The 72,089-nt window shown below is 39.5% G+C and overlaps 2 protein-coding genes and 1 pseudogene across 3 annotated transcripts in view; 1 reads left to right on the forward strand and 2 right to left on the reverse strand.

Moving 5' to 3' along the window:
• Nucleotides 1–4,341: 4,341 nt before the first annotated feature.
• Nucleotides 4,342–40,984, forward strand: LOC121381175 (coiled-coil domain-containing protein 91-like). Its single transcript, XM_041510351.1, has 13 exons — nt 4,342–4,484; nt 5,910–5,972; nt 6,479–6,551; nt 6,907–7,058; nt 9,993–10,385; nt 14,431–14,610; nt 15,924–16,031; nt 18,133–18,225; nt 21,462–21,530; nt 23,948–24,034; nt 24,680–24,769; nt 37,976–38,089; nt 39,223–40,984. Exons 1-13 carry the CDS (start codon nt 4,449–4,451, stop codon nt 39,412–39,414), a joined length of 1,650 nt encoding a protein of 549 aa, XP_041366285.1. The 5' UTR covers nt 4,342–4,448; the 3' UTR covers nt 39,415–40,984.
• An 18,751-nt stretch (nt 40,985–59,735) lies between these two features.
• Nucleotides 59,736–69,074, reverse strand: LOC121381791 (annotated as a pseudogene).
• Nucleotides 69,075–69,679: 605 nt separating this feature from the next.
• The window catches only part of LOC121380381, an 11,486-nt gene continuing 9,076 nt past the window's right edge, over nt 69,680–72,089 (reverse strand). For both annotated transcript variants that reach the window (XM_041509170.1, XM_041509171.1), the window contains exon 3: nt 69,680–71,740. In XM_041509170.1, the coding sequence (XP_041365104.1) occupies nt 71,445–71,740 (296 nt within the window). In that variant the 3' untranslated portion in view covers nt 69,680–71,444. The remainder of the gene's footprint in view (nt 71,741–72,089) is intronic.

Genomic DNA, 72,089 nt, shown 5'->3' on the forward strand with positions numbered 1-72,089 from the left:
CGAAGTGTAAGCTACATCCCCGACTAGTGCTACACGGCTAGTATATGCTACCATGTTGTGAGATGGTGACTATAAAAGATCCCTTGTTACCAGTCGTTAGGAGTAACTTGTATGGCGCCAAGAGGATTACATGCACCTAGTGTTAGCCCATTTACTTCTTTCTTGAATTGACAGAACAGGTAGTTTAAGCGCAAGCCTATTACGACGTGCTTGAACCTTGATTGAAAATAAATTATATCATCATCATCATCATCATCATCATCATCATCATCATCGTCGTCGTCGTCATCATCATTACCATGATCATGATCAAGATCATCATCATCATCGTCATCATCACCACCACCACCATCAACATCATCGTCATCATCATCATCATCATCATCATCATCATTATTATTGTTGTTTTCGTTATAATCTTTGCAACAATATTAAATCACTTCGGATATATTGAACATTTCGAAACATTATTGTAAAAAAACCAAAATCGGACTCGTCCCAGAAAGTGCACCACGACTGGTATATCAAAGGCTGTGGTGTGTGCTATGCTGTCTGTGGGATAGTGCATATAAAAAAAATCCCTAGCTACTAATGGAAATTTGTAGCGGGTTTCCTCTCTAAGACTATATATGAAAAAAATTAAAAATATTTGACATCCAATAACCGATGATTTATAAATCAATGTGTTCATGTGGTGTCGTTAAACAAAACAAACTTTAATTTTTAAAACTCTGGATAGTGACTAGTGTTGACATTATCTACCATTGTCGCTTGATCTAGGATCGATCCCCATCAGTGGGCCCATTGGGTTATTTCTCGTTTCAGCCAGTGCTCCATAACTGATGTAACAAAGGCCGTGGTATGTACTTTCCTGTCTGTGGGATGATGCATATAAAAGATCCCTTGCTGCTGTTAGAGTAGCCCATGGAGTGGCGACTGCGGGTTTCGTCTCTCAATATCTGCGTGGTTCTTAACAATATGTCCGACGCCATATAACCGTAAATGTGTTGAGTGCGTCGTTAAATAAAACAAGGGACGGGACGTAGTCCAGTGGTAAAGCGCTCGATTGATGCGCAGTCGATTGATGCGGGGATCGATCCCCGTCAGTGGACCCATTGGGCTATTTCTCGTTCCAGCCAATGCACCACAACTGGTATATCAAAGGTCGTGGTATATGCTATCCTGTCTGTGGGAACGTGCATATAAAAGATCCCTTGCTACTAATGGAAACAAATGTAGCGGGTTTCCTCTATATGTACCACACCCTGAAACGCACGTACCTCAACGCATCCCTTTCAAGGGAAAACTTAAATTTGTGGAATATCTTAGATAACAGGGCATGTTCAATGTATTACTTCCTTCTTCCTAACTTGCAGTCAGTCCTCTGCCTGTTACCGATCCCGGTCGAACTGCCGGTGCTCTCATGCACCTGCCAGTACAGGCGGCCCCTTCTTCACCCACCCACCCTTTCCTGTCCTGGACGGAGGAGCCGGCTGATGCCGACATCTGCGCCCAGGACTGGCGTGCGCTACAACAGCTTGCTCTGAATGTGCACATTAAATTCTCTGACCTGACCTGACCTAACTTGCAGTTAATTTAAACGCACATAGGTCAAAACCGAGCATTTCTAAATACATACAAAGTGAAGTATTATAGAACAAAATGGGATAGGCACAGTTTAGTACACTTTCAGGTGGCGTATCTTATTAATCAGAAGAATTGTAAATATTTACAAAACGAAAATCGTATCAGTTCATATCATAACGGCTGAACAATGTTCCCATTAGGAATTTAAACGTTTAGACTGAATTATAATCGTTATGCAAGACATAAAAAATTAACAGACATAATGACTAACACTATTCGTAGAGACTAGAAGAAAACTCACAAGGTCCGTCTATGATCGATCCTCGTCGATGAGCCCATTGGGCTATTTCTCGTTCCAGCCAGTGACACACGACGGGTATTTCAAAGGCCGTGGTATGTGTTATCCTGTCTGGGGGGGGGGGGGTGGGTGCATATAAAAGACTCCTTGCTATTAATGGGAAAAAATTCAGCGGGTTTCCTCTCTAAGACTGTCCGAATTGCCATGTTTGTCCAATAGCCGATAATTAATAAATCGATGTGCTCAGGTGGTGTGGTGTCGTTATACAAAAGCAAACTTTAATATGAGATGGCAGTTTAGATCGCATACATATATTTGGTTGTCATTAAGGTTACATGGAATGGAAAGAAAAATAAGAATGCTTCACAATAATATTTTGGGCAAGATGTGACTCAGAGATTATAAATAAAGCGCTCAAAGTCCGTGGTATGTGCTGTCCTGTATATGTGAAAGTGCATATAAAAGATTCTTAAGGATATCTTATGGGGCGGCAGCGGGTTTCCATTATTTCTTTCTTGACCAAATGTGAAAATATAATCATATTTTTTTAAACCAAATAACAATAGTAATCAGCAAATCTTCACATTAGTGCAAAAACGATGGAGACATTCGGGTAAATTGGGCTGGCCAGAAACCGTTTCACATGGTATTTCTATCATTCTACTTATATTATTATTTGTATTATCCATGTAAAAATTCGTAGTGGTTAGGTTGGAACCGTATATCTGTTTGATAATATCAATACGAACAAACGTTGTATTGCAACTGCGGGCATTTTCGTTTAATTCTGACAAAAATCATCACCCACATACACACCCCACCAAGGCCCACCCCCACACCCCCCAAAAAAAATAATTAAAAAAGGAGAGAGAGAGAGAGAGAGAGAGAGAGAGAGAGAGAGAGAGAGAGAGAGAGAGAGAGAGAGAGAGAGAGAGAGAGAGAGAGAGAGAGAGGCCAACTCCCAAAACAGAAGCTCGTACGCTTATGAACATACATGTATATAGTTTTAAATGCGCCCAAGGTGGTCTTAAACAAATATTCCTTTCCTTTCCTATTTTATGGCAAGAAACGTTTGTAAAGACTGAGTATTTTCTTATCGCGTACACACTAGCGTACCTCGTTAATACGAGATATCAGGCAATACGCACCATACACAAGATGTTTGGCAAATATTTAACACCGATCTACAACCTCTATATATCTTGTTGAGTGGGTCGCAGCAAGAACAACGGGGTGTCAAGTGATCGTGTGCGTTCACACAAGTGTATCGCGTTCAGACACGGAAACTTTTAAACTGTTCAACAACACGTTGCTTAATTAATTGCTTAAATGGGAAATAATTAATTGTATCCACTTATAGATATCAATTTTTGGCCCCATAATTATTTTATATAAAAAAAATTAATAACCCCCACTTTTCATTTAAAAAAAAGAGAGATAATTTGTGTGTTCACCATCATTGCTTACAATGCTTGTGGAGTGTCGTTAAATGTTCATTTCAATTCACTTCAATTAAAGTTAGAGTGAAAACCGCCACCAAAAGCCCCACCTCAGAGCGGGTGTTCTGATACTCGTTTGACGTGCCTATAAGGAATCGAGGTTCAGGCTCGTCCTCTTTCTGGCCTAACCAAATATATATTTGACTGCATTATTTTAGACCATAGCTCTGGACTGGTTATAAAAAAGCTTTTCCGGGTGTCGAAAATGCTTAAAACCCACATGCAGTTATTTCGAGGTTATAACCCTACTAGAGAATATTTTGATTAAAATTCGACCAAGTGTTGTCACAGCTCGATTTATGGTACTTGGGTACCGAGTGTGTTTACTGATAGGTCAGAGGGGTGCGGGGTTTTATATTTTGAATAGACATAAAACATGGTTAGAAATATACATTTTAAATACATATATATATCTGATAATATGTGCATGTCAGTACTTGATTTATGACATAACTATTTCGTGTATGTGTGTGTGTGTGTGTGTGTGTGTGTGTGTGTGTGTGTCTCTCTCTCTCTTTCTCTCTCTCTCTCTCTCTCTCTCTCTCTCTCTCTCTCTCTCTCTCTCTCTCTCTCTCTCTCTCTCTCTCTCTCTCTCTCTCTCTCTCTCTGTAAGCAATGATGGTGACACAAATTATCTTTTTTTTATGAAAAGTGGGTGTTATTAAACATTATCTGTGTGCGGTATCGTTGTGTGTGTGTGTGTGTGTATTCACGTATGCGCACGTATGACGTATGTCTGCGTATGTGTTTAATAAATGACTAACCAGTACAATGTTGAGGGTGATCGCTCGTTAGACTGGTTTTTGGGTCTAATGTCAAATGAATATCATATCACAGAACACAATGTTTCCAGTCAAAGAGTTCGTAAGCGTTCGCCATTGTTTTTACTATTGAACGCCAAATGAAACGCTCCTTTCTTACTGATTTACCCACAATGCACTATCACAAATGACAGCGCCCATGTCAGGAAACTATTTTGTTCAAAATATAAATATGTGGTGTTTAGTAGCTACAAATAAAGCATTATTTTAAGAAACAATTGTTCAGAATTAGGGTGAACACAAATGGATAACAATTTATCTCAGAATAATTCAAATCAGGTATTTTTCGGTTAAATTGAAAAACCTTTATTACTTTATAATTTATTATCCTCATAATCGTGAATGAAGTTTAAAGTTAAACAGATCTGACAATTGTCATGATTTGAATTATTTGACACAATACAGTCTTATTTTTAGTGTCATAAGTTATTGATATAAAAAATTTACAGTGTATGATGACAGTGAGTTGGACTTAGTTCATTAAAGGAGAGGACAATTGAATTAGGCCTAAGGCTAAGGCATTTGGCCTGGTATACATATTCAACGATATATAATGCACATTATTGCTTAATATCAATACGTATAATCGTATAGTTAATTAATAAAACGGTTAAATGTGACAGTACAAAATAAAATACCATTGTCAAAGTGGCTACACAACAAGTCGAAACAATTAACAATGTTTTGCCCATACATTAACATACGTACTGAAATGACACACGGAGTGTTTTCTTAGTTAATTGTTAACTGTGATTCCTAATTGGCAGGTGTGTATTTGATTGGTAACCAGACGAGCCAATTAATTGATGCTGTCTAGACACAAAAATACATACCTGTATTGTGGAATATTACCTGTCGTCCCTAAAATTGTAATGGACATGGTTTATTACTGTAAATAGTTCTGTAAAACTATTGATTAAGTAGACTATTCCATCTAAAAGCACAGAACTGACCAATTACGTAGTCCCAAAGAAAAGAAAATTATCACTTGGGTATCGTGGGTTGTCGTTTTTGCTCCAACGTAGCATATCAATAGGCCTAATAGTGTACATTTTTCCTTTGGATTATTTAACAGAGAAAAATACTATAACCCCATTTTGTTCCGTTAATGCAACTTGAAATATATTTAGTTAAATAGTTTATTATATTATTACGTCATTTATGCTGTTTTACAAGTCAGGTTGATCAAAGGGAAGCGCCTTGTCGAAAATTACTGCTTTTGTTTACACTGTACATACAGGAGATGGTCAGGAGCTGACGTCACTTCGCCCCAAGCTATCCCACCGGACGTCACAAAAACGAAACAAAATGGCTGCCCCCAGTTAGCAGGAATAACGATGGGTTTTTATTAACTCTAAAATTACACGTTTTTCATTTGCTAAAGTGTTGGTGGTCCGGGTATGCATCTTTGCAACACATAAGGCTCTTGTTTGAGTTGACCCTACCTTTAAGATACACATCGAGTGCAAGCGTACCGTTTATCTTGATGAACTAAGTTGGACTATCATGTTTAGAAACACCATTAGCAGATTACAGTAGAACCTGTTTTAATTTTTGAAAAGAAAATTATTCAGACCTGAGTTATTTTTGCCCAATGACATTCTAATGATTCTTTTCCAAAGACTGTAAGTTTAAAGGCAACATCTGCATGATATATGTTTGAATCTGAAAATGTTCAAAAGTTATGTTTTTCGTTTGTTTTAGGTTGCTGCTAATGCAGCAGGTGAGGAAGATGACAGTGATTTTGGAGATTTTGGTGGGTTTGAGGTGAGTTTGGGGTGAGTTTGAGGTGAGTTAGTTCATCAAGATAAACATCAAGTGCATGCGTCGAGGTATGCTTGCACTCAACGTTTACCTTGTTGAACTAGAGGTGAGTTAACTGACTGGTACGGTATTTATTTTATTTCATCATAATTGTGAGGAAAAAGAAAAAAGAGAGCTGTGAACCAAGGCTTCTTAGCCTTCTAGAATACGGTAGTGTTTCTCATGGTCTGGCTAGTAAAAAGTTTATTTCACCATACCCGACAGTGAGTAAAAAAAAAATGAAAAGAAAATTAAAAAATATTCCCAATCCCCAGTAGAAATGTTGCTATATTTGTTCACCAATCTCATATCAAAATCTAATTATCACCAATATATACCATCCTTTTTTTAGGAAACTGTAACATTAATATTTATCTGTGCCACTCTGTTTAAACTGAACTAAAACGACCTAATTTAGTAATTGATTCATACATGTATATGACTATAGTTTGTTACCATGATGTTTTCAGGGAGCTGAGCCAGGCCCTCCGAGTGTGAATCAACAGGAACAAGCCAGTGCACAATGGGCTGTATATACTGCAGGTAATAACACACAGATACACGCATGTATTGGCTTTATCCTACAGAGCAGGGGTTGAAAAATTGACTTCCTGACAGTTTTTTGTCAATCAAAATCACCACGGGGCAGGAAATATTTTTGCCTGCCGTTGCGATGGATTGCAGGGAACAATTTGTTCAGTATCATGTCACAATTCGCAGTGCAAGTTTCAGAGATCACTACACAATTTTAAAACGTTAAACAAAAGTTTGTAATCAATTTTCAGTTGACTAGAAATATCGCTAATCATAATTTTGAAAACAAAATGTTCCCTGGTGTGTGTGTGTCTATAATAGAGCTTTTTTTAATCCAGTGTTGCATTAATAATTTTTTTTGCAGGTCAAGGGTCACTGAGGCCAGATCTTCTCTGTGCCCAGAATGCATTTCCACCCTGCCTTGACCCATCGGATATTGCAGGAGGTGCCACTGGAGGTGATCAAGAACCGACCCCTTTTGAGGCAAACTTTGCTCTGGGTGAAAACTTGAGAGAAGTAAAGCAGTACAGTTTTGAGATATCTCCTTTATAGGGACAGTCCCTAGTTTCAACCCGTGAAAATAGACACAAAGTTTAATTAATCTACAAACCTGCAACACAGATCTGGATACAGTTATAACAGACCCTAGTTTCAACCCGTGAAAATAGACACAAAGTTTAATTAATCTACAAACCTGCAACACAGATCTGGATACAGTTATAACAGTCCCTAGTTTCAACCCATGAAAATAGACACAAAGTTTAATTAATCTACAAACCTGCAACACAGATCTGGATACAGTTATAACAGTCCCTAGTTTCAACCCATGAAAATAGACACAAAGTTTAATTAATCTACAAACCTGCAACACAGATCTGGATACAGTTATAACAGTCCCTAGTTTCAACCCGTGAAAATAGACACAAAGTTTAATTAATCTACAAACCTGCAACACAGATCTGGATACAGTTATAACAGACCCTAGTTTCAACCCGTGAAAATAGACACAAAGTTTAATTAATCTACAAACCTGCAACACAGATCTGGATACAGTTATAACAGACCCTAGTTTCAACCCGTGAAAATAGACACAAAGTTTAATTAATCTACAAACCTGCAACACAGATCTGGATACAGTTATAACAGACCCTAGTTTCAACCCGTGAAAATAGACACAAAGTTTAATTAATCTACAAACCTGCAACACAGATCTGGATACAGTTATAACAGACCCTAGTTTCAACCCGTGAAAATAGACACAAAGTTTAATTAATCTACAAACCTGCAACACAGATCTGGATACAGTTATAACAGACCCTAGTTTCAACCCGTGAAAATAGACACAAAGTTTAATTAATCTAGTTATAAGAGAGAGAGGCTAAAGTTTGTGATGTTTAAACAGGGAAATACCATCTAAAAATAACTGGAGCTTGTCTCCATAACCATTACTTCTCCGACGAACGTACATTTTTAGGATTATGAAATATGCATTTTGGGGTATTACAGGTGTACGAAAATTAATAATTTAAATAATAAAATGTAAATTCTAATTTAAATTATCAAAAACGACTTTAATAGTGTAAATTATGTTGTAGTGTTTAAAAACTAGGGCTTGTCATTTTAAAGCTTAATAATATATAGTGACATGTCTTTTACTTTATAAAAGATATATAAACAGGAAAAGTCCATGTTGTAATACTTTCCATGTATGTTTTTTTTTTTCATAGGCTGTCATTGTGTTATTTATAGCCTAATTTCAACTTGAGCTAGTCAAGGACATAACAACCAAAATAGCGAAAAAGCAATTGCTTACACCTGAAAAACATCACTGAGTGTTGGTGTTTGTTTCTTTAACCTTATAATCAGACTGTTTGCTATGGTCCAATAAATTGCTTGGTACAATTTCAATAAAAAATTTAATTAAGGTTGTATGGGCCATTCTCTCAAAATTATGTAATTTCATATAATCATATTTAAAACGATTGCTCATTGCTGTTTATGACATTTTACAACTTCACGTTATCCACATGGACCTGACTCTTGGTAATAAGGTGACTATAGTTGTTTCATGATTAATTTGTATTTTCACCCCAATTATAACGTGTTTACTGATCCCAACATAACAAAAAATGCATGTAATAAACCTGGGGCCTAATTCACAAAGATCTCTTAGGCTTTGCTAGACAACAAAGCATCCTCTTTGCAAGTCTTTTAGCATTGCACTGCGAGATCGCAAAGTTGCGAAACTTTAGTGAATTAAGCCCCAGACATCAAAAATATGAAATAAGAAAATAATAAGTCATTTTAAAACCAACATTTCAACTGTTATTCACACTCTGGTATTATAAAGTACGTCATTTAGTTAAAAACTCCTGATTGCCATTTCAATTGAACCAAATATATATATATATTTTTTTTATACCAAACTTGTGTGATGGAAAATAAATTAGTTTGGTCAACTTCAGAACTAAATGACTATTCTTAGCTATAATTTTCACAGACCATTTGACCACCTTCATCATTTATGACAAAACGTACTGGAAGCCATTTTCATGAATAGGAACACAGCAATTTTCATCTTGCATGTGTCAACAAATTGATTGTTTTGGATTACGTTCAGCGTATCTGAAGCCTGTTTATTGTGTGTCAGTACCACAACCAACGTTTTTGATAATTAAAAATCAAATTGTATAAAATACCCACATAATATGACAAGTTGTGTCTGTGCGTGGACGATGTAAAGGTGACATCATCATCCCTACTGAATGAGTTATAGGATGAGTTACGTTTAGGAATACCAACTCTATGACCATCAACAGTGCTAGCTCTAGCACTTGCCAAATTTGCCAACTGCAAATATTACAAACCATTGGCGAATTTTATTTTAATTTGGAAAAATAATTTCATGTAATAATTGATATTTTGTTAGTAAATAACTGTGTTTCGGCAATTTTGTAAGTTTAATAGACAATTAGGGAAATTTTCTGCTCACCCAGAGCTAGCCCTGATCAACTCCATGAGCACTGAAATTTGATATTCATTCAAAATAGCAATTAAAAAGATAGAAAGGTCAATGTGCTCAACATATCACTAAATGGAGATATTCATCTTCAAAGTGTTCTAGTGCTTGATTTGCGTGCATGAAGCTCATCATTAATTTCCACTGTCATGATTATCCAGTTGCAGAATTGACAGCACATATGATCTGGATAGTGGGCAAAATGTGATTTCATAAAAAAGAAAAAAGAAAAGAAAAAAGAAGTTAAATATCATCGCTGCTTGGGCTGGTAATTTCAACAATACATGTAGGTCCTTGGAGATAGAATAGGTTTTGTACAACTTTAAAATTTCACAGATGCATAGCTGAAATTACACAACTTTGGGAGAATGACTCCTATAAGACCTCTCTTTTATACGAGTTCATTTGTTAGTGACATTATTTTTTTCCAGAATGGTTTTCTGGATCACCCTGGAGGGATAGCTGAAAATGCTTCAAATGGAGCGTGTAACATGCCTTTAAGACTAGCATCGCCACGAAGTCCAGGCCTGAATGCAGGTGGGCAGGTACCGGTGTCATCAGCTCCACTGCCTGATCTGGGGATTGGAACCGTTGGCCTGGGTTCTATAGCCGAACCTCACTGGCCTGGCTCGGATGTTGTGCCTAATGAATCTCTCTCTGTCCAGTCTGGGCCGCCCGCCCTTGCGTCTGCTGCGGAAGAAGGCAGACGTCAGATTGTCAATGATGCTGGTGTTGGTGAATCTCAACCTGGGGAAGCTGAAGTGGAGCAAGAGGGTCAGCATGTACTGGAGGCTGGTGCTGAGGAAAACCTGGCTGTAAAGAAGGTGAATGTCTGTCGGGCATGGCATATATTGGGCATGGCGTCAGACATGACTATTGTGTATCAACTATTATCTGGCATAACACCTATTCATTGGGCACAGTACTTCTCCGCAAAATGGCATAAAGTTGTAAAATACTCCAACCTCCCTGCTCCGAATAAAATTAATAAATTTAAAAAAAGAAACGGTAGAATACAAAAACCCCCACAAACATTTGATTGTATTAACGTGTGTGGTGTAAGTGTATCGGGCTAATCAAAGAAAGAGACAGTCCGGTAACTCCAGTTCGGTGCAGTCAACTCCATCTTAGGGGTGGGATGTACTTCAGTGGTAGACCATCTGCCTGAGTGAGTTTCCTCTCTGGACAAAATGCAGATATAATGTAACATTGTCGGACACCAAATGGCCGTAGATTAAAAAAAAATCTTGATGGATGTATTCACATTGTAAAAAGATATTTGACTTGAAAACCATTTGAAGTGAGATGTAGCTCAGTGATAAAAGTGCTTACCCTGATGCAGTCAGTCTGTGATTGATCCCCACTGGGCTATTTCTCATTCTATCCAGTAGTCCAGTCAAAATATGACTGAACCTAGAAGAAATTGCGACAGAAGGTTTTTTTCATTTTATATTGTTTAGATGACCCCACTGAAATTGCTAATTAGCTTAAATCCAATATGGCCACCAACACAAACTTTGAAGCCATATGTCTCCTAAATGGTTGATTTTAGACCCCATAAATCTGTTATAAGTAGATAGAAATATGATGAATCTCATAATTAATTAATAAAATGGTTGAATTTTGTACCATCCCAGTGAATACGCCCTCTGGCGAGCCAGTGGTTACGTAATACTTAACGTGTCACGTCAGGAATTAGTCTTAGAACTGAAGAATGCATCGCAATGTTCTATGATAATATCCATCCCAGTAAGCCAGTAATAAGTATTTATTATTTCCAATACAAAATAAACCACCATTCTTAAAGTGTCGAAATAACTGTATCATGTTTTGTCCATGCATTAGGCTAACCCACATACTGAAATGATAATCAGAGTATTTTCTTAGTTAATTGGTATTTTCTTTCCGTGGCCGGTACCTGTGATTCCTGATTGGCAGGTGTGTCACAGTAATTAATTACAGGCCGTTTTATACAGATCACAGGGTATTGTGGGCTAACTTGCCCTCCCTAAAATGTTAATGGACATTACTGTAAATAATTCTGTAAAACCCTTGATAAAGTAGACTTTCCCATCTAAAATCACACAACTGACCAATTACGTAGTCCCAAAGAAAATTATCACTTGGGTATCCTGAGTGGTCATTTTTGCTCCAACGTACCTAATAATATAACATTTTTCTTTGAATTTTTTAAGAGAGAAAAATACTATACCTCCATTTCGTTCTATTGATGCAAATTGAAATATATTTAGATAAATAGTTTATTATACTATCAAGTCATTCATGTTGTCAGATTGATGAAAACGAAGTGCCTTGTTATAAATTAAAGCGTTTGATTACACTCTGCATACAGGAGTTGGTCGCAGCTAACGTCACTTCACCCCAATCTGTAGTACAAGATGCAGCAAAAACTAAACAAAATGGCTGCCCCCAGTTAGCATGAATAATCACGTTTTTTTATTAACTCTAAAATTACGCATTTTTCATTTGTTAAAGTGTCAGTATGTGTTGGTGGTCCAGGTATGCATCTTTCCAACACATAAGGCTCATGTTTGAGTTTACTCTCCCTTTAAAATGTCAGTATGTGTTGGTGGTCCGGGTATGCATCTTTTCAACACATAAGGCTCTTGTTTGAATTTACTCTCCCTTTAAAGTGTCAGTATGTGTTGGTGACCCGGGTATGCATCTTTCCAACACATAAGGCTCTTGTTTGAGTTTACTGTCCCTTTAAAGTGTCGGTATGTGTTGGTGGTCTGGGTATGCATCTCTTCAACACATAAGGCTCATGTTTAAGTTTACTCTCCCTTTAAAGTGTCAGTATGTGTTGGTGACCCGGGTATGCATCTTTCCAACACATAAGGCTCTTGTTTGAGTTTACTCTCCCTTTAAAGTGTCGGTATGTGTTGGTGGTCCGGGTATGCATCTTTCCAACACATAAGGCTCTTGTTTGAGTTTACTCTCCCTTTAAAGTGTCAGTATGTGTTGGTGGTCCGGGTATGCATCTTTTCAACACATAAGGCTCTTGTTTGAGTTTACTCTCCCTTTAACGTGTCAGTATGTGTTGGTGGTCTTGGTATGCATCTTTCCAACACATAAGGCTCTTGTTTGAGTTTACTCTCCCTTTAATGATGTAACATCAGAAATAATAGGCTGGATGATAACATGTACTGTCAGTTTCAGATATGTCGGGGGAGGGGGGGGGGTGAATAAATGTCTGAAATAATGCCACAAATTTCACATATTTCCTAATGTGCTATCTAATGTAAAACCATCAGACAATGTATGTCGTATTTGATCAACAAAGCAGTTCAAATCACCATAATCACAATAACTAGTTACAGGTCATCTAGTTTTCTAGCATCTACCAAAATAGTTTGGCTATTGACACCTTTGAAATCACCACATTCGTGTCTCTGAGATTGACCTTGTTCAATCACACTTCATACCTACAGCTTGTGAGTTCATTGTTTTATGTTCAAAATTTTATTGTATTTTTGTAACACTCATTTCCAGTTTCTGGCTTCGACCATCCTCTTTACCTCACCCAGACTAGCAGCTGATAGTATAGCTGATAATTGTGACACGTGGCTGTTTCACAGAACAACTAATTTTGAGGTTGTATGTCAACTACAAATTTCCTGTATATGAAATGTAGATGAGAAATTTGCTCACCTAATTAACCCTCAACAAAATATTGTCCCAAACCAGATATAAGTACTAGCTGTCAATGTCTTCAAATTAAAATTTTAAAATATGTTCCTGGTTTGCATGATAGCAATGTATCTCAGTGTCATCACCAATGACGTGTAATTTTAAAATCTGTTCCTGATTTGCATGATAGCAATGTATCTCAGTGTCATCACCAATGACATGTAGTTTTAAAATCTGTTCCTGGTTTGCATGATAGCAATGTATCTCAGTGTCATCACCAATGACGAGTAAATATCAACTCCAGTCTTTACTAACAGAAAGTGTGTATATTTAGATTTTTTTTCTTGATTTTTTTAAGTAGTTTATAGGATAATTTTGTTTTAAGGACGCAGTCAAAATTTATTATCCCCCATCCCCCCCATTAATATTTTTGGCTTTAAATTTTCAAAATTTCTAAATTGGCCCTAATAGTTAGGTGATTCTTGTCCCGAGTCAGATCCCTGATCTTATCGGAGGCCGAACTCGGGATAGGCATGTTCGAAACCATAGCGGTATATGGACACTAGTCAGTCAAGTCTAGGTTCACCTAAATTTTGGCTTACATTTACTGGACTACAGTGCACCACAATTGGTATATCAGACTGTGGTATGTGCTATCCTTTCTGTGGGATGGTGCATATAAAAAAACACTTGCTCCTAATGGAAAAATGTAATGGGTGTACAGTTTGCCAGAATTGCTAAATGTTTGACATCCAATGGTCTATGATTAATAAATCAGTGTCCTCTAGTGATGTCGTTAAACATAACAAACTTTTGACAATTTGAAAAAGATTTAGATTGTAATCCATCTTTATAATTACTTCCAAGTATAGGATTATAACTGAAATTAATATTTCTCTAATATTCACTAAATGTCGATTGGTGAAATGCATGTATGAAGTCTGTTTATTTTGGTATAGTTCACTCCATGTACATTTTGCCACGACTGGTACATCAAAGGCCGTGGTATGTGCTATCCTGTCTATGGGATGGTGCATATAAAAGATCCCTTGCTGCTAATCGAAAAGAGTAGCCCATGAAGTGGTGACAGCAGGTTTTCTCTCTCAATATATGTGTGGTCCTTAACCATATGTCTGATGCCATATAACCGTAAATAAAATGTGTTGAGTGCGTCGTTAAATAAAACATCTCCTTCCTTCCTTGTACATTTTGTTTCAGGATTTAGAGAATCTTGAGTCTGAAAATGCACGGTTGAGAGAGGAACTGGCTCAAACACAGGGTGCATTGGAGCCACAGAAATCTCGCCTGGAAGAACTGCAGACAAAACACACGAGAGATCTGGATGAAATCAGGAAAGCTGGCCATGATGCACTCACCGTGGTGGTAGAGGAATACAAGGTAACAGGGTGGTGGGGCAGGATGTAGCACAGTAACACTTGTTTGGTGTGCTGCCAGTCTAGTCTATGATATAGTGGTGTAATCTCTGTGATGTCACTGTTATCATCACCACCCCCACCATCATCATCACCATCACCCCCACCATCATCATCCTCATCAGGATGTAGCACAGTAACACTTGTTTGGTGTGCTGCCAGTCTAGTCTATGATATAGTGGTGTAATCTCTGTGATGTCACTGTTATCATCACCACCCCCACCATCATCATCACCATCACCCCCACCATCATCCTCATCAGGATGTAGCACAGTAACACTTGTTTGGTGTGCTGCCAGTCTAGTCTATGATATAGTGGTGTAATCTCTGTGATGTCACTGTTATCATCACCACCATCATCATCACCATCACCCCCACCATCATCATCCTCATCAGGATGTAGCACAGTAACACTTGTTTGGTGTGCTGCCAGTCTAGTCTATGATATAGTGGTGTAATCTCTGTGATGTCACTGTTATCATCACCACCATCATCATCACCATCACCCCCACCATCATCATCCTCATCAGGATGTAGCACAGTAACACTTGTTTGGTGTGCTGCCAGTCTAGTCTATGATATAGTGGTGTAATCTCTGTGATGTCACTGTTATCATCACCACCATCATCATCATCATCACCATCACCCCCACCATCATCATCCTCATCAGGATGTAGCACAGTAACACTTGTTTGGTGTGCTGCCAGTCTAGTCTATGATATAGTGGTGTAATCTCTGTGATGTCACTGTTATCATCACCACCATCATCATCACCATCACCCCCACCATCATCATCCTCATCAGCGCCATCACTATTATTATTATCAACTTCACCATCATTTTCTGATTTAGATAAGTTAGTTTTCTGTAACCTAGTCCATTGTTGATTGCCAGCTGGAGGAGACTAAAGCTACATCTCCGAATGCCTCAAAGTAATGAGTTGACATTTTGTGTATATCTTTATCATGTTTGATCAAGTTTGAATTTAATCACGATATCCCCCATTGTTTACAGAGTTATGGCCCTTGAAATTGGGCGATATGAAAATTTGTTGGGCCCTGTTGGGGACATGTATTGCTTCTGCAGTATTCTCAGAATGCTTGTTGAATATAGAAATTCGAAGAAAATGTAAGCAAAATGCCGTGAAAAACATGACCAAAAACAAAACTGAAGGTATTATTTATGGTTGGGTTATAAAAGTGAGTGTCGAAAGACAGTCTGATTGAAAACTGTCAAAAATGTGTCATGTAATTAATAGTAGATGTTTTTATTATAAAGGAATTGTCCCGAACAGCCGTGTTAGAACAACAGCAAGCCTCTCTACTCCATCTTCAGGAGCGGCTACAGAACCAGTATGATGTCTTCCAACAAACCCTTCAGTCTCAGGTTGGTTTTAAGGCACAGCAGTTTACTTACTAAATAATCCAATAAGATACTGCATTAAATAATTCAATAAAATATTACACAGATATAAAAGTAAAACCTGCTCTACTAGCCATCTTTTTTAGTGTGACTTTCATTACAAGTCGTGAATATTATATTTCCCAATTCACAAGTTGTGAAGAGTGTTCGTTTAGTGAAATAACCACTGAACACAACTGGTCTGAACACAACTGAACAATGGCGAAACAAACACAAATGATTTGTGCAATTATGAGTTGGGGTGTGTGAGATTGGAGTGACAGTGCAGATTGTCTGTAAATCACCTGAACGCTCTCTGCTTGGTGAAGTCATGTTCACTATTTGGAACTTGTGAATTCATGATATTTTCGAGCCCCAAATGAACACAGCATAAACAGTTTTTATTCTCCCAAATCATCTAATATAGTACAAAATGATCTGTATTAAGCAGCTACCTGTTTTTTTTCTTCAAAGTTTGTTTTCTTTAACGACACCACTAGAGCACATTGATTAAACATTCATCGGCTATTGGATGTTAAACATTTTGGTAATTCTGACACGTAGTCATCAGAGGAAACCCACTGCATTTTTCCTAATACAGCAAGGGATCTTTTATATGCACTTCCCACAGACAGAAAAGCACATACCAAGGCCTTTGACTAGTTGTGGTGCACTAGTTGGAATGAGAAAAAAACCATTCAGATGAATGGATCCACCAAGGTAGTTCGATCCTGCGATGCAAGCACCTCAAGTGAGCACTCAACCGACTGAGCTAAGTCCTTACCTGTTTTAAAGACCACTTTTTGATATTCGTTTTGATGGCAGATTGACATCAGTTTGACTGTATATACATTTAATTTGTCCCCAAACACACATAAACATACAACAGGTATTTAACTGCCGTTTTGCAATTTTAATTTACAAAGTTTTGCGAAATAGGCTCCAGGCTACTGATCGCCGTGGAATTGAGTTTGCCTGATGTGTGATTGATTTAAGGTCCATCGCCATTGGTGGGTCCATTGGGCTAATTCTCATTCCATCCAGTGCTCCACAACTGGTGTAACTATCCTATCTAGTATGGTGCATATAAAAGATCCCTTCCTTCTAATCAAAAAGAGTAGGCTATGAAGTGAAGACAGTGGGTTTCCTCTCTTAGTATCTGTGTGGTCCTTAACCATATGTCTGAAGCCATATAACCGTAAATATAATGTGTTGTGTGCATTGTTATATAAAACATTTCCTTCCGTTTTAACTTATTTTTATGCTTATATCCAATTACGGTTCAGGCACATTGTACTGGGAATGCACCTCAGCTATCTGGGCTGTCTGTCCAGGACAATATGTCAGGGGTTAGTGGTTAGCGAGAGAGAAGAGTGTGTAGTGGTCGTACTGTGGTCGTTAAATCTTGCTGTGGGTGGGAGCTGGTACTGGGCTGTGATCCCTGTACCTACCAGCCTCAAGTCCAATGGCTTAACCACGACACCACTGAGGCCGGTAAAACATTTCCTTCCTTCCTTTCATGGCATTGAACGAAGGGACATAACTCTCATCTAATGTATTTCAAAGTACCTGAAACATTACCAAGCAGTAGTAATTTTACCAACAGTGTTCTGTATTGGATCCCATCATTTTCTTCCCAGTGGTGAGTACATTATGTTGAACAGGCTTTAATAATGCATATATATATATGATGATGACGTAACATCATTAATCAATTTTGAACATTTTTATCTTTCCAGCATAGTTTTTAAGACATTACAAATAGATAAGTTGATGAAAATCAGCAAAATGTGGGTAATAGGTAGCTAAGTCAGTTAGGGAAATAGATTTTTGTTATACTTTTAAAAACATATGTTAAATTTGATGGGGGTTACATGTATTTTTGGCTAAAATGACAGAAGTTCATCTCTGCAATACCTGATGATCTGTAGTATCTAGTTGTATCTGCTAAAACCCAGTAGAGCATTAAGCTGATAGGTATGGGAGACTACTATAAGGTTTATCCATATTGAGATATCACAACTTAGATGCATATTCTGTGTTTGTTATTTATCTTTTGTGTACATGTTATAAATTTACCGAATAGGCTGAGGAACTGAAGAAATTACACCAAGATGCGATGGCTCAGTCTGAAAAGAATATGCAGGAAGCGCTGGACAGAGCCAGAGTAGAGCAACAGGTAAGTCAGTGTGTACAGAGCAGGGGTTAAAAAAATCCCATCACCCGACGTCCATGCCAAGTGGAATTTTCATGCCAGGCAACTAATTATGTTAACTGCATATGCCCAATGACAAATGACTAATTAACACCTAAAACTGTTTTTATTTTTAAATTTTGTTACAAATCTCGGTAAAACCTTTGGAAAGAGTTCCGATCGTTCAAGCATTTACATAGCTCTAAGGAGAACTAACCCTAACCCTAAATGCTGGAACGATCGGAACTCTTGCCAATGCATTAACACCAAAACGGAAAACAATTTGTTGAAAAGTTAATAACAACTTTAGAGTTATTCCCCTTTTACTATCGACTAAGATTGGTAATTTCAGCCACTGAACGTTTGACTTCAAACTTGGAAATAGTGTCCAATACGCTTTAGAGCTTATGTATAGGGGAACGTCCAAGTAACTCTCCATTCCTGAAAAATAATGGAGACGAGTCCCATTATTAAAATACACCACTTAGGAGATAACCATATGGAGTTTTTAGATTTGTGGGTGTTATTGTCTATTTGATCCTGCCTGAGGTAAAAAATTAAATATTTGTGGACATCAAATTGACAATAACACCCGCAAATCTAAAAACTCAATATGGTTATGTCCATTGTAAACTGGATCGTTTTTCAACAGAACTAACTGTATATTTGGTATTTCTTGAAAAAAATACCTGGCTACAATCTAACTGTAGACCCTTGAATCATCAACTTCGCCTGTTCCAATAGCTAATGACATCACTAACTTTCCAGGTGTTATTGTCTATTTGATCCTGGAAAAAGAATGTAATTAACCAGTTGCAATACAGAACACACTCGCCATCAATTTACAATGAGTAATAATTTTATGTGAATATATGTTAGTGATTTTGGTGGGTTAATTAAGTAGGGTTTCATCTCTCCATTACTGAAAATGGAGCGTTGAGACAATACTGTGACTTCGTAGGTGTGTTTTAAATAAAAAATAAACTATGAAAAATGAACTATAAATTGTGAATGCAATCAAAATGTTTAATTCTTACAAAAATTGTCATATTCAAATTATATTAGACGTTAACGCGGTGGACTCTGGAATCTACTATTTGCAAATGAACGGGGGCGTAAAGCATGTTTATAATTTCTGAGTTCACTTGAAAAAAGCATACATATTATGAACTGTATCCTTATAAACGTTGCAAGATATTTCAGTTTAGATATAAACCTTGTACTAGTAGCAGAACATACTTAATGTTTTTCAGTACTTTGCAAATGTAAATCTACGTTTGTGTAAAATGAATGGGTAAGGTGAAGTTCGATTTCATTAGCCCTATGCCATAATCATGACAAGTTAGATTTCATTAGCCCTATGCCATAATCGTGATGGTGCGATGCCCTCTAAGCATACATGAATATATTAATTTTTTCTGCTTTATTAATAGTTTTTAACAAATAAATTATGCTCAATAAATTAAAAATACACAGCTGCAATTGATGCACACCCTCTCTCCTTCTGTTGTTTACAATCATGCACTATTTAAAAACATTAACAGAGCTCATGTTTACTTTGAGCCCAGCCACGGCTGTTTGTGAGAGACTTTTCTCAGCTATGAACAGGGTAAAAACATACCAGAGAAGTGTTTTTGGGCAGAGAAAAACCATAACATTTTTCAACCAATGCCAGCCATAAAAGAATGGCTCACAAGTGGAAAGGGTTCTTGCCACATCCACGGCCACTAAGACATACATCGACACAATAATTATATTGAGATGAACAAGTGGACACTACCAAATAAATAACAAACTTTAAATCAACAAGTGGACACTATTTAAAAAATAAAGTTTAAATTAAAAAAATAGAGAAGACAGTGGATACTACAGGACCGACATATACATTTAGTACTTCCTGAGTAAGTGTTGTAACCTACTGGCAAAATTCTTTATTTGTGCAATGAAACCAATTACTTTCAATATTATTACATTATTAAGCACTGTATTAAATTAAATAGGAGTAACACAATTGGTTACCGTAAAAAGTATGGGCAAGTGGAAAAATATATGGGGCAAGTGAATATCTGATTGGCACTTGCCCTGTGGCAAGTAATTTTTTTGGAAATTTTTGAACCCCTGCAGAGTTTCTCAATATTTACTTAACAGAGGGGAAAACCCATCTACCAGTGGCAAAATTAGTAAACATTACCAAGTGACTGTAGTAATTCATTTGCACAGCAGGCCTGGTGCTTATAAAATGTTTAGAGTCTAGACTCGAGACTCTAATAGAGTCTGAGGTACCAATGTGATGACAATGCCATACAAATTACATGCGTGCGACGCCATTTGAGATTGAGTCTGGACTCTAAAAAGTTTTATAAACACGGGCCCTGGTGATGATTCTATTTAATTTTTAGAATTGGTTGGAATTTCATTATCAATCATCACTTTCTGGTTTTTTTATCCCACTGCCCCCTTTCCTTTCTCGCCTTTGAATTTCGTCTCATATCTTTCCGATCTGGCAACTCCTCCTATCTTTGAACTTCTTTCGCTGTCCACCTCCACATTCCAATCCTTGTCTCTCCAACCACGGCATGTGCTTGTCTCTTGTGGCTATCCATGCCACACACCTGCTATATCCCATCAGCTTTTAGCTGTGGGCATAGTCTGACCACTTCGGGGTGTGTTCAGTAGTTACTTATGGCATTGTTAACAATCATGACTTTTAATAAGTTTGGTCCAACCAATCAAGCTTTGATAATACAGTTGGTATGAAAGTATATGAACTTGAAAAAGGATTTGAATTTTTATGGCTAAGTACCTAGTCATATTCACAGGGACAGACAATAAATTTCACTAATTTTACTTTTAATACAAATTTAATACACATGTCTGTTACATTCATTTCAACATATTTTCATGCTTATATCCAATTAAGGTTCAAGCATGCTGTTCTGGGCACACACCACAGCCATCTGGGCTGTCTATCCAGACAGTGAGTTGGTGATTAGTGAGAGAGAAGAAGGTATAGTGGTCTTATACCTACCCACTGAGTTGTTAAAACTCGCTCTGGGTGGGAGCCGGTAGCGGGCTGCGAACTCTGTACTACCAGTCTTATGTTCGATAGCTTAACCTCGACACCACCAAGGCCGGTGCCTGTTACACGAATACTAGTATCACTTGAGTAGACTGATGTGGCTTGAGTAAATTGATTAAAACCGTTATTTTTGTTATTTCAGGACAGATTTGATGCATTTCTTGAAGAAGAAAAAGAAAAGCAAAATACGGCTCTACAACTGGCTGTGGAGGTTTGTTTTTTAATCTACAAAACTTTTTTTTTCTTTTTAATGCTTTAGAGTTATAAAGTATGTTTTTGTTTAATGACACCTCTAGAACATCATCGGGTATTGGATGTCAAATATTTGGTCATTCTGAAATATAATCTTCAAAAGAATCCTGCTACATTTTTCCATTAGCAGCATGGGATCTTTTATACACATTTTTCCAAACAAGACAGCACATGCCACAGCTTTTGATATATCAGTATTAATTATTTGAATAAAACTTAATATTTTTCTCTAAAAGCATTAATCTTTTTTTAAAGATCACTATTTTATGAGGAAGGAAGGAAGGAAATGTTTTATTTAACGATGCACTCAACACATTTTATTTACGGTTATATGGCGTCGGGAATATGGTTAAGGACCACACAGATATTGGGAGAGGAAACCCGCTGTCGCCACTTCATGGGCTTCTCTTTTCGATTAGCAGCAAGGGATCTTTTATATGCACCATCCCACAGACAGGATAGTACATACCACGGCCTTTGTTACACTAGTTGTGAAGCACTGGCTGGAACGAGAAATAGCCCAATGGGTTCACCGACAGAGATCGATCCTAGACTGACCGCGCATCAACCGACCGCTTTACCACTGGGGTACGTCCCGCTCCCTATGTTATGAGATGATGTAACACGTATTAGCACAATCATGTAAAAGTGGGGTAGCATTCTCTGCAATGAATTTCAGTCTTTGAATTAAAGTTTAAATTTTTTGGTGGTGTCCTAAAATAAGTGTTTGATGTAAGAGATGATCATTGTAGTGAAAATATGATCATCTAGCCTGAAGAGTTGATCACTGAATTAGCATACTACTACATGTATAATAAGTGTTTGATGTAAGAGATGATCATTGTAGTGAAAATATGATCATCTAGCCTGAAGAGTTGATCACTGAATTAGCATACTACTACATGTATAATAAGTGTTTGATGTAAGAGATGATCATTGTAGTGAAAATATGATCATCTAGCCTGAAGAGTTGATCACTGAATTAGCATACTACTACATGTATAATAAGTGTTTGATGTAAGAGATGATCATTGTAGTGAAAATATGATCATCTAGCCTGAAGAGTTGATCACTAAATTAGCATACTACTACATGTATAATAAGTGTTTGATGTAAGAGATGATCATTGTAGTGAAAATATGATCATCTAGCCTGAAGAGTTGATCACTGAATTAGCATACTACTACATGTATAATAAGTGTTTGATGTAAGAGATGATCATTGTAGTGAAAATATGATCATCTAGCCTGAAGAGTTGATCACTGAATTAGCATACTACTACATGTATAATAAGTGTTTGATGTAAGAGATGATCATTGTAGTGAAAATATGATCATCTAGCCTGAAGAGTTGATCACTAAATTAGCATACTACTACATGTATAATAAGTGTTTGATGTAAGAGATGATCATTGTAGTGAAAATATGATCATCTAGCCTGAAGAGTTGATCACTGAATTAGCATACTACTACATGTATAATAAGTGTTTGATGTAAGAGATGATCATTGTAGTGAAAATATGATCATCTAGCCTGAAGAGTTGGACACTGAATTAGCATACTACTACATGTATAATAAGTGTTTGATGTAAGAGATGATCATTGTAGTGAAAATATGATCATCTAGCCTGAAGAGTTGATCACTGAATTAGCATACTACTACATGTATAATAAGTGTTTGATGTAAGAGATGATCATTGTAGTGAAAATATGATCATCTAGCCTGAAGAGTTGGACACTGAATTAGCATACTACTACATGTATAATAAGTGTTTGATGTAAGAGATGATCATTGTAGTGAAAATATGATCATCTAGCCTGAAGAGTTGGACACTGAATTAGCATACTACTACATGTATAATAAGTGTTTGATGTAAGAGATGATCATTGTAGTGAAAATATGATCATCTAGCCTGAAGAGTTGATCACTGAATTAGCATACTACTACATGTATAATAAGTGTTTGATGTAAGAGATGATCATTGTAGTGAAAATATGATCATCTAGCCTGAAGAGTTGATCACTAAATTAGCATACTACTACATGTATAATAATAAGGTTTGATGTAAGAGATGATCATTGTAGTGAAAATATGATCATCTAGCCTGAAGAGTTGATCACTGAATTAGCATACTACTACATGTATAATAAGTGTTTGATGTAGAGATGATCATTTGATGTAAGAGATGATCATTGTAGTGAAAATATGATCATCTAGCCTGAAGAGTTGATCACTAAATTAGCATACTACTACATGTATAATAAGTGTTTGATGTAAGAGATGATCATTGTAGTGAAAATATGATCATCTAGCCTGAAGAGTTGATCACTAAATTAGCATACTACTACATGTATAATTTAAAAATATATATTTTAGGCTGAAAGAGAAAGAAGTAAGGAATTACTTGAGGCTGCCATCTTGAATGAACAGAGCAAAGCGACTAAAATGTTGGAGGAAGAAAAGGTAATACAGACATGTGTGGTTATGCAAGTTGACATGTTTTTATTAAGCAGCCACCTGTCTTAGCCTGTAGGTCATTAATACATTAATCTTGATAATACTCCTTCCAAAAAAATCTTGAAAATTATTTGACTTACAAAAGTACATGTAAGTAAAATTAAATCAGCCAGGGCACGAAAGTGAAGATAGTAAAAAAACTGGGCAGTGCTCAAATGCAGAAGATTCTGACCTATGATCCATTACAAACCTGTTTGTATTGTGCAACAACCTGTCATAAACTGTTATCTTACTGATCTAACAAGTGCTGTTATATAATACCAACTGAAAAAATGGATGATGAATTGTGTCATCTCACTTTTTCAACCCAATTATTAATTGTAGCCACATCTATTCAATTCAGGATAAACTAACAGAAGTGGTTATTGTCTGTTATTTCAACCTTCCACCCTCCCAGCTTTTGTGATCACACAAGAATGTATCAAAATGTAGCGATCACACAAGAATGTATCAAAATGTAGCGATCACACAAGAATGTATCAAAATGTAGCGATCACACAAGAATGTATCAAAATGTAGCGATCAAGTACAAAAGAAACACAGAAAAAAAAATGTGCATAGCATTTATTTATTTATTTTTATTTTTTACAGGAAAAAGCATCAGAAAGTTTAAAAAGTATGAAAGAAGACTGTGTGAAAGAAATGGAACAGGCTGTTGAAGAGGAAAGAACAAAATCAAAGGTATTATTCACTTTATTGTGGTGCTAGTTTGGTATGTTCCGTGGAGAGAGATTTAGCTTAGTAGTGGAGTATCCATCTGACTGTAACTTTGATGTTTCACACCAATTACTACCTGGATATTTGACATCTTCAGTGAACATTTTTTGGCCCATAATTGAAAGATTGTTAAAATAGCAACAAATTCAAAATTGCAAGTAAATAATATAACTCCAGATGGGAAGGCAGTAAGTGTAATGAGCGTCACAATTTTGTTTTACTTAGAATTTTGAAACCCAGTCCCTACCAGTCTTGAATCGGATGACAAATCCACTATCCCACTGTTGTCAGAGTTTTAAAACATTGATAGATGTTTGAGAAAGTTACTAGTCCTCATAGAAGCTTTGGCTAGTGCCATATGTATGATAGTAATACAGCCTAAACCTAAACTTAACTAACCAGGACCGAGGGCTAGTCCTCATAGAAGCTTTGGCTAGTGCCATATGTATGATAGTAATACAGCCTAAACCTAAACTTAACTAACCAGGACCGAGGGCTAGTCCTCATAGAAGCTTTGGCTAGTGCCATATGTATGATAGTAATACAGCCTAAACCTAAACTTAACTAACCAGGACCGAGGGCTAGTCCTCATAGAAGCTTTGGCTAGTGCCATATGTATACTCTTCAAAAGAAGAAACGCAAAACCACATTGTCGTAACATTTGGAGAATTGATTTAATTATTGAATGGTGAGTCCGATAATTACCAAATGTTGCAGGATTGTTCACAATTCACTCTAGTCCATTGTGAGTAAGTGATAGGACACACCACCAAGGTCAAGGTCATCTGGAGTCAATACCGGGTGTGGCCTCCGCGTGTGTTGACAACTGCCTGGCACCGCCTGCCCATTGAAGCAACCAGAGTACGGATGACGTCCCGGGGGATGGTGGCCCACTCAGCCTGCAAGGCTGCTGCCAGCTCGGGCAGGGTCTGGGGCTGTGGTTGTCGCTGTCGGAGGCGTCGGTCCAACTCGTCCCATAGATGCTCAATTGGGTTCAAATCCGGTGATATCGATGGCCAAGGAAGGACATTAATGTTGTTGTTCTGTAGGAAAGCCGTTGTGAGACGTGCTGTGTGAGGCCTGGCATTGTCATGTTGGAACACTGCGTTGGCGTTGGCCATAACTGGAACGATGTGTGGCCGGAGGATCTGGTCAATGTAGCCCTGTGCATTCAGGTTGCCCTGCACGTGGACCAGGTCAGTTCTGCCAGTGTGTGAGATGGCTGCCCACACCATGACACTACCCCCGCCGAATCTGTCCACTTCCTGCACGCAGTTTGCCGCATAACGTTCACCACGACGCCTATACACGCGACATCTTCCATCATGACGTCGGAGCAGAAATCGGGACTCGTCACTGAACCACACCTGTCTCCATCGCAGTTGAGGCCATTGTCGATGAATCTGGCACCACTGCAGTCGGAGTCGACGGTGTTGTGGTGTTAAGATGACACCTCGAACTGAACGTCTGGCACGAATTCCTACCTCACGTAGGCGGTTCCGTACGGTCTGGTCGGATATCCTGTGCAAACCTGGTATTGTTGCGGCTGTGGAGGTGGCAGTAGTCAATCGTTCCCGAAGGTGGCGTACCCGGATGTAGCGGTCCTGCCCGGGGGTAGTGACCCGTGGTCGACCGGATCTAGGGAGGTCACGTGTTGATCCATGTTGCTGGTAACGGTCCCACAGTCTGGAGATGGTGCTTGGGGACACATGGAATGCCCTGGCAACGGCCGTTCTGGATTCGCCTGCGTCTAGTCGGCCGATGGCATTGTTTCTCTGCGGTTCACTGAGACGTGGCATGTCCTGGATTGTCAACTGTCGGCCAGATACAGAGGCCAGGCAAGCGAACACCCTGCACTTTTATACTGTCGGTGTTCATGTTGCACGTGCAGACAACGCACGTGCAGTGGTGACATGGTTTGCACGTGGCTGCGTTTTTGCGAATATTCACATTTTGAAACTTTATTTTACAGTAGCTGCGTTTTATCGAATGTAACCGTGGGAATGTGTTTGGGACATGCAATGACCTTATATTCACAAAGCATGAACCGGTAGGAAACATAAAATCGGAGTTATAACCCATTTGTACCCTTTTGCGTTTCTTTTTTTGAAGAGTATATGATAGTAATACAGCCTAAACCTAAACTTAACTAACCAGGACCGAGGGCTAGTCCTCATAGAAGCTTTGGCTAGTGCCATATGTATGATAGTAATACAGCCTAAACCTAAACTTTTTCTATAGCCATTACCTGTCCTCAAACAAGGGCACCTCCCCCCCACGCAAGTGGTCTGGTCCGAACATCCCAACAGCCAATGGGATGGCCTAAATTCTTCTACTGCATACTGCTCTCTAGTTCCGGACACATGACTGTAACTTCCTTCTTTTTCTCTTCGCTAAAGGGTCTGGACGTCCTTTTGCTTGGCTCTGTTTGGAGTCAACTTTTTTTATAAGACCTTTGGTTTTGTATTTGTATTTGCCGTCAATTGCGGACTCCGTAGCAGAAGTATTACGTTCGATGCTACCCACTATGCTGAAAGAGACTATGGTGTCGATGGCGACCTTACCAGAACCGGCGGGTTTGGGGTCAGGTCCGGTTCCAGTCCCCTCTTTGGGGGGTGCGGCTCCAGGATGCAGGACTTCAGATGACAAGCCTGCGGTTCCTACGCAGCCATCTGACAAGCGGACTCAATCAGTTAGACGTTCCACGGCTTCCAAGGATCACCGATCTTCAGCGGGGAAGTCATCTTCGGCGCAGCGGAGCCGGGACCGGAGCCGGGACCGTAGCTGTTCCCCACGACCTGCACGGCTCCCTACGGGTTCCGTGGATCGGCAGCGCAGACCTTCTATTGAGGCTTCCGAGGGTTCTCGACAGGACCGTCCACAGTCCGGTTCACCAGTGGCTTCTGTTTCGGCGGATCGATTAGCCTGTGCTCGAGTGCTTCGAGACTTTGGAGATGCAGCGCCTACAGCGGTTTCCATCCTTGATGAGCCTGACTCTCCTGACCATATGACTATGAGGGATTGCTTGGCGGTCGTCTATGACATGTTGCCGTCCTTGCCACATCCACCAACGCCGTCCAAGAAGGGACCGACACCGATGATAGCGACTGATGTCCCTCCGGAAGATGTGGTGATCCGTTCCTTGGCAGCCGGTACACTCGTATCCGAGGTGGCGACAGATTTAGACCGCACCTTTAAAGACACAGCGTCCTTCGTCGCCTTCCCGTCTTGGAATCACCGTATGTATCCGGTGTTTGACATGCCCTTTACAGATGGAGCTCTGTCTTTGGATGAAGATGTTCACCGTCTTGGGAAGTCGTCAACTGTTAGTCCGGGGGAAGTTTGCTATTTTTACATGCTACCTGGAATTTTGGTGTGCAAAGCATTTTATTGCATTTATGGAGACTATTTATAGTATAGATTTCAAATCCAATTGATGCCACTTTGTAACCTTTGGGCAATTTGAGTTATTAAGCTTCAAAGCGGCGGCCATCTTGGATTTACATATAATGTGTAACTTCACGTTCAGTTAACGGATTTTGATGGATTTTTTTTTAAATAGCAACTTGTTTCACTGACTAAGGTACTGGTTCATGTTTAGTAACTGTAAAATAATTCACCATCATGGATTCTGGAAGCCATATTAAGTAATATTTGTTTGATGTCAAACGGTGAGCATTTAACAGATGTGGCATGTTTGTTTCCTTTACAGATATAATTTCCAATAGGATGCCATGAGTACCACCCTCTGATGAAGTAATGAGTACACAAGAGGCTGAACATTGTATATTTAATTGCAGTCGAGAAGAAGATGTCAGTACTGTAGGTCCAACTCGTGTAAAGTCCATAATCGCTGCAAGTCAGATACGTGGAGATGATCTACACAAACGTTTACACGAACAGTTGACAGCAGATCACACTTAACAATACATTGTCACAGATCATGTGTGTCTACATACACATCAATGACACATATTGAACGATTTAAAAAGAAGAAACTTAAAGAAGCAGCAGTAGGTGAACCAGCACAGAAACGTACACGTCGTTCGGAAAAGAAAATATTCTCTTTCATCACAGACTGCTTATTTTGTGTCGAGTGTTGTGCAGAACGTGACCCTAAGCATGCAGATAGATGGAGAAGATACTCAGTTGTGAGGACTGTGGATCGTCCCAACCAGAAAACATTTAAGGATGTCATCCTTTCTGTGTGTGACATCCGAAATGATGAGTGGTCCAACCAAGTGCGCATTAGAATATCTGCGGCAATCGCTGATCTTCATGCAGCAGATGCGCGGTACCACCATGACTGCAAAGCACTATTCATGCACTCAAAGTACATTGATCTTTTAACCACAGCAAATCCTGGTGGGGAAGTGGATGCAGCATTTAAAGGAGTCATCAACAGTATGTTGCTTGATGAACAGCACATATGGAATAGTGTAGAATTGCTAGATATGTATCAGGAGTATGGTGGTAGTAGTCTTTGTCGTAAAACTCTGATTAGTTTAGTTTGTGACCATTTTGGTGATCCATTAATTGTATTGTCATCACCTGGTGTTGCTAGTTTGCTCGTTTTCAGAAAAACATGTGCCATAAATATTGTAGCCGCAAATGATGACAGTAATTACCTTAAGAAAATTGCTACTGATATTGTGAAAGAAACTGCAAAACCAGATAAATCTGTGTACAATGTGAGACTTAACAAAGATAACATTAACACTGGTGTCAGTTCAACTCTACTCCAACTCCTTGAAGAATCAAAAGTTCCCGATTTGCCATCAGCCTTTGTGGCTTCTGTAATAACGAGCCACATTAGCAAGTCACCAACGCAACTTCAACTTGCAATTACAAACTTACTGCAGAGTAAGAAGTTAATCACAGAACTGCATCGTTTTGGCATTGCAACTACATACGATGAGTTCCAACAGTTTACTGCCTCTGCTTCTGCTGATGCTGTTAAAACTGGGAAACAAAAATGCCTAGTGTCTGGAGGGAAGCTTGTGCAAGCTGTTGGTGACAACTTTGATGCCAATATCGCATTTCCTAATGGTATTAAACAAACACACAATATGGCTGTGATCATAACCCAGGAAAATGGATCAGCCAGTGAATACAAAGAAGCAAACAAATTCATAAACAGGTTGCGAAAAGTAGACTTGAAGGACATAAATGTTCAAGATGTGGACACATGTCATTACCAATGCCAAGTAGTGAAGCTAAACATGCAGTGACAGCTCTTAAAGTGCTGGCCCATCAAGTTGTTTCATTACAAAGGGCTCAGCATATTGACTTCATGTTTTTGAAATCAATAATCAGTGATGATAAGACACCCGAGTACAATGGTTTCAATGTGAAAGAAGTTCGAGAAGCTGGATGGACACTACAACCAGCAACTAAAGTGACATACTTACCCATGCTAGACATGTAGTTCCCCAGAACATACGCGCATGGTGGTTGTAAAAGTTCTACGTACAGTATTTATGCATGAAGATGTGCAGAGTTTCGAATCGCTGATGTTGATCCTCGAGCAGAGAGCAATTCAAAGTCGTACTACTCGTCTCTGGCTTGATTCCTTGATTAAACCAGTACTGATCATGATGCTGTATGTCCGCGCAGAACGAGAAGGTGAGTGGCCACTTCACTTACTAGCTACTGATCGTATGCTTCCATACTTTGGAGCTGCTGCCCACTGGAACTACTTCCGATATGGCACGATCTATTCCATGAAGATGGCAAAGATGCCTAAAGATCTCCTTAAACATTTCATGGACAAGGAACATTTTATACGACATACGCCAGGCCTATGGAATGCCATTTGGAGCGACATGATGAATGAAACAACTATGATGAGATATGGCCATGGTCCAGGTAGAGTAATAGGTATTACACTTAACCAGAAAGCCTTGCAGCGCTGGACACTCGGTCTACACATCAGAAGTCAGCTGCAGAAAGACCTGGTGGAACTGGATGAAAACTACAAGTCCAGTCATGTAACATCTCATAAAGAAGAGAGTATATCCAGAATTAAATTGGATAACGAAGACAGAAAGAAGATTCGTGATATGCTCAGTACATGTATCTCGCCACTTATTCCAGAAGAACATCCAGAGGAATTGGTGAACACTGCTACCGGGAAAGTGGCAACCAATGCAGTCAATGTGGATAGAGCTCATGAGATAGGCTGTATGCAGTTACAGACGTTCAAATCAAACTTACCTGATGGATTCTATGCACCGCTAAGTAAGAAAGTGGTAACAATGGAATCAGTAACAAAATCTATCACAGTTGGAGAAGTTGATGTGGTTGATACAGCATTGATTTACTCATGTGTGATAGCGTTGCAACTCTCTCGTGATTCACTCACAATGGACGATGTGCTGAAATATGAATTGGCACCAATTCCGACTGCAATGTTTCTGGATTCAGGTGACATGCGTATTGCAAAGAACAAAGCTGTATTGAAGAATAAAACAAGCATTGAAGTATCTGCACGTTTGTATGCTGTACCAGAAGCAGTGATAATAGATGGCTCTGCGATATTATGGATTGTCCATTGGCCTTCAAAAGGAACTGTTTCTGACGTTGTGTCGAATGTTACAGAGTATGTGTTGTGGAAGCTCAAATGCAGTCGAGTGTATTTAGTATTTGATCGATACTATGCATATAGTATAAAGTCCACTACACGAGCTGAACGTGGCAAAGCAGCAGGAAGGGCCCATAAGCTGACCAGACAAACTCCTTTACCATCCAAGTCTGTTGTTCTGACAAACATTCAAAACAAGACACAATTAATTGACATCATATGTACAAATATCACTGAATGTGTCAAATCAAAGGACATGTCAAACATGCTTGTTGTAACTGGCAGTTTAGATGTTCCAACACAAGTGTTGCAGAACATTGACACACAGAGAACTGACTTGAAAACCACTCAGGAAGAAGCTGATATAATCATCGTGCAACAACTTATTCATGCTGTTAATGCATTGTGGGAATAAAAGTGTACGTGTCATATGCGATGACACCTGATGTGTTTGTTCTGCTAGTGTATTTCTACTGGAAATTTGCATTTGTCAGCCACGATAACGATGGAAGCTACCAGTGGTGAAAGAAAGCTAATAGACATTGGACAAACTGTAGAAAAACACATCGACATTGTACCACATATACTAGCTGCACATGCAATATCTGGGTGCGATACTGTTGCTCAGTGTCATGGTATTGGAAAAGCAACAGTTCTCAAGAAGTTGAAATCAGGAGTTACTTTGAACAAAGTGGGACTGATCAATGCAGATATACAAGAGGTTGTACAAGAAGCTACTTTCCTCATTAGTAGCTGCTATGGGCACCCAAGTAACAATATGACACAGGCGAGAATAACAGCATGGTCATTCAAAACGGCAAAGGCACGTAAATCAGCACCACAGTTATCATCCCTTCCACCGACAACCGAGGCATTTCAGGAAAATCCTAAGCGTGCTCACTTCCAGGCAATACAATGGTACGCAGCACCTCTTCCGGATCCACCATCACTGGATCCAATACATTTTGGATGGACACGTGATGCAAAAGCCAAAACATTGATCCCAGTTGGAATTCCAAATAATGCATCAGCTGCTCCACCAGAAATCCTGCAACTAATAAAGTGTTCTTGTCGATCAGACCACCATGTGCTACAAATAGATGCAGCTGTTTCGCAGCAAAACTGGCATGCACCATGCTCTGTAACTGTCGAGGGAAGTTTGATGTATACTGCAGTCAACATACTCAGGATACAATATCTTTATCTGATAATGATGAAGAATGCAATGAGGATGAAGATGAGAATGATGCTACTCTGTGAAACTGAGATCGAGAATTTGTATGTGCGAACTTGAATGTGCCTGATATGTGATGCCAACAGCAGCTTGCCAGAGGTAGTTGGTTAGGAAAACATCCTATAGTAATTGTTGAATATTATCGGATGACTGAATGACTTTGAATGACTTAGGTTGCCGATTGGAAAAAGCCAGTGCATACTCCATACATATTTTACATTGATAATTGTGTATTTGTATTGCCTACATAAAGTTTGAATGGCTCCATAGTATATACATGGTAATACATTAAATAATGAACCAGCTTCTTGTGGTTTTTAAAATGCGTAATCAGTACCTGTAATGGAAGACTAAGTTAGATATAAAAATAAAATCCAATATGGATATGACCAAAATCTAGGATACATAATTACTTTACAGTCATTAAATGTTAACCAGTCTCTTATTCAGTGAAAAACAAGGTATTTAAAAAAAAAGTTTGTTAAATTCCAATAACCGAGCGTTAAGTTACAAATTCTACGTAAATCCAAGATGGCCGTAATTTTGAGGCTCAATAACTCAAATTGCCCAAACGTTACAGAGTGGCATCAACTGGATTTGCAATCAGCACTATAAACAGACTTAAAAAATGCAATAAAATGCTTTGCACACCAAAATTCCAGGTTATTTGAAATTCTTCCAGACTATGTGGATTTGACAGACAAACAAGTACAAGCCATGGATACTGCCCAGAGACGTTGCTTGTTTGTGTTATCTTACTTGGACGTTTTCCTTGCTGCGATGGCCACCCAGGCAAAAGATGCACGGTGCTACGCGCTGTTTCAGCAATCGGCACAGATGCTAGCTTTCCTGACATCTTCGGTGACTTCGATGTCTTCGATGTTGATGCAATACCGTCGCCAGGCTTATCTGAAAAAATCCACTTTGGATTTCCAGCATAAGAAGGAGCTGTTAGCTCAACCGTGGTCCGCAACGAAGCTGTTTGCAGGCAAGGTTTCTGATGTGGTGAAGGCCAATGATAAGGACCAACAGTCGACAGCAACTGTCAAAGCGTTGCAACTTATTTCGACGTTGGAATCCACGAAGCGAAAGTCTACATTCACTCCACAACCACCATCTAAGCGCTGGAGAGGTTCCTTTCGAGGTAAACCTTCTCGACGGTTTCCGGACAGACGACCATCCGGTCCTCCAGCTCGGACCCAGGGGAAGCCTGGTCGACGTTGACGCCAGCCAACAGATCGTGGACTGCTCAGATTGCTTCAACCTACGCCCGCCCCTGATTTTGAACCAGAACAACGATTCGGTTTTGACGCTTCCGGTGTTCAACACACCGGTCGGAAGATCCATGGTCGGAAGTCGACTTCGCCGTTATTGGCGAAACTGGCAGACACTTTGCCAAGATCCGTTTATTACGTCGATCTTGAAGACAGGGTATCGTCTGCAATTGTCTGCCATCCCTCCATTGACCACTTCACCTCGAGAACCGCGGCAGTCCGTCGCGCAAGTCAAGGTTCTACAGGAGTCCGTCAACAAACTGGTGGAGAAGGGAGCCGTTCGCAGCATTTCGGAAGCACACTTAACACCCGGCTTTTACTCGGACATCTTTCTCGTACCGAAGAAAGATTCTCTGGAGCTGCGAATGATCCACAACTTGGCGTTTTTAAACGACCACTACCTGTCTCCTCCTCCGACCTTCAAGATGTTAACGTTGCGAGATATCATAGCTGTGATCAGACCGGGGGACTGGCTTGCCTCGCTAGATCTCAAGGACGCCTACCTGCACGTTCCGATGCATGCCGATTTTCATCACTACCTGCGGTTCGTGCTACAGGGTCGGCATTACGAATGGACAGTCCTGCCCTTTGGGATATCCATAGCGTCATGGCTGTTCACCAGAATCATGACTCCGATGTCCCGCTTCCTGCATCGCAGAGATATATCCTTTTACCCGTACCTCGGCGATTGCCTGATGAAGTGTCACAGCAAGACAGGGCTGACTGCACATGTTGCCTTCATCATGGACTTTCTCAAGCATCTGGGTTGGATTATCAACATCGAGAAATCTCAACTGGCTCCCACGCAGTCTCTACAGTTCATAGGCGCTTGGCTTCGACCCGACCTGGGCCTCGTTCAAGTTCCTTTAGACCGTTGGGAGAAGATCCAGACCATGATTGCCATAGCCCTCACCGCTCCAATGACCTTCCGCGGTTGGCAGAGTCTCCTGGGTCTCCTCACTTCCGCCCAGGATTTGACACTCAGAGGTCGTCTCCAGTTGCGGCGCTTGCAGATGTTTCTCAACCCGTTTGTTCGTTTCAACAATCCAGACTTGATCATCTCACTCCCGGACGATCTACGCTCCAGCCTGCAGTGGTGGCAGCTCCGATCGAACGTCTTAGGTGTCTCTATGCGGGCCTTCATAGCCACTCATCACCTGTTCGTCGACGCGTCACTGGAAGGTTGGGGAGCCCATCTAAGCAACCAGACTACTTCAGGGCTGTGGTCTCCCGGCGAACTCGGACTCCACATCAACCTGCTAGAGTTGTTGGCAGTCTACTACGCTATCCTTCATTGGCGACAGATGTTGACAGAAGCCTCTCTCATGGTGGCCACAGACAGTACTACCGCGGCGGCTTACATCAGTCGTCAGGGCGGAACTCACTCCAGCAGTCTGCTGCAGTTGACTTATCGTCTCTACAAGCTGGTCGACGAAATTCCATTGCAACTTCGGGCTCGTCATATTCCAGGGGTTTCCAATGTACTAGCCGACACATAGTCCCGGCCGTCGTCTCCACAGCCGACGGAATGGATGCTCCATCCGGAAGCGTTTCGATGGGTGTGCAACAGACTTTGGACACCAAACATCGATCTTTTCGCCACACGATTCAACCATCAGCTGAGGGTTTACGTGTCTCCGGTGCCGGATCCTGAAGCTCTGGATCTCGACGCATTGGCCATCAGCTGGGAACAGATGGACGCATACGCTTTTCCTCCACCAATCCTCCTTCCAAGGGTGCTGCAGAGGTTTCAGCTGTACCATTGTCGCCTGTTACTCATTGCTCCGATGTGGCCATCCAGGATGTGGTATCCAGATCTAATACGTCTTGCCGATCCACATCCTTTACCGCTGCCAGACTGGGATCATCTGTTGCTGCATCCCACGTCAAGACTATACCATCCACGTCCGCAGTTGTTCCAACTGCACGCGTGGACTTTATCTCCAAGAGTTTGAGGAAGAAAGGTTTTTCTTCACAGTCTACGGCGGCCATTTTGAAAGCGCACAGATCATCTACTACTGCGGCTTACAACGTCAGATGGCTTTGCTTTCACCGATGGTGTGTCGGGAAAAAAACTCAAACCTCAGACGATTCAGATACCTCGTCTTGCTGATTTTTTGCTGTATCTGCGGACCACTTTACGATTGAAGGGGTCTACCATCGCTGGGTACGTTTCGGTCATCATCGCTACTGTTCGTGATGTCACTACTGGAACGAAGTTATCGGGTATTCCTGAGATCCATAAGATGATCAAAGGGTTTCGCCTTGAAGATCAAGTACACTGGTTTCGGCCACCAAGATGGGACCTGAATCTGGTGTTACGAGCGTTATCGACCGCACCTTATGAGCCTATCGAATCCTCTTCCCTGCAAGATTTGACGCGGAAGACAGTGTTTTTACTCGGTTTCGCCACGGCTGCCCGTGTCTCAGAACTCCATGCTCTTGATGTAGACTTGGTACGTTTTCACCGAGATCGGCGTGCAGTCAACTTGGGGTTACTCATGACCTTTGTTGCAAAGAATCAGTTACCAGACCAAGCGCCTCGCTTGTATGTTGTGCACCTGCCCTGCACCTGTTGTGCACCTGCCCTGCACCAGTACATCGAGAGGACCAGATCTTTTCGACAACATCGTAAAAAACTTTTCCTCTTCTGTAACCAGAGTCGGTTGAGGGATATTACCAAGAACACGGTGGCCACCTGGATTCGGTCTTCTATCCTGACCGCCTATCAGAAGGAGGGTTTACCTGCTCCGTCTGCTTCCAATCCGCATGAACTCCGTGCCTTGGCTGCCACGATGTCCCTGCACTGCAACACATCCATTCAGCACATCATCACTGGCTGTTTCTGGGCTACGGACTCCATCTTCGCCAACTATTATCTGAGGGATGTCTCCACAGAAGACGTTGAGGGGTTCCATCATCTGGGTCCGGTTGTTGCTGCACAGACTCTGTTGAATACAAGCCGTCCTCGTCGCCGTTGATGTCTGTCTGATTCTGGGCTGCATACCGAGATGTCCACTGAATCGACAGGTGAGGATTGCTTAGACTTTTGTTCTTTTGCACAGTTCACGCACTGGTGCCGGAACTTTTGTCTCGATAACCTTTACCCTGAACTGCATGTGGTTATTTGTTGTCGTTATTGAACTAACAGTTCTTTGGTGTACTAGACAGAAAACACTCGGGGGGCTTGTTCTGTTCAATGTTCTGACGGATGCACCTCATTAGGTTGTCGCTTGTTATTGAAACAAATAACACTTCAATACGTGAGGGTTACCTAACACCTGCATCCCTGGTGGCTATGACTTCCCACCTGTCAGAACCAGCATGAGATGTGGCAGCCGCCTCCTGGTCCTTGTTCTGGGAGCCGTACCTGCCACTGCTGACGGATGCCACCATTCTGGTTGTTGTTACTAACATCACCTGCATTGGTCTGTGACGGGCATCCCTAGGAGGAGGGCTTACCAAGGTTGGCCTTATTCTTCCACTAGTCAGCCTCTTTCCGGTTGGGGAGTTATCACAAGCATCTACGGATCTCGGCACCCACCACCATCTGTTGAATGCTGCCCTTGTTTGAGGACAGGTAATGGCTATAGAAATGGAGAAAACTTGGAGTGTTTTCTCTTTTATAGATACATTACCTGTCCTCAAGATTCATCCCGCCCGGGCCTCCCCGCTTCCTGTTCTCCGTGCGATGCGCTGAGGGAAAAAGAAGGAAGTTACAGTCATGTGACCGGAACTAGAGAGCAGTATGCAGTAGAAGAATTTAGGCCATCCCATTGGCTGTTGGGATGTTCGGACCAGACCACTTGCGTGGGGGGGAGGTGCCCTTGTTTGAGGACAGGTAATGTATCTATAAAAGAGAAAACACTCCCAAGTTTTCTCCAAACTAACCAGGACCGAGGGCTAGTCCTCATAGAAGCTTTGGCTAGTGCCATATGTATGATAGTAATACAGCCTAAACCTAAACTTAACTAACCAGGACCGAGGGCTAGTGGATTAGTTGGAAGATGCAGGTGATAGTTGAAAGATGCAGGTGACCGTTTTTGTTATGTTTACTTGTAATAACTGCTGTTTTTCAGGAGTTACTGGAGGAGTCCCTGAAGGATGCGAAGGAGCAGACTAGGGAAGCTGTTAAGGAGACCCAAGAGGCAGCTCAGCGAGAGATGAAGTCATACGTCCAGGAACAGAGACAGGTATGACTGGCAGTAATTGACACATGAAAAAACCCTAGCTGGGGTTGATAGTGATATCCTGGACCATTGGCCAAATTAGAGCTCCAGGGGCCTTCAGATATTCACTACCCACATAGAGATTTGTAGTCTACATACATTTGTTCAGTCTACTTAGAGGAACTAGGACCTCAAGGCTTAGCATGTGTGGATGACTTAATATTTTAAATCTTCACTTTAGCTTTCTTTAGATCACACTTAAGCACGAAACTAATGAAATTTAAATTTGGGATTGTAAATGTTTTTCCTCATGAAATTTTACTGTAATGGATTCAAATAATGTTTTTTAGTAATTATGCCAGTTAAAAAAAAAAAGTCTCTAAATAGTTGTTTATGTTTTATGACAATACCAGTATCGCTGATGTTTTAAAAGTATCTGACTATCTAGTTTTGGGGATGAGATGTTAGTCAGTGATAAAGCACTTAAACGAGATGTTGTAGGATCAGTCCTCAACTGACTGAAGTTTTTTTGCTATCCCACTAAGTGCCTCATGACTTGTGTGTCGAAGACAATGATGTATTCTTTCTATGGGAAGGATCATATTCCTTGTGACTTTTGCAGGAGTAATGTATGGAGTAATGTATGTGACAGTAGTGGGCTTCCTCCCACTCTCTAGATTAAATGACAAAATAACCCTATATTAGATACCAAACAGCCCAGGTTTAAAATGTGCTTAGATGTTGGACAAACAATCTCTTTCATTTCAACTTACTTCCGTGCTTATATCCAATTAAGGTTCAAGCACGCTGTCCTGGACACACACCTCAGCTATCTGGGCTATCTGTCCAGGACAGTGAGTTAGCTGTTTGTTGGTTAGTGAGAGAGAAGAGGGTGTAGTGGCCTTACAGCTACCCATTGAGCCCTTAAGAACTTGCTCTGGGTTAGAGCCGGTACCGGGCTATGAACCCTGTACCTACCAGCCTGTAGTCTGATGGTTTAACCACTGCACCACCGAGGCCGGTAAATAATCTCTAGATGTTAGGCAAACACTGTCTAGATTTTAGACAAGATGTTAGACAAACAATGTCTAGATGTTAGACAAACAATCTCTAGATGTTAGACAAACAATCGTTTTCAGGTCTTATTTTCTCTTCAGGCTGATTCGGTGCTGCGCCAGCGACATCTCTCCACCCTGGACTTGTTTCTTGATAGTGCTCGCAGACAAATCAGTCTTCTCCTCGAAACTGAGGCAAGCGCATCGGCGTCAGCAGACACTCCGTCCTCTGTGAACAAGTCGGACGATGCTGAATCACATCACCAGTCAGACAGTGACAAACCAGCTTCCTGACACCAGCGATAACTAAACATGCCTACCAGTGGTTGTTAATGTGAACAGACAGGGTTTAATATGGTTGTGGATATGCTAGTTGAAGAATGTTCCTGCAATTGGAATGGACATGAAACAACTTGGATATGGATGTTAACGTGAATAGACATTCTTAGAGAAGGATGTTAATGTGAACATTCTTCACTAGACACAGATGTGAAATTCAACATTCTTTGCTAGAGATGGATGTTAAAGTGAACATTGTTGGCATTGAATATTAAAGTGAACACACATTGTTAAAGATGATATTAAAGGGAACATTGTTGCTGTTAGAGATGAATGTGAACAGTGAACCGACATTGTTAGATATGGATGCTAAAGTGAACATATATTGTTAAAGATGGATGTGAATGGTAAACAGACATTGTTAGATATATTAATATATGTGGATAACTTCTGTGAACAGCTATGCATTTCCTATGAACAGCTGTGTACAGACATTTGAGCCGTGAAGGTTACTAGGTATATGTTCTGTTAACAATGTACTGTGTCTGAATGTACATTGTTAAATGGATGTAAACCTAGCGACACACGTCTGCAAACTGATCCATTTATCAGATCTGTTTAATGCATGTGTTAAACAGATCCGTGAAACCATGACACATATATCCGAAACCAGGTCCGTAAAACCAAGGATCTCTCGAGACTCCCTCACAACTTAACACCAACAAGATCAGGTGAAAACTGATTTTATTACTTTTCGAAACTACAGGAATACATAAAAGATGTAAGTATTCTAAGTAATCTGGTCTGATATAATCACATGTTTGACTTCAGGTCAGAGAACCTCACACTGTGCAAATTGTGAGTTCCATCAGTTAAATGAAAGCAAGTCCCAAGCCATTGTTTATCCCAGCACCGAGACTAGAAAACTATAGTTTCCTAATACAGGGTCTTCCCAATGATACCAGACCTTCGTTTTTGACGGGCGCGGGCGCTATCACGCCCGTAAACCCCCGTCAACTCAATCTGACGAGCGCGAAATAACGCGCCCCTAAATTGAAGAAATCACACTTGTATTTTGTTTTAACTCTACCATTTTAATTGAATTCAATCCACAACGCCACAAACCTTTCCATTCTGTTCACAATGAACTTCCTAGAATACTTTTTATAAATTGAAACACGATTGGTTGTTTATCTTTAATTGAGCCAATCATCTAGGAGTTCACTTATTATTAAGATCTCGTCGGTTTTGTTTAATTTCGTACAATGCAGGTAATGATTAAGAAATTTATTTTACACTGTCATTTTGGTCACATACAGGAAAAAAATATTAGGTGTGTTGTCCAATAATTCTATGTGTACAATGTTTATACATGTTGATATCACAGTAAATGCGTACACCAACAAAAAACTAATTTAGTAAAGCAGGTTTTGTTTTCGTTAATAGCATAGCGATGTACTCGCAGACATTTCTACTTTCTGTTTCATGATTTTGAAAACACAAAACATTAACTCTTAAGATATTTAATTTAGAAATCATTACTCCTCAAACTTAATCATGTTCATGGGTGCAATTCCTCTCGGTCTCTTGCCTCTAATTCTGATTATTTTGAGGGGTGCTATTTTTCCCTCATCTGCATTTTGAGGAGTGTGATTTCCACCCCCCTCGTAAGCATTTTGAGGAGTGCGATTTTTAGCACTCCTGGGTTTTTAAAAAATGAAGGTCTGTGATACGTCATAATATGAGAATCCTTGCTCCGTTAATGGAACATTTTCGAGTAGTGTCCGAAACGTGCAACATTAAAAACCATTGGTTCGAAATCATCTGTTTTTGGAGGCGTTTTATGGACAGTAAATGGATGTGATAAATGGAATGTTAACGGATATATGTGTCACTAGGTTAACTGTTTATATTTTATGTACAGTTACGTAAGTAGCCGGTGTTTTTACATGGATGTAAATATTTTCAAGTGACAGCCATGTACTGCATGCAAACAGACAATACTGAACATGGATCTTAATGTATTTATCAATTTATACATTAAAACGTTTAGCTATAGATGTTAACATATACAGCTTGTAAATAAACATGCTTGGCTAGTGGTGCCAGTGTATGGGAGCTTAATGCAGGAGTACATATATACTCTGTGCACAATAACATTAAATGATTAGGATTTCAGAACCACAGTAAGTCGATGGATATTTTTATAAATGTCGAACATATAATGTAGCATTAGCCTTGTCATGTCGCATCATATCAGTGATTCAAACAGTCTGTGTTTATGAAGAGGAGTATACAGAACATGTCCATAATGGACATCTGATACTTGATAAATGTGGTCTATATTGTCAAATGGCCTTAAAATAAACGTAAAATATATTTGTATCAGTGGTTGTCATACATGTCATTGTTAGAAGTATAAGCAGGTTTGATGGTATTTTCATGAAATATAATGTTAATCTGTCTTGTATAATACTAAATTATACAAGGGAAATTAAATTTTGTATTTACTAATATCAAAAAGTCTTTAATGACTAAGTATGTTTGCCTCAATAATTATGACTTGAACTTATTAAATAAAGACAGTCATTAGCTTATGTGATGGTGTGGCATCCATCATCCATTGTCAGTCAACTTTTCACATTTTTGACTTCTCCAGTTCACCGACCAACCAAACTTGGTCCAAATGATCCTCTCATGGCCGTGACCAAGTGTTGTTATTTACCAAGGGCCTCATTCACAAAGGTCTCTTAGGCTCTGCTAGACAACAAAGCATCCTCTTAGCAAGTCTTTTAGCATTGCACTGCGACATCGCAACGTTGCTAGAGTTTAGTGAATTAGGCCCCAGATGAGCAGTTCAGGCCACATGGGCCTCTTGTTTTAATTAGGCCCCAGATGAGCAGTTCAGGCCACATGGGCCTCTTGTTAATTAGGCCCCAGATGAGCAGTTCAGGACACATGGGCCTCTTGTTTTAATTAGGCCCCAGATGAGCAGTTCAGGACACATGGGCCTCTTGTTTTAATTAGGCCCCAGATGAGCAGTTCAGGCCACATGGGCCTCTTGTTAATTAGGCCCCAGATGAGCAGTTCAGGACACATGGGCCTCTTGTTTTAATTAGGCCCCAGATGAGCAGTTCAGGCCACATGGGCCTGTTGTTAATTAGGCCCCAGATGAGCAGTTCAGGACACATGGGCCTCTTGTTTTAATTAGGCCCCAGATGAGCAGTTCAGGCCACATGGGCCTCTTGTTAATTAGGCCCCAGATGAGCAGTTCAGGACACATGGGCCTCTTGTTAATTAGGCCCCAGATGAGCAGTTCAGGCCACATGGGCCTCTTGTTTTAATTAGGCCCCAGATGAGCAGTTCAGGACACATGGGCCTCTTGTTTTAATTAGGCCCCAGATGAGCAGTTCAGGACACATGGGCCTCTTGTTTTAATTAGGCCCCAGATGAGCAGTTCAGGCCACATGGGCCTCTTGTTAATTAGGCCCCAGATGAGCAGTTCAGGCCACATGGGCCTCTTGTTAATTAGGCCCCAGATGAGCAGTTCAGGCCACATGGGCCTCTTGTTTTAATTAGGCCCCAGATGAGCAGTTCAGGCCACATGGGCCTCTTGTTAATTAGGCCCCAGATGAGCAGTTCAGGACACATGGGCCTCTTGTTTTAATTAGGCCCCAGATGAGCAGTTCAGGCCACATGGGCCTCTTGTTTTAATTAGGCCCCAGATGAGCAGTTCAGGCCACATGGGCCTCTTGTTAATTAGGCCCCAGATGAGCAGTTCAGGACACATGGGCCTCTTGTTTTAATTAGGCCCCAGATGAGCAGTTCAGGCCACATGGGCCTCTTGTTAATTAGGCCCCAGATGAGCAGTTCAGGACACATGGGCCTCTTGTTAATTAGGCCCCAGATGAGCAGTTCAGGCCACATGGGCCTCTTGTTTTAATTAGGCCCCAGATGAGCAGTTCAGGACACATGGGCCTCTTGTTTTAATTAGGCCCCAGATGAGCAGTTCAGGACACATGGGCCTCTTGTTTTAATTAGGCCCCAGATGAGCAGTTCAGGCCACATGGGCCTCTTGTTAATTAGGCCCCAGATGAGCAGTTCAGGACACATGGGCCTCTTGTTTTAATTAGGCCCCAGATGAGCAGTTCAGGCCACATGGGCCTCTTGTTAATTAGGCCCCAGATGAGCAGTTCAGGACACATGGGCCTCTTGTTAATTAGGCCCCAGATGAGCAGTTCAGGCCACATGGGCCTCTTGTTTTAATTAGGCCCCAGATGAGCAGTTCAGCAGTTCAGGCCACATGACACATGGGCCTCTTGTTTTAATTAGGCCCCAGATGAGCAGTTCAGGACACATGGGCCTCTTGTTTTAATTAGGCCCCAGATGAGCAGTTCAGGCCACATGGGCCTCTTGTTAATTAGGCCCCAGATGAGCAGTTCAGGCCACATGGGCCTCTTGTTAATTAGGCCCCAGATGAGCAGTTCAGGCCACATGGGCCTCTTGTTTTAATTAGGCCCCAGATGAGCAGTTCAGGCCACATGGGCCTCTTGTTAATTAGGCCCCAGATGAGCAGTTCAGGACACATGGGCCTCTTGTTTTAATTAGGCCCCAGATGAGCAGTTCAGGCCACATGGGCCTCTTGTTAATTAGGCCCCAGATGAGCAGTTCAGGACACATGGGCCTCTTGTTTTAATTAGGCCCCAGATGAGCAGTTCAGGCCACATGGGCCTCTTGTTAATTAGGCCCCAGATGAGCAGTTCAGGACACATGGGCCTCTTGTTAATTAGGCCCCAGATGAGCAGTTCAGGCCACATGGGCCTCTTGTTTTAATTAGGCCCCAGATGAGCAGTTCAGGACACATGGGCCTCTTGTTAATTAGGCCCCAGATGAGCAGTTCAGGCCACATGGGCCTCTTGTTTTAATTAGGCCCCAGATGAGCAGTTCAGGCCACATGGGCCTCTTGTTTTAATTAGGCCCCAGATGAGCAGTTCAGGCCACATGGGCCTCTTGTTTTAATTAGGCCCCAGATGAGCAGTTCAGGCCACATGGGCCTCTTGTTAATTAGGCCCCAGATGAGCAGTTCAGGCCACATGGGCCTCTTGTTTTAATTAGGCCCCAGATGAGCAGTTCAGGCCACATGGGCCTCTTGTTTTTGAGAAATGTCAAATTCAGTAGAGTAAATATACATGTAGTTTGTTTTAAAATAAGACAATTTTAAATCTATATACTTCTATTTATACATTCTATCAGCTGAATGAATGCCTTGTGTAGTTCTGAGGCCATAATTACACTGCACATGCACAGACGTATACATGTACGAACACTATATTGAGGGGCTTGATTAATTACTCCCATAACTCAGATTACGTGCATCCATTTAATATATTAACATACAAATTTGCATGCTAAGGGGAGCTAAAAATTACTCTCCTTGAACTACAGTAATCTGGAGTAAGTGTACGCTCGCGGCTCGCCAGAAGTTTATCTAGATGAACTAATGGAGTAATGAGGAGCGAGACTGCTAACTCCCCTTAAATGGCGAAGTCTGGATACTCATGTTTTATGGATGTAGAAAATCAGAACATGTTCTAGTCAGTGAGGGCAGAGACACTGCTGAAATGTGTGCTCAGTGGAAACCGATACATACTAAATACATTGATTTATTATCCAAGCAGGCCTTCAACCTGGGAAATAAAAATCATAATTTCTCACTGGGAAATTATCATGCATTGATGCAACGGACAATATTATTGGATGATTTTTGAGCTTACAGACCAATTACTTTGCCGGTACTAAATATGATGTCATTACAATTTGGACGTCACTTTGTTTAAAGAGTTTGCATTTACTCCTCTCAGTTTTTATTGTTAAATTTGTAATAAAATGTTATTTTAATACATTTAGTTATAGATTTTGTAGAACTTTAGTTTTTGAAAGTTATCTTTGATTGTGAATAAAATGTTAAGTTGTAGCAATACTCAAAATAGTGTAAAATTGTTCACATGTACGTCATTTCTATACAGGGCCTACAAGGTGCTAGTAGTAATAGAATAACAAACGCGAGACCAGTTATAAGAAAATTTATGTCGATAGTGAATAATTTTCATTTGGCACTTACTAAAGCTTGTGGCAAGTGAACATTATTTCACTGGGAACTTAAATTTGATAATATTTGGTACCTCGTTTATTTCCTCTATATAATATACTCTTCCAAAAAAGATTTGGAACTCTAATAAGAATTTACAATTGCCAAAATTGTAAGGTATATTAGCTGTGGAGAATGGTTGTATGATAATAGTGAATTAATTGGGCAAAAATTACAACCGGTAGTTCAGTATTACAGTAGGTTTTATGACCGATTGAGGTCAGAAGTGAAATTTGAAAATTGACGTTTTTTTATCAGTAAATCGTAAATTCAAACAATAAAAATGACTAAAAACAAAACAATAACAACTGTATGGTCAACAGAATGAAAAAGATTGACAGAAATAATGTTCCACAGTGATTAATCGACCTTCCTGGAAATTGTCAAAATCGAGAATGACACCCCACGGACGTGTACGGGGCAACTGTGTGATGCACATTTAAACTATGGAATATGCTTCGGTGTGTTGATAAACAGACCTGAACGTTCTTTACTAGGATGTCTGTGGTCAAAACGTATGTTCGGTCTATGAGTTAATATTAACATTAATAATTCAGGTTCCCCTACTTTTTTGGAAAAGTATAAATGAACAGAATTAATTAAGAGCTAATAGACTGGATCATTAGTTAAAATGGAATGACCAACCTCAAAGAATTTTCTTCAATACTATTTATGTACTGTAAGTCAGGAAATGTAGCAAGGTCATACAAGACGGTAATCTTTCATGATGTCAAAAACATTATTTCAGTTGATCCTAAAACTTACCCTTATTCCTTATTTAGTTTCTGATATGATAACCTTGCTAAAGTTCTATGTCGCTAATATATGTCACTTATTTGGATTTAGCTAAATTTTAAGATTGCTAATATTTTATGATTTCCAGTATTTATGAAAACCAGCATTTCTGAAATATTTAATAAAATAAACATCAGTTACGTATATAGTTAACAAATAATTAAGTTCCACTGCTATACATAACAAGTGTAAAATGACATTAATGATTATTTGTTTAAATACAATAAATTAATTAGAAATGCATGATCATGTGACATTTTCTGACTGATAAAGGTGATTTTCTGTGACAGTTGAACTTTTTTATTATTACCTGTCAAGCACAAGGAAATCACACCCAGGTATTTATGATAGTTATCTAATTAGCTGTTAGTTTTGAGAATGATTTAGTTTTGAATTTGTGTGGGCGTTAAATGTAAATTTAACCTTGAACAGTTTTAAATGGCAGTTGGAATTTCTTTGTTTCCTGAACATGTTATAATGGGTTATTCTATTATTTTCATAGGGAGTACAAACTTTGTTTAATATATACGATTGCAAATAATTATGAGGTTTTTTTAATCAGTTTTGCACTTGTTAGCTACTGAGATTAGATTGCGTATTAATAATAATTAATTGTCACCTTTTAAATCTAGATTAGTGTTAAACATGAATGTAAACACCATCCACCCCTTTAGGCGAGTCCATTATCGGAAATACATTGATACTTGTGTTCAAGAAATGTCAGTAAACTTTGAGATTGTGCATATTTTATGTATTTAGTGGAGGATTATGTAGATTTGTGATTTGTCAGTGGTACAAATGGTGTATGATTGATTTTATTAGATTTCATGTTTGTTTGCATCCATACTATTATGTTGTACAGTGAAACTCCACTATTGCGACCATCGACAGAAATTATTAAAATAGGCTTTAATAGTGAGGTGGTCCTAATATTGATTGTGTATTTTACGTCCCAGCCTCATTCCCGACTGTTGTCAACAATGTCTGAACAGATAAAATTAATAGGTGATGACGGTGTATTAGTATTGACATTGAACGGCAAGAACAGTCAAGTGTCAAGCCTACTTCAGTTATTTTTCTTAATTATTACACAATAGGAATTAACAACGGACAAATAACACACTCCCAATGTTAAGGTCATCCATTGCCCCAAAGGTAATACAAGCATGTGACTTCTGGCTCTTGTGACTGCAGCTAATCGTTGTGTCTGTTCAGTATTTGTGAAAAATAAAATACTAGAATGGTATTGCATTTGCTTTCATAAAAAACATGTTACTCCGTTTAACTTCTATTTTTCAACATTATTGCAAGTTACACAATTAAAAAACGTTTACACAGTATATTCCAGAAATTAACCATGTCATGCTAATTTTTAGACTAATTGTTTGCCAGAATGAAAGTAATACCTGGTCATTTGAGCTAAATAAAGCTAAGACTGTTTAATTACTTGTACAAGTAACACATCTGTCGAGGACACCTAGGAAAGATTTGACCATGTTATTTATTGCTTGTCATTTCTGTGACCATTCTTCCCACACTTTCTTTGACCTACAATCTTTGGAATTGTGACCTTGGATCAAACAGCCAAAGCAAAGTCGACTCTAACAAACTGCATCTTTTCAGCAGCTGAAGAGTCCGCTAAAGCTGGACATTCCATGGCCCTGTGATTCTCACTACACACGTAACACTTGATGATTCTTCTTCACTGATCAGGTAGATCCTGTGTTGAATGAACACCACATCGATAGTCTTTATTCAAGGCTTCTAGATTATGGTAGCCCCACTCCCATGACTAGTTATATTTAATGTTGGGCTAGTAAATAACTACTATTGCATTGCCTAACAGGGCTTCTAGATTATGGTAGCCCCACTCCCATGACTAGTTATATTTAATGTTGGGCTAGTAAATAACTACTATTGCATTGCCTAACAGGGCTTCTAGATTATGGTAGCCCCACTCCCATGATTAGTTATATTTAATGTTTGGCTAGTAAATAACTACTATTGCCATGCCCGACGGCAAGTGAAAAAAAAAATTGTCAAATGTAGAAATTTAGTCTATTTTGTAAATATGAATCCTGCTCCCACCCCAACCCCCAAATGTTAGTGTTTTTAAGCTCTATCTCCCTCTTTAGATGACTTATCTGATTATTACTTTTATTTAGTAAAATTGTATTACTTGTAACTTAAGGTAAAGTAGGGCTAGCGAATGTTTTAAATCACTGATCCTATGGCTAGTGGATTTTATTAAAATTCTAGAAGCCCTGTCTTTATTCTGCTCACTCATCCAGTCTTTCTTACAACCAGTTTCAACGACACCAAGGTCTGGATCAAATGCAGATTTTAGTTGTTTCCACACAAAGTTACTTACATATTGTACGGTTGGAGTTTCAACATGATTAGGATTTTGGTCGCTGTGCTTTTCCATTTTAAAATAAAGTGATCAGGAAACCGCCTCACAGTTTGACTCTCTTGTTCTTCATTGTTTTCGTTGATCCATTTTAAAATAAAGTGATCAGGAAACCGCCTCACAGTTTGACTCTCTTGTTCTTCATTGTTTTCGTTGATCCATTTTAAAATAAAGTGATCAGGAAACCGCCTCACAGTTTGACTCTCTTGTTCTTCATTGTTTTCGTTGATCCATTTTAAAATAAAGTGATCAGGAAACCGCCTCACAGTTTGACTCTCTTGTTCTTCATTGTTTTCAGTGATCCCTTTGATGATGAACGTCGTTGTTTTTGACGTCACAATCCACTTCTCGATGTACCTCTTGATGGTCCACTTCTTGATATACAATGTACCTTTTGACGATCTACTTCTCGATGCCTCGTGATGTACGTTGGTTGTATTTGTATCTGAAAAAATAATTCATGCATTGCAAAGTAGCTACACAGTTAATAATATATCAAGTGACAAAGTTTGTAAACCTTGTCTGTCATGTGATGTAATGTTTGACCCTTTTGTTAACTTATTAATGAAAGTTCTGACAATGTCACTTTCTTGCCCAAATTGCTCTTTTACGATTTGTAATGCTATTGCATAACATCACCCCCCCCCCCCCCCCCCCCCCCCCCCCCCCAGAACCCAGACCTGAAATTATTCTTTCAGCATCATTTGCAACATGCATTTTCAGTTGTACCATTCACATGTCTGGTAAATGGGGTTTATCATGAACATGAATGCTAGAGGTTTCAATGAATTCAACATATTTCAAAGAGTTGCCATCAAATTTGCTAATAGTAACAGTCAGATTATCTCTACTTGTTTTAATAAATACAACACTTCTCCTACAAACATATTCTGTACAGGTTCTGAAAGCAGAGTTTATCTATAAATTCAGTCAGATTTTTCAATCCGTTACTGTCGCCTGTCACCATCACTGTTGGAACAGAGGCTCTTGTTGAAGACGGTACATTTAAAGTGCATCCATTCAAAGACTCTATTTACATACAGACCATTCACAGCGCAATTGTTGAAATAACACTGTTTGAAACCTGTCCACCAGAAGCTGGACTATTGATAGGTTGTTCATTTAATACACAGACTGTGGATTTAAAATTTGATTGTTAACACAAGTCGTGACTCGATTTCTGCTCTGTGTTTATTAAACTCAATGAAAGAAGCGAAATAGACTTCCTAGGAAAATCTATCATTAAAAAGTTCAGCTTCCCAGTGAATTTCAGTAAAAAATCTTTATGTATCTCATCACGTCTTTTCTGCAGTCACCTTTTGGTTATATCATGCTGACTTCTAGAATTATGTATCTGATTCATAGCATGCGTGATTTTTCCTCAAAGGTGTCTTCGTCTTCTTCTTACCCCGTCTTCATCAACTTCCTCTAGGCTTGTACCGAGGGCTAGATCGAGGCTCATACCGAGGGTTAGATTGAGGCTCGTACTGAGGGCTAGATTGAGGCGGCTCGTACCGAGGGCTAGATTGAGGCGCCTCGTACCGAGGGCTAGATCGAGGCTCGTACTGAGGGCTAGATCGAGGCTCGTACTGAGGGCTAGATCGAGGCTCGTACTGAGGGCTAGATCGAGGCTCGTACTGAGGGCTAGATCGAGGCTCGTACTGAGGGCGAGATCAAGGCTCTTACCAACACTGTCTGCTAGGTCGACATTTGTTTAAGACTTCGGCAGTCTTCAGATTTCACACACATCCAGAAACCTTTGGTTCAGAAGTTGAAATGAAATGACCATGCAAGCACAGGGAATTTTCTTAAATACAATGTACTGTAACCAGCATTACTGAAATATTTAATAAAATAAACATATTATCAGTTACATACAGTTAATACATAATTAGATTCCACTGCTGTACATGTGTAAATGACATTAATTATTCTTTGTTTCAATACAATAACTTACTTAGAAATTATTCACAAATTATCTAATACATGTATTGTTGTTTTGTAAGAAATATTTCATATTATGTCACATATGTGCCTAGCATAGTTTATGTCACTATCGTATGACAAAACAACATAATAGCATAGTTGGAAACAAACATGAAATCTGAATAAAACCAATCGTACACTATTAGTACCTTTTGACAAATCACAGATCTACAATAATCCTTCACTATATACATAACATTTGCACAATACCAAAGCTTATTGATATTTCTTGAATACAATTAACAAGGTACATGTATTTCCAATAAAGGACCCAACTACATGTACATGTAAAGGGGTGGACAGTGTTTAATTAATTACATGTGTATTGCTATGACTTAATCTAATCTCGGTAGCAAAACTGATTAAAAGAAACTGTCATAATTATTGGCAATCGTACATATTAGTTTGTACTCAAGTTCAAGTTTAAATGTATGTACATTAAAACTACATTCCCTGGAATATTTTTATTATTTAAGCATATAGAACAGAAAATCCAATTACGTTTGGTGCATATATGACGCCACTCTCCACATTGGTTTCACTACAATGACTTATCCAGGTCAAAAACAAAGCCATGATTTTGAAAGTGGAACACTTTTGACGGGCTCGTACCGATCTCGGTTTTCATTGGCTTATCACAAGTATATTATTCCCCAACTAGATCACATGAGATTTCGCAATTTTTGAACAAATTTAACTGTCTTGATTGAGGGGTCGTCTTATATCTCCAAAACATATTTATATCCATAGAGGTATGGTACAACGCCTTTCCAGGGGTCGGTGAATGGGGGATTTGCCTTGAAATTTTGACAGTGGCGTTATATGTAAGGGGGTGTTACTAATTATGTAATGCTCTAGGGGTAGAGGAAGAGGGAACTGTGTTCGATTTACGTAACATTTTTCAAGACTATAATATTATGTTATTTTTATTCATTACTTAGACCTAAAAAGGTGTTTTTTGGAAATGCGCGTTCAGTCTAGGATCGATCCCCAAAAAGACCATGGTATGTGATATCCTGTCTGTGGGATGGTACATATAAACAATCCCTTGCTTAAAAAAAATGTAGCGGGTTTCGCGTGTGCAGGGATTTCAGCGGGGTTGGGGTTATAGACTGTGTTAAGCGAAGTTTATATGGGGCAATGCTACCCCCAAAAATACATTTAAATTTTTGTTAAGCTTGGGCAAGTAAGGGTTTCGACCTCCAATACCCTCCCCCTGCACATGCACCCGATTCCTCTCTAAGATTATATGTCAAAATTTCCAAATGTTAGACATCCAACAGCAGATGGAAGGAAGGAAGGATAGGATATGTTTTATTTAATGATGCACTCAACACATTTTATTTACAGTTGTATGAGGTTGGATGATTATTAAATCAATATGCTTTATCTTTGATGTCGTTAAACAACCCCATCCTCCCAACTTTACCCTTTCCAAATGAAATAATATTTATTTGAATTTGTTGATTTTAACACGTAAAATTAATAAGTGAAAACGTTCATTGTCTACTTTAGTATATTTTATTTTAAAAATATATACATGATTAATGTGTTACTAGTATACAAACTAAACTTTGAAAGTTTTACTAACACTTTATAAAATATCAATTCTGAAATAGGAAGGTACGATTCGATAATACGTTGTCAAGATCAAACCGGTTTTAACTACAGCGCAAGATTTCTCTTTTAATTTTTTGAGACAAACCCTACAATTTGAAATCGGCAAACGCACGTGTTAACTGAAACTGACAACAGGCTGTCGTTTGTGCTTTGTCGAGCGGCACAGGTGACGAATCAAGCATATACATTTGATGATATCCGTTCGCTATACACAACTTTTTTAAAAGTGCATTTGAGCTTGTATTTGACATTTGTACATGATGTTATAATATGGTAACCAGATAATGTAACTTTAACTCCAACCCAAAACTCAGACTAAATTATTCCCATCAGATAATTAACTAACATACATGTACCGTATATGTTCGCCTGTAAGTCAATCTCGGCTATAAGTCGAGTCCCTAATTTCAAGCCCTGAAAACATATTTTTTTTATGGACCCGTTTATAAGTCGACCCATGAAAAACAACATATAAATATTGAAGGATTTCTTATTTTCAACACATGAGAACAATAAAAGTCAACCTCCAAGTTATAAAATGATTTTTTGGTGAAAACAATTTGACTTATAGGCGAAAATATACAGTAAGTAAATATACCTGGCTGTTATTTCCTTGTGGTTGACAGATACAAATGTACATGTAATAATTTTAAAATCTTAAACCGTCACCGACAGTCAGTTTTATCGGTCAGGGAAACATTCATAACCTGTAAGCAGCAACCAAAAATTAAAACTAAGTAACTAACTAAGTAACTAACTAAGTAACTCTTCTAAACCATGCTATTATGTAGACTTGTTGGTGATATTTTGATAGTGTTATATTATTTGAGAAGTAAGTAACTAAGTAACTAAGTAAGTAACTCTTCTAAACGTAGACTTGTTGGTGATGTTTTGATAGTGTTATATTATTTGAGAAGTAAGTAACTAAGTAAGTAACTTTTCTAAACGTAGACTTGTTGGTGATATTTTGATAGTGTTATATTATTGGAGAAAGTTCTGATCACAGATGGCTTCTAAACATTGTTTCAGTCAAATCTGATCCGAGATACACGCAAAATTCTTGCACAAGTTGGCTTTTGTCATACATTTATGAACACTACCAAAAGATGCATTTGGCTAGGATTTGTTATAGGTGTGTAGTTATACTTATTTTGTTTGCTCTAAATCGTTGTTTAAATAATTAAATTGAAGTACAAGCCACAATGTTGACACCTTTTTTTTTTTTACCATATTAAAGAACTATACGGGAAATAACTATTGACCCGTAAATAATTGTGTTGAGTATATTTGTTCCTTGTAAATGTCTGTTTATGTGATGCAGTGGACTCATAACCTATAGCTCTGGTGCTTCCTTTGTAAATGTCTGTTTATGTGATGCAGTGGACTCATAACCTATAGCTCTGGTGCTTCCTTTGTAAATGTCTGTCTATGTGATGCAGTGGACTCATCACCTAGCTCATGTGCTTCCTTTGTAAATGTCTGTCTATGTGATGCAGTGGACTCATGACCTATAGCTCTGGTGCTTCCGATGTAAATGTCTGTTTATGTGATGCAGTGGACTCATCACCTATAGCTCTGGTGCTTCCTTTGTAAATGTCTGTCTATGTGATGCAGTGGACTCATCACCTAGCTCATGTGCTTCCTTTGTAAATGTCTGTTTATGTGATGCAGTGGACTCATGACCTATAGCTCTGGTGCTTCCTTTGTAAATGTCTGTTTATGTGATGCAGTGGACTCATGACCTATAGCTCTGGTGCTTCCTTTGTAAATGTCTGTCTATGTGATGCAGTGGACTCATCACCTAGCTCATGTGCTTCCTTTGTAAATGTCTGTTTATGTGATGCAGTGGACTCATGACCTATAGCTCTGGTGCTTCCTTTGTAAATGTCTGTATGTGATGCAGTGGACTCATGACCTATAGCTCTGGTGCTTCCTTTGTAAATGTCTGTCTATGTGATGCAGTGGACTCATCACCTAGCTCATGTGCTTCCTTTGTAAATGTCTGTTTCTGTGATGCAGTGGACTCATGACCTATAGCTCTGGTGCTTCCTTTGTAAATGTCTGTTTATGTGATGCAGTGGACTCATGACCTATAGCTCTGGTGCTTCCTTTGTAAATGTCTGTCTATGTGATGCAGTGAACTCATCACCTAGCTCATGTGCTTCCTTTGTAAATGTCTGTTTATGTGATGCAGTGGACTCATGACCTATAGCTCATGTGCTTCCTTTGTAAATGTCTGTTTATGTGATGCAGTGGACTCATCACCTAGCTCATGTGCTTCCTTTGTAAATGTCTGTTTCTGTGCTGCAGTGGACTCATGACCTATAGCTCTGGTGCTTCCTTTGTAAATGTCTGTTTATGTGATGCAGTGGACTCATGACCTATAGCTCTGGTGCTTCCTTTGTAAATGTCTGTTTATGTGATGCAGTGGACTCATGACCTATAGCTCTGGTGCTTCCTTTGTAAATGTCTGTCTATGTGATGCAGTGGACTCATCACCTAGCTCATGTGCTTCCTTTGTAAATGTCTGTCTATGTGATGCAGTGGACTCATGACCTATAGCTCATGTGCTTCCTTTGTAAATGTCTGTTTATGTGATGCAGTGGACTCATGACCTATAGCTCATGTGCTTCCTTTGTAAATGTCTGTTTATGTGATGCAGTGGACTCATCACCTAGCTCATGTGCTTCCTTTGTAAATGTCTGTTTCTGTGCTGCAGTGGACTCATGACCTATAGCTCTGGTGCTTCCTTTGTAAATGTCTGTTTATGTGATGCAGTGGACTCATGACCTATAGCTCTGGTGCTTCCTTTGTAAATGTCTGTTTATGTGATGCAGTGGACTCATGACCTATAGCTCTGGTGCTTCCTTTGTAAATGTCTGTCTATGTGATGCAGTGGACTCATCACCTAGCTCATGTGCTTCCTTTGTAAATGTCTGTCTATGTGATGCAGTGGACTCATGACCTATAGCTCATGTGCTTCCTTTGTAAATGTCTGTCTATGTGATGCAGTGGACTCATCACCTATAGCTCATGTGCTTCCTTTGTAAATGTCTGTCTATGTGATGCAGTGGACTCATCACCTAGCTCATGTGCTTCCTTTGTAAATGTCTGTCTATGTGATGCAGTGGACTCATCACCTAGCTCATGTGCTTCCTTTAATACCCATGTATGAAATGTTTAGAATACTGTACCAGAACATATAAAATGGCTTGGAAGAGAATATTATCACTGAAAGTGTTTTTATTCTATTTAAGCCTTGAAATCTCTAATACAATGTACCAGGGAGTAGTCACTTTCAATATGAACTATTTAAAAATACTCTATATGCTGTAAGTGTAACTACAATGTTGATAAAAAAACTTTATATTTATTGGAATGAAATCTCTATTTTCAAGATATGTTCAAAAGATTTATTGGACTGCAATCTCTATTTTCAGCAGGAGTTCGAAATACTGTCTTTTTAGATCTATAAATCTGGTTCTATTTAATATTTATTACAATTAAAACACTTGTAATAATATACACAATTTTTGTGATCTATCATCACATTGGTAAAATGTGCAGAAAAACCGCCTAAAATTCCTCTGTCACTAATATTTTAAGATGATTCTGAATCCAGTATGTAATAACTCTTATTTTGATGTGCAGATGTGTCTTAATAAGTTATGATGTTTTTAAAATTTATTTATAGCAATTAATCTCAGATGTTTTTAATAATTCTCACTAAAAACTGTGTAATTTGAATGCAATTTATTTTTATCATTCAAAATAAATATTGGCTGGGTTTAGCAACAATGCCCACCCTTCTACAGAATCGATGCAAAGAAAAATTATGATTCCTATCCCTCCTTCCCTCGTTCCAACAGTATAAGTTCATGATATAAAAATGAATAATATTATAACCAGAAGCGGTCAGGCCCTTTATAAGGGCCCTATGGGCAACCTAGGGAGACACCACAGCATCGTAAAGGTCTAAAATTATCAAGCTACTCTCGATTCACTAATATCAAAACCTATATTAGCTCGGCCATTTACCTTTCGACCGACCGTTCAAAATTGCGCCAAAATTTCCTCAACAAAATTGCGCACCACTTTCTCTTTGGCATTAACGGCTCCATTCAAATTCCATAGCACCACCACCACCCCCACCCGCCTGCTACCGATTCAATCGGGCTGCTGGTGCTCCCTTGCACCTGCCAGTGCAGGCGGTCCCTCCTTCCCCTCCCCCAACCTTTCCTGTCATGGACGGGAGAGCCGGCCAAGGCCGGCTCTTGCGCCCACAACAGGCGTGCGCTACAACAGCTTGCTCTGAATATGCACGTAAAACCCTATGACATGACATGACAACAAATTCCACCTGGAAATAGCAAGAGAAACATTTGTGAACAAGTTAGATTGGTTTTCAGTATTGTTATTCAGTTAAGGATTGTCCATTATTTCTTTTACATTCATTGGGGTATGAACAACAAAAAATCATCCTCAAACTGAATCGGCGAAGCCATTCTCACATACATGTACATGTAAATTTACAGATGATTTTTTTTTCTCCAGAAAATAATGTCATCAGATATGATTTTCTCTGACATTATTTTTGCATTCATCAATAAATGAACAAACTCACATTGCTACAGTTGGACCAATGTGATGATGTTAAATTGTAAACAGAAATTTTATTATTTTAACATAAAATACAAACCCCCAACGTAACCTGTAATAATTCTACAGAGGATTTTATTTATGCAACCTCCAAGTATTGCACTTCAGACATATACTTTGGTGTATTCCACTTCAGACACATACATGTACTTTGGTGTATTGCATTTCAGACAAATACTGTAGCAATGCCACGAAATTGGAAGTCTCCACTGTATAAATGGCATGCAGTAATTGTCTAAAATTTATTTTAGAAATGTTAAAACTTTATTCTGCAAATGTTAAATATTTGTTCCTATGCTTTTAGTTTTCTTTGAAACTGTTTCGGTACATAACATGTATGCTCAAGATAATATTGTGTATTTATGACTTGTACATTTGTACTTTAAAATTCTACTTTCAAAAGTAAAAGATATATTTAAAATTGTAATTAAAACATTTCTGAATGAAAAGTGTTTAGTTATAGTTTTGGAATGTGTGAAAACTGTTCCTTATGGTAATGAAATATAATCATCAGTAATGTCACCAACAGTTAAATTACTAATACATCATCAGTAATGTCACCAACAGTTAAATTACTAATACATCATAAGTAATCTCACTAACAGTTAAATTACTAATACATCATCAGTAATCTCACTAACAGTAAAATTACTAATACATCATCAGTAATCTCACCAACAGTTAAATTACTAATACATCATCAGTAATATCACCAACAGTTAAATTACTAATACATCATCAGTAATCTCACCAACAGTTAAATTACTAATACACCATCAGTAATATCACTAACAGTAAAATTACTAATACATCATCAGTAATCTCACTAACAGTTAAAGTACTAATACATCATCAGTAATATCACCAAAAGTTAAATTACTAATACCCATAACCAGGCAAAAATGGTTGACATTGTATAAATGCTGACTGTGCCTTGTTGAAAATGTTTGTGTGACACTGTCAATAACAAGAGTGCTTGCAAAGAATTGGATACTAACTGAAGACACCTCCCCATGCAGACTGCATGGATGCCTCTATTGCTTGACATTGTATAAATGCTGACTGTGCCTTGTTGAAAATGTTTGTGTGACACTGTCAATAACAAGAGTGCTTGCAAAGAATTGAATACTAACTGAAGACACCTCCCCATGCAGACTGCATGGATGCCTCTATTGCTTGACATTGTATAAATGCTGACTGTGCCTTGTTGAAAATGTTTGTGTGACACTGTCAATAACAAGAGTGCTTGCAAAGAATTGGATACTAACTGAAGACACCTCCCCATGCAGACTGCATGGATGCCTCTATTGCTTGACATTGTATAAATGCTGACTGTGCCTTGTTGAAAATGTTTGTGTGACACTGTCAATAACAAGAGTGCTTGCAAAGAATTGGATACTAACTGAAGACACCTCCCCATGCAGACTGCATGGATGCCTCTATTGCTTGACATTGTATAAATGCTGACTGTGCCTTGTTGAAAATGTTTGTGTGACACTGTCAATAACAAGAGTGCTTGCAAAGAATTGGATACTAACTGAAGACACCTCCCCATGCAGACTGCATGGATGCCTCTATTGCTTGACATTGTATAAATGCTGACTGTGCCTTGTTGAAAATGTTTGTGTGACACTGTCAATAACAAGAGTGCTTGCAAAGAATTGGATACTAACTGAAGACACCTCCCCATGCAGACTGCATGGATGCCTCTATTGCTTGACATTGTATAAATGCTGACTGTGCCTTGTTGAAAATGTTTGTGTGACACTGTCAATAACAAGAGTGCTTGCAAAGAATTGGATACTAACTGAAGACACCTCCCCATGCAGACTGCATGGATGCCTCTATTGCTTGACATTGTATAAATGCTGACTGTGCCTTGTTGAAAATGTTTGTGTGACACTGTCAATAACAAGAGTGCTTGCAAAGAATTGGATACTAACTGAAGACACCTCCCCATGCAGACTGCATGGATGCCTCTATTGCTTGACATTGGGAGGGAGGGACATAGCCCCTTGATGCGCTGTCGGTCTCAGATCAATTCCCTTCTGTGGGCCCATTGGACTATTTTTTGCTCCAGACAGTGCACCATAACTGGTGTATCAAAGGCAGTCATCGGTGCTATCCTGTCTATGGGATGATGCATATAAAAGATTTCTTGCTACTAATAGATAAATGAAGCGGGTTTTCTTTCTAAGACTATATGTCAAAATCACCAAATGTCTGACATCCAATAGTGGATTGATAAATCAATGTGCTCTAGTGGTGTCATCAAACAAAACAATTTGTTTTTTCTTCTATTGATTGACATAGTATAGCGATAAACCATCATAAAGTATTTGTTTCAGTTGATTTTGAATTGCTGATCATCCTGCTGTGTTTCGAAGGGCTTGTTTTGACATTGGACCTGCAACCTTTCACGGCAGCATGCAAATATAGGGTAATGTATGCAAGGGATGCACCAGATGATTCCATTTTGAGTATAGATCTGCCAACACAAGATACATCAGTTGCAAGTGAGGGGTGGGACATACCCATTGTTAAAGCATTCACTTGATGTGCAGCCAGTTGGGAAAAGGGTCGCCATCTTATACACCTTTTAAAAAAAAATTCATATTATATTTTCATGAACTCTACACCCCAGAAATTAATTTGAGTCAAGTGTTATACTTCTGGCCCCAGTTACCTAAAAAGTAAGGTTCTTTTTTTGCCTCTTACTTATGCCCATCGTCCCTTCTGTGACAGACCACTGACTACAGTTTTCCAGAGTTGTCCGTCCTGGGCTCTGGTTTCAAGCTGCCTGTCTTCTTGGTGTCCACCTGGAGGTCCCTTTGCCATGGGTTCTTTGGGTGGCCTCTTTTTCTTCTGCCTTGTGGGTTCCATATCAGAGCCTGGCTGGTGATATTTGATGCTAGTTTCTGGAGCATATGACCAATCCATCCCCATTGTCTCCTACTCTCATTTCCAGCAGCTAGTTGGTGTGTTCTCTCCCACAAGTCAATGTTGCTGATGGTGTCTGGCCAACGAATCTGGAGGATTCTTCTTAGAAAGTTGCTAATACAGGTCTGTACTTTCTTGATGGTGGTGTTAGTTGTCCTCCATGTTTCTGCTCCATACAGTAGCATCGACTTCACATTGGAGTTAAACAGGCATATCTTCATATGTAATGACAGCACTTTGGAGCTCCAGATGTTCTTGAGCTGTATAAATGCTCCTCTCGCCTTGCCAATCCGTGCTCTAACATCCACATCTGTGCCACCCTACTTGTTAAAAATACTACCCAGGTAGGTGAAGGTCTCTACCTCTTCAAGAGCATTTCCTTCCAGTGTGACTGGCTCAGTGCTGGCTGTGTTTACTGTGAGGACCTTTGTCTTTCCTGTATGTATGTTAAGCCTCACTTGTGAAGAGATGGCTGCCAGTTCAGTGATCTTCTCCTGCATCTGCTGGTGGCTGTGGGACAACAGTGCCAGATCGTCGGCAAAGTCCAAATAAAGAAAAAAATTTATTTAACAAGGCACTCAACACATTTTATTTACGGTTATATGGCATCAAACATATGGTTAAGGACAACACAGCTATTGAGAGAGGAAACCCGCTGTCGCCACTCTTTTCGATTAGCAGCAAGGGATCTTTTATATGCACCATCCCACAGACATGGTAGTACATACCATGGCCTTTGAAATACCAGTCGTGGTGCACTGGCTACCGGCATCGTGGCAGGCCATCTGTCTACAGGCGGGTAGGTACTGGGTTCGGGGATCCCAGTCGAGGCATGGGATTTTTAATCCAGATACCGACTCCAAACCCTGAGTGAGTGCTCCGCAAGGCTCAATGGGTAGGTGTAAACCACTTGCACCGACCAGAAATCCATAACTGGTTCAACAAAGGTCATGGTTTGTGCTATCCTGCCTGTGGGAAGCGCAAATAAAAGATCCCTTGCTGCCAATCGGAAGAGTAGCCCATGTAGTGGCGACAGCGGGTTTCCTCTCAAAATCTGTGTGGTCCTTAACCATATGTCTGACGCCATATAACCGTAAATAAAATGTGTTGAGTGCGTCGTTAAATAAAACATTTCTTTCTGGTGCACTGGCTGGAACGAGAAATAGCTAAATGTGGCCACCGATGGGGATCGATCCTAAACCAACAGCACATTGAGCGAGCACTTTACCACTGGACTACGTCCCGCCCCCGGCAGCAAAGTCCAAGTCCTCTAGTTGTGTCCACTGGATTCCATTTCGTCTCTGCGTAGTGCATGTTTTCATAATCCAATCCATCACCAGAAGAAAGAGGAACGGGGACAGCAGGCAGCCTTGTATAACTCCGGTCTTCACCTTGAAATGGTTGGTTAGTTGTCCTCCGCAGCATGTTCCTTCGTAACTATTCTTAATCAGATTGACCAGCTTGGTTGGTGTGCTGTAATGTTGTAATAGTTAACACAGAGTATACCTATCTATATGCTGTCGAATGCCTTTTCGTAGTCCACAAAGCGAGGAGTGGACTTTTCGTAGTCCACAAAGCGAGGAGTTCCACTCTAAGGATTGCTCTACTATGATGCAATCTGATCCACGCATGATCTGTTCGGATGGAATCCAGCTGGTTGATTCTGTGGAAGACTTTCCCCGGCACTGATAGAAGTGTGATTCTTCTGTAGTTGGAACATTTGCCGAGGTCTCCTTTCTTGGGAGGTTTTATGAGGTATCCCTCTCTCCAGTCTGCTGGTACCGCTTCCTTTTCCCAGATCTTTGTAAATAGAGGGTACAGTAGTTCCACAGAGGTGTCAATGTCTGTCTGTCTGCTGGAATGTTGTCTGGTCCTGCTTTGTTCTTCTTTAGCTGCTTCCTTGGTAGGCTTGTCACACTTGATGGCAAGTCCATTTCTGCTGGCTGTATATCTGGGGGATCTGGGGGCAGGTCTGTTCAGAAATTCTTCAAAATGTTCAGCCCATCTGTTGAGCTGTTACTCGGTTCCAGTGATGGTCTTTTCTTCCTGGTCTTTAACTGGTCATTGTGGCTTACTGTACTTATCTAAAAAGTCAGGTTCTTTTTTTGCTTCTGCTGCAGGACTATACTAGTCCATTGTGGGGGATCAATCATGTGCCCATCATGCCATTAGCGAATGCCCTACTATTGAGCAAACTCCCCCACCATCCCCTCATCTACATGCTCTACTATTGAGCAAACTCCCCCACCATCCCCTCATCTACATGCCTTACTATTGAGCAAACTCCCCCACCATCCCCTCATCTACATGCCCTACTATTGAACAAACTCCCCCACCATCCCCTCATCTACATGCCCTACTATTGAGCAAACTCCCCCACCATCCCCCCATCTACATGCCCTACTATTGAGCAAACTCCATCTACATGCCCTACTATTGAGCAAACTCCCCCACCATCCCCTCATCTACATGCCCTACTATTGAGCAAACTCCCCCACCATCCCCTCATCTACATGCCCTACTATTGAGCGAACTCCCTATCTACATGCCCTACTATTGAGCAAACTCCCCCACCATCCCCTGATCTACATGCCCTACTATTGAGCAAACTCCCCCATCATCCCCTCATCTACATGCCCTACTATTGAGCAAACTCCCCCATCTACATGCCCTACTATTGAGCAAACTCCCCCACCATCCCCTGATCTACATGCCCTACTATTGAGCAAACTCCCCCATCATCCCCTCATCTACATGCCCTACTATTGAGCAAACTCCCCCATCTACATGCCCTACTATTGAGCAAACTCCCCCATCTACATGCCCTACTATTGAGCAAACTCCCCCACCATCCCCTCATCTACATGCCCTACTATTGAGCAAACTCCCCCACCATCCCCTGATCTACATGCCCTACTATTGAGCAAACTCCCCCATCATCCCCTCATCTACATGCCCTACTATTGAGCAAACTCCCCCATCTACATGCCCTACTATTGAGCAAACTCCCCCACCATCCCCTCATCTACATGCCCTACTATTGAGCAAACTCCCCCACCATCCCCTGATCTACATGCCCTACTATTGAGCAAACTCCCCCATCATCCCCTCATCTACATGCCCTACTATTGAGCAAACTCCCCCATCTACATGCCCTACTATTGAGCAAACTCCCCCACCATCCCCTCATCTACATGCCCTACTATTGAGCAAACTCCCCCACCATCCCCTCATCTACATGCCCTACTATTGAGCAAACTCCCCCACCATCCCCTCATCTACATATTCATAAGATATTCCCTTGGAACACAAGTTCAGTTACATACAATATACACACACACACACACAAAAGATACAAATTTCATTTGTTTATTGCATAAAATCAGTATACAAGCAAGTGTAAATAGTTACAAATACATAAAATGTACGTATATCAAAGATTTTTTTTTAAGTTCCTCCTCCAAAAGCAGTGGTTATTTACAAATGACTGCTCACAAGTACTACAATATTTTAATTTTTGGGATGCTATAACTAAAATATTGACTTGTATCATCACTTGAACTAACGTTCATGTATACAATTTATTATTTGAGTATCAAACTCCACAACCTCACTCTACCTTAATAAAACAGATTTGGGGAGGGGGGGGGGGGGGGGGGAATGGTGTTAAACAAACCCAATCAGATAACATTTAATGAAATTATTCTGGAAAACTTTTCCTAAATGGAAATCTTGAAAAAACTAACAAATGTTATTTTAATAATTTACAGAATAAATCTTAAGATAAACAAAAGTAAATATGCCACCCCACTACACACACCCCCACCCCCCCAAAAAAAAAGAACAAGAAGGACATGGAATAATACTAAATTATTTAAACCCTCCCAAAAAATGAACATTAATAACACTAAAATTCAATATCAAAGCAATTAATCCAGTAAATTTGTTTAGGCACAACATGATACAAATATAAAGTGATCCTGTATACATGGAAAACATCAAACTAGATTATAACAAGATGAATCCCATGCATGTATTATTTACGTTTAAAATAATGCAAGGATCAAAGGAACACAACTTGGCTTAAAATAAACCCAACCTTTCGGAGAAATTATCACATACAACATTACTAACCATGCAAAGGTACAGGTTATTAGCAACATTCTGTAATATAAATGCTTTTCAAAATATCATACCAATACATGTAACCTCTCCATGACCACCATCGTGGACACTGTCCAGCACATCAATCGGGGCCGTAGCTAGCTACGGCCCTGTCAACTGACCGGAGGCATGTTCATTCATTTCCCAGTCACTAATGTACAACACCATTATAGAAGGTTATGATTGTCCTCTCAAACAGCAATTGTCTTGTGTGTTATAAGGAGTATTTACAAGTTGTGACATTTAAAAGTCATTGTATTACAAAATACATACATTGAAACCCCAATAAACCGGACACTCTAGGAACCAAGTAAAATGTCTGATTTTAAGGGGTATCCAGTTCACATTTTAAGGGGTATTCAGTATCCAGTGTACTGACTTTTAAAAAGGGATCACGGAAAACATCCGGTTTTGAAGAAATTCTGACTTAAAGAGGGTCCGATTTTGAGAGTTTTCACTGTTACTTGTATTATCCCAATGTCCATTCATAAAGGGGTATGTTTAATTATTCTCCATGACCACAGAAAAACTACAAAAACACATAAGACAAAAAAAACAAAAAAACAAACAAACACGCATGCCCATTAGATATCTAACACACATTAAGATCCAGGGTGACAAAATAGTTGGAAAGGTAGGAAGAAATATTTGTTAGAAGACACTTCCATTGAGGGGGAGTGATCCTGAGAACCACCAAACATCTAGCGAGTTTGTTTTTGTTTCAACGACACCACTAGAGCACACTGATTTATTAATCATCGGCTACTGGGTGTCAAACATATGGTCATTTTGACAGTCATAGAGATAAAACCTGCTAAATTTTTCCATTAGTATCAAGGAATCTTTTACATGCAACATCCCACAGACAGGATAGCACATACCACGGCCTTTGAGCATTCTATCACCAAGTTACATCAGTGAAGATAACAAAGCCACAAAAAGAGGGTTAAAGTTTGTTGTGTTCAATGACACCTCTAGAGCACATTGAATAATTACTCATTGGCTATTAGGATGTAAAATATTTGGAAATTCAGACATGTAGTCTTGGAGCGCTGGTTGGGATGGGGATGGGGGTGGGGTGGGGGTGGGGGGTAGAGAGAGTACAATTAATAAGGGGATTCATTCAACCCGTAGACACAGACATTCATGTGAGTGCTCTACAGACTCATCTATATCTAATGTAAGGCAGCAAATGAGATGAAATGGTTCATCAAACAGTTGAGGGACTGCACCCGTGCTTATACATGTAGTTAAACAGAGTTCATAACCTTAAAGATCAAACAAATTTAAAGACTTTCAAAGACTTTTGCCTGCCATTTTCAAAGACTTTTACACAGTGGTCAAAGACAACAGAATGCGATAAAAAATATCAAATCAGTTTGTTTTCATTGCTGGCCATGGCAAAAAATGTAGGTGTTTTTTTTACATGCATCAGGACAAATTAAACCTTTTAACTGGAAAATATCAAATGATGCAGCTGTAAAAGATATCATCATTGCTTTGGCTATGAGTTGTGACAAGTTAAAGACTTTTAAGGACTTTTATTACAATTCAATGACTTTCAAAGACCTAAATTAAAAAAAATTAAAAATAAAATTCAAAGACTTCCAAGGAATTTAAAGACCGCTACGAACCCTGGTATAAAAATTTTAGAGTCCAGACTCAATCTCTAATGACATCACTCGCATACAATTTGTATGGCATTGTGTTGACATTAGTGTCTCAGACTATTAGTCTAACTGTAAATGTTTCATACAGGCCTGGTCTAGAATATTACCATGAAGGAGATGACAGAAGTGACATTATATATGCCCCTGGATCCACCAGGTGTTACAATGTTTAGCATCATAGTAATTAAATTAGATGACGTATATATACAGAATGCTGAATGACATGAAACTATAAGTGTTTAGGTCTTTTTAACAGATCAGTTCTTTTATCATTAAAAATTTGGCAAGATTTTGAAGTTCACTTTTGAGCAAATTGTTCCTGAATAACAATAGTGTGGGGAAGGGATGAGGGAGGGGAGGGGAGGGGGAGGAGGATGGGTAAAGGAAAACATATGTTAGCCATTTCCAGGCACAAAAGCAGAAATAAAACTATTTATTTTGCAATAAAGAACAAAATAAATTCAAATTTCTTTATAAAAAAAATAAGACTGGACATTACGTACATTAAGAATGTAAAAGCAGCAGCTAAAACAGGTAGTGGTTTAAGTTCTATGAGATTCTTTGTTACCCTTTTATACATGAAAATGACTACTCATATACCTATGTACAGGATGAATGATTACAGATGAAAGCAGCATGCAAACTTAAACAACAAATGTCAAATTAACATACATTATACATACAATAAACACCCCTGTACGTACAGACATTTATATCAATCTTGTACTCAAAAGGGTACACCACACTGGGGAATCCTGTCTGTATCTATATAATTATAATCAACACTGGAAACGATCCTTCGAATACCAGTTAAAACTAAACACTAACACCCTCTAACAAATACACATGTATGTCTTAAATGAAAACAAAACAATTTGCAGAAAGCAATAACAATGTCTACACTTTCGACAAAATTCTGCAAAGATCTGTTTGCAATAAAAGCATCACATGTATATTAAAATCTACATTCACATCTCCAAAACTATTTTTCACTAGAGTGAAACCTCTAGAAAACGGACACAAAAGGACCAAGTAAAAAGTCTGGTTTTAGAGGTATTTGGATAAGCGAGATTCTGTCCTGTACTGATATTTAAAATGGGACCATGAATAACATCCGTCTTAAGTGAATTCTAATTTACACAGGGTCCGGTTTCGAGGGGTTTCACTGTATAATGTGTAATAATAGTTATAGTTTAGCATCCACTAATAACAAGGATATTCTAACATCTACAAACAGTTCTTAACTAATCACTGACTATTGAGTTAGCAGCAAGGAACAATCACAAAAGAAAATGTCTACATCTTGTAAAATCGTTAATTTTTAAGGACATAATATTCAGCAAATGGTGACAAAACATTTCTTATTATTATTTAAAAGATGTACAAAATCCCCCGCCCATACTAACAATTTTGACATTGTAATCACACGCATGGATTTGTAATTTAGACTTTTATATAAAGCAGTTCACAACTTTATTGTTTGTATGAATGCAATTTTAGGGAAGCTACTAATTATTCATGTAAAGGAATATTTTAGATTGAATTACAATCAGCAAAAATATTAAACTTACATACAGCTGAAAATGACTATTTCATGATATACAACAAAACACATTTTCCGGCACCTGGCACATCCAACATTTGACGACATCAATGATGACTGTGAACATAGAATACTGATCTGGTATTCCAGAACACATTATGGTAGTGTCCATAAATAACTACACATGTATATAATATGCTATAACTACTTGGTAATAAATAAGCATACTCAAAATATATTTTTTCAACATTTCATACATACATGTAAACTCTATTTCAATCTTAATGCCCATGTGTTTCTGTCCAATCATTCAATGTACAAACGAGAAGGCCTCTTTTTCATTTAAAAACTATATGCAGCAACCTGAAGTAATTCGGGGTGTGGGGAGGGAAGAGAGAGAGAGAGATATATGGAATTTTTCTAAAGAAAAGAGGCACCTACACACATGTACATGTACAGTACTGCAGAGTAACTAACATGCACAGCTGACCAAGATGGCACGTGTATTCAGGGGTTGAACTTCTTTTTTTTTTACCACTATCCAAAGGAACAGTGAATTTAAAAAAAAAACTATTCTGTCTAAAAATGTACTATCCCTTCAATTATTAATGTACCACTAGTTTTCCTGACTGTGCTATGTCGCCCTGTACAACATTGTGTAACGAACAATTGTTTATATACCTATGTCTATGCATTACTGCGTACTAGCTGGAATTACAAACGAACTCACTCCAAACATTAGTCTCGATCAAAAAGACGTTTATTTTGTACCGGTAAGTGCATGAGAAAGGTCTTAGTAGCACGAGGATTTGTTCTGCAGAAAAATGTAGCTGAAGAAAAAGCATAAGCGGAATAGTCGCAGGCGATTTTCGGTATTCCGTGCTTTATTTTCACTTTCAAGACGGAATATTGGAAGAAATGTTTTACTATTCCGTTTCGAAATTTACTATTTGCGGAATAGCTTAAAATTCGACCCCTGGTATTATATGTAGGTACCTCACTCGCCTACTTAATTAAAAAACCCTAATTATATACCTGTATGTATTAAACACTTCAGTTTGAGTGGAGTATACACCCACCCCCACCCTATCTATGTCCAAGTTACACAACTCTTTTAAAAAGAAATCACTTTAAAAAGAAAGAAACAATCACTTAAGAGGAATGTTAACCACCCTGTAATACTATTCACTCAAATTACACATATGCATACTTGCAATAGGACCGCTTTCTTTGTTCATTTTAATTTTATTTTGTACATATTGTTGTTAATAATAAATTGTTTTTGTTTGTTACCCCTCCCCCCACACTGACACATTTCTATCTGTGAAAAAGCATAGTTAAGCAATATCACATCATACTATGAATCATTTAGCAATTCTACACATTCCTGAACTGTATCCTTCAATTTTTAACTGTTTAGAACTGAACAATACAATATGAATTACCAGCATGAAAAAAAAATATGGATGGGGTAAAAACCTTCAACATCTCCTCCCAGGGTTTCTGCCAGAGGGTAAAAACCTTCAACATCTCCTCCCAGGGTTTCTGCCAGAGGATAAAAACCTTCAACATCTCCTCCCAGGGTTTCTGCCAGAGGGTAAAAACCTTCAACATCTCCTCCCAGGGTTTCTGCCAGAGGCTAAAAACCTTCAACATCTCCTCCCAGGGTTTCTGCCAGAGGGTAAAAACCTTCAACATCTCCTCCCAGGGTTTCTGCCAGAGGGTAAAAACCGTCAACATCTCCTCCCAGGGTTTCTGCCAGAGGGTAAAATGGGTATGGCACCATACACAAATTTGTTTTTTGCAGATATTATTTGTTTAACTTCAAGACCGTTTGACCAAATTAACGACTCTTTATCATTACTGTATCATTTTCTTCACCCTAACCCTAAACCAAACCCATACCCTCTATTAACTGTGGTTGCATTCAACACAAGCATTGTAAATATTCAATTTCATAGCGCTGTACCCAAAAATTTCTTTCTGATAGATATATAGATAACAATTTAACGTGTCCATATACCACTAGGGTTTCGAACACGCCCATCCAGAGTCCGACCTCTGATAAGATCGGTGGCCTGACTCGGGATGGGGGAGGATAGAGTTGAAAATGGGCAGAATTTTGAAAATAGACATTAGTTAAAAAGTTAATAGAATTAAAAAAAAAAGAAAGAAAAAAAGTTACAAGCCAAAAATAAAAAGAATTGACTGCTCGGCCGAATATTTATATAATTTGGAGCATTTTAGATGGACAGTCCAAAAATAAATAAGAGAAAGAAGAGAGGATCGGACTATTTAATAATATTAAAAAGAGAATAATTTCGACATATAATTTTGAACGGAGGTCTAAAAGTTTAAAGTCCGATCTATATGGTCCGGGCCGGGGTGAGTTTAAGGTGGGTGGAATTTGGAATACGAATTTAGTCATTAAGTCAAAGACCTAAAGCCAAAATGAGCTCATTCATACAACTCATATCTGGACAAACATTTAAGTCCAAAGAACAAAATTAGAGTGCTCGACCAAAATAAAGTGTGTCGGACTGTTTACAACCCCCCCCCCCCCCCCCAAAAACCCCATTTAAAGTCCAACTAAGCCCTTAGAACGGTTGGTGACTACGTGGACGAGATGAAGTGCTTGGCGTTGAACTGTGGCACCAGTTTCCTCCAACGGTGGGCTAGCAAGGTCTTAGCTCGACGTAAAGCTATGGTCCCACAGAGCCTGCATTGGTATACGATGGGCTACGATGGCCTAAACCTACGATGGCCCGCGATGGTAGACAATAAAATATTATGCTATTGCAATCATACGACGACGCACGTCATCGTACGACATCGCACGAGCATCCCGCGATAGGCCCACGTGGTCGTACGATGGTCTACGACATCGTACGACGTCCTGCGTCATCACAGTATGGTATATAATTAAGTTCAATTCCACTTTTAGTTCAGTACACAACTATTTGAAGATGGCAAAAGGTGAAATCAGCGCCATGATGAATCACTTTGAACAAGTCGGCTCGAACTGATGATAACGAAGTGATGGCTGGTGTTTATATACTCCCAAAGTGGCTACGAGGACCCAGCATGATCCTGCGTCCTCGCAGGATCGTCGTACGATTTCCAACGATGCCGTACGATATCATACGTGTCAGGTATTTACCTGTGGACAAGTGAAAGTTATCTACGTGGTCATACGATAGTCTACGACATTGTCCGACGGCCTACGACGTTGACCATCGTAGACCATCTTTTAAACATTTCAAAAGATGATTTTCCAACCTACGATGGCTCTCGGAGGCCACAAAATCGTACGTCGACGCAGGATGGGCTCCCCGATGCTCTACGATGGCTCTCGGAGGCCACACAATCGTACGTCGATGCAGGATGGGCTCCACGATGCTCCACGATGCTACCATCGTAGCCCATCGTATACCAACGCAGGCTCTGTGGGACCATAGCTTAATGGGTGCTGGCGATGATCTTCAGTACTCTGTGGACGGTGTAGTTGTCCATGTTTTCGAAGAGTATTCCCTGTCTGTAGAGATCATCTCAGCGCGATGTCACCACAAGTCCAAACTTCCTGTCTCGTAATTCCATGGCGTGGATGGCACACTCAACTCCGTCAGGAAACTTCTTAAATTGCCCTCAAGAATGCCTCCCGGCAGTGAGCTGGTGTCCGAGGTGTCCCCGACCAAGTATTGAGCGTACTGGCCCTTAATTTTGGAGATGGCTAGGCTCCAGGCGGTTTGAGAGAGCAGAGCGACACGTCTTTCCTCATCGAAGGCATAGTTCGGAGTGGCATTGCTTTCTGACAGAAACATTGCCCCCACCCCCTCCATTGTAAAAGCCTATAAGATATAGTGGAATTTAAGCCCCTACCACAAGCAAAAGGTTTGTACTATAATTTTGATAATTCTGAAAGTGCCTCTAAGGATTATATCATAACAATTTTGAGTTACAGCAAAATAAAATGTTTCTTGTAAATCTGATTTGCATTTGTACATATCTTGAAACATTCTTACATCACAAGTGTCATGGTGGTATTAATTAGTACATATATTTTTATCTGTTCACTGTGAACTCGTGTTCAAAATGAGTTTAATTTCTAGTTTAAGCATTTTCTGCTGCTCCTTCACTGTCCGACCGTTCATGAATGACGGACAAGGCCATCTTGCGACTTGACCGTGAACCCGCAGAATCCTCACTCTCGAAAACATCGTCCGTGTACTCTAAATCCGACAACAAGCGTCTCTTGGGGCGGTACCCCCACGGCACCCTCTGTCCTCTCAGTGAACGACTAGCATTTATGGGCGGGTCACATGGGTTATGCAATGGCATAGTTGCCTCCCTCTGTGGTGCAGCAAGACGAATCTGTCTGATGACGACATAACCACTATCGGCATCATCTGGAAAAATATAAATAGTTAGTACTAGACAAATGTAAGAGCTTTGTAAATAAATACATAAATTTATAACCCTAAAGATCACTGATAACAGACATTTTTTAAATTTTCTGTTATCACTCATTGGTGTAATGTACATGTCACCAACCACCGCAATTAAGAAAATATCTACAGCAAAAAACATGCCATGGAGAAAAAAAAAATTCAAATATATACCATATTTAGCTGTTACTTATTCCCCCAATCAGATGTGGTGGTTTAAATACAAATATGTTTTTTTACTTTTTAGTTGTGAATAATTTTTACATGCTCATATACCACTAGAGTTTCAAGTATGTCCATACCGGGGCCC

This window comes from Gigantopelta aegis, chromosome 9 (assembly GCF_016097555.1).
Source record: "Gigantopelta aegis isolate Gae_Host chromosome 9, Gae_host_genome, whole genome shotgun sequence".
NCBI classification, from domain to species: Eukaryota; Metazoa; Mollusca; class Gastropoda; order Neomphalida; family Peltospiridae; genus Gigantopelta; species Gigantopelta aegis.

Excerpts from the sequence above, each read along its gene's own strand:
- LOC121381175 (XM_041510351.1), top strand. The coding sequence starts at position 4,449 with ATGGATAACAATTTATCTCAGAATAATTCAAATCAG. Across the intron at positions 5,973-6,478 it reads GAGATTTTGGTGGGTTTGAG|GGAGCTGAGCCAGGCCCTCC; the intron begins GTGAGTTTGGGG and ends TGATGTTTTCAG. Across the intron at positions 21,531-23,947 it reads CTCTACAACTGGCTGTGGAG|GCTGAAAGAGAAAGAAGTAA; the intron begins GTTTGTTTTTTA and ends TATATATTTTAG.